This window comes from Populus alba, chromosome 11 (assembly GCF_005239225.2).
Source record: "Populus alba chromosome 11, ASM523922v2, whole genome shotgun sequence".
Classification (NCBI taxonomy): domain Eukaryota; kingdom Viridiplantae; phylum Streptophyta; class Magnoliopsida; order Malpighiales; family Salicaceae; genus Populus; species Populus alba.
In genome coordinates, this window is record NC_133294.1 from 16,972,158 (window position 1) to 17,044,246 (window position 72,089).

A 72,089-nucleotide genomic window follows, 5' to 3' on the forward strand; every position below is an offset into this window, starting at 1 on the left:
CACAAATCCAATATTAATCTTAGAGACAACCAAGCACTCCTAACAAGCTAACAATAACAATCATTATAAATTATATGTTCACTGATAACCAATGCAATACATGAGCTTGTTTCTAATTCCTAATTTAATAAAAAATTAAATATATCACTTGGTTAAATGACTCTAAAATGCATAAGAAAAATCACTTAATACTAGAACGTGTTATTACAACCACCTATTTTACTTATAAAATATCTATTTTTAATTATTAAATATAAAAAATCACCCAATACTAGAAACATGTTATTAAAACCCTCTATTTACTTTAAAAATATCTATTTTTAATAATTAAATACCAAAAATAATTATGTAAAACATATGACTATTATAGTTCAAATTTAATAACATTATAAAATCTATTAGAAAAGGATAATAAATATTTTTATTTCAACTAAAACAATATTATAAGTATAATTAAAGTGGAGGTGTCAAAAATTATTAAGTGCAACTATTTTTTAAAATAATTTATTTAGTAAATAAATTAATTCATATACAAATCAAGTTCTTTATGAAATACTTTTCACTTATTCAAATTCTACATGAAAAGAAATTAATAGTAGTATATTAAAATGTTTTAAACTTAATTATAAAAGTTATTCATCACTCTTCAAAATAAATTTTAGTTATTAACTACTAAATTTCACTAATAACAAATATTTTTTTCATAAATTTAAAAAATACTCAAAAAATATTAAAAGCACACTAAAATTTCCTAGTAACATATTAAATAAAAACAACAAACTTTAGGGTCATAAAATATTCTTGGAGAATTGCACTCTTTAATAAAAGAAAATATTTCAAGTGACTTATATCCGACTATCATAATTTTTAATCCACAACTTGATTTGGGCAAGTGAGCTATCATGGAAGAACTTACAACATACTATAACTAGGTACTAAATTCCAACCATAACAATTATTGAAAGACCAGATTCCGGCGATATAAAATTACGAACTCGTTATTTTTTTTAAATCTCTTAATTTCACTATGACTTCAAATTAATCTACTAAAAACATGTAAAATCACTTGTAATGACTTTCTATCAATCTATGACACCATTAGTATTGCATCAAGTCCTTAAAAGTAATTAAAAACATAATATCATAAGAAATATAATTCCTAAACCTTTCTTAATAACCCTTGTCGCACCCTAAAAAAAAAAAAATCAATTGCGGGTTTGATTGGCGATTTTTTTCGTTTTACTGATTTGGTTCTTTGGAGTCGCCACCTAGTATTTTGGTCACTAGGAACCCTAACTGGTCTCAGAGATCGGGTAAGGGGACTGGTTGCGTAAAGGGAAGGTATTAGCACCCCAAATACGCCCTACCTAAGGTAAGCTGCATTGTTTTATTGTCTGATAAAAAAAACTAAGGGGTCATTGTACTTCTAGTTGATGGTCTGTCTATGGTTCAAGAAAAATTCCTCCTCGGTAAGAAGGTCTTTATCTTATCGGGTAAAATCCTAACCGTTCTAATGTCTATACCAAAAATTTATTAATAATATTTAGGAATACGTTTTACGTATAAATTCGTAATCCCAAATACTAAAAGAAAACAAAAGGATTTTTTTTTTAGAATTTTTAAAATATTGGCCTAGTTCTCATGACTTCAATAAACTGGTTATCAAAGCCAAAATGCATGCTAATACATATATTGTTTTGAGAATTTTTTTTCGTTGTGTGAAAATATGATGTTATAATATTTATATATATATATATTGGAGAGACTAAGGCCGTATTTTTAAAAACCAAAACCATTTTTTTTTAAAAAATATATATATTTTTTTATGCTTTGACGAAAATCGGGTATTTTAATACTGAGTTTGTATCCTTACGGTATAAAATACAACCCAATATTAATCCACTTTAATAAAATATATGCAGAAAAAATCAACAACATTTTTAGGGACCTTTTTAAAAAAAAAATTTGAAAGCAAAAAACATTTTTTATTCTAAAAATCTTTGATGTTTTGACGAAAATCGGGTATTTTTAACACTGGTTTTGTATCTTTACGGTATAAAAATACAAACCAATATTAAGCTATTTTGACAAAAATATGTAAGAAAAATCAACAATATTTTTCAAAGATTTTTCAAAATATTTTTTTATTATTATTATATTTTTTATTAAATATATATACACACATATATATTATAATATAAAATATAAAATATAAATATATTAAGTGGGCTGGGCCGGCCTAAATAATTGGGCCAGACTCAGCCCAAAAGAAAGGTTGGGCCGATCTCTGCCCAAGAGAATATTGGGCCACTCTCGGCCCAACCACAAAACTCTTTAGTCTGGGCCAGGCCCGACCCAGACGTGCAAGACTGGGCCAGCATCCGGCTGGCCTAGCAACTTAAAGCCCACCGGGGGGGAGAATTATTTTTCTTCCCCCCCACCTCCTGCATGCAGAACGATTCTGCATGCAGGAGGCAAACTCCTGTGACTAAAAGAAATGCAGGGGGGAGAAAGTGTACCTAGTGTGGAGGAGGCGGTTGCTGGTGGTGCTGCGGTGGAGGGGCTCGCGTGCGGCGGCTCCGGGCGGCGGTGCTGCGGCTGTTTCCAAGTGTTTGGTTCGCTCTCTCTCTCTCCTCCCTTCTCCTTGTTTCGGTTCTCTTTTTTTCTTTTGTTTTCGGTTTGGTTCCAGTATTCCCTTCTCTTTCTCTCGTGCGTGTTCTCTCTTCTCCTCTCTCTCCTCCCTTCTCGGTTTGTTGTTTTTTTTTGTTTTCGGGTCGTGTCCCTTCTCTCTCTTTCCTTCGGGCTCTCTATTTATAGGGGAAGAATCAGTGCGCCTTTTGCTAGTGCGGGAGAAAATCACGCAACGGTTGGTCGGCCAGTGACTCGTTCGGTGGTGGTGGGGGCGAGGAGAGAGAGGCGGGAAGGTTTGAAAAAAAGTTTTCGTCTCCTGTTGCTGCTGATTCGGGGGGAAGAAGAAAGATGAACAGTGTCGTTCAAAACGACACCGTTCTGGTCTTCCCTTTTTTTATTTTTTTATTTACTATATGAAACGGCGTCGTTTTGGAGAAAACGCGCCGTTTCATTTAAATGAGCCAAATTTCAAATCAGCCCTTTATCATTTCTTATTCATTTCAATTGTATCCCTGCCAAATTCGGTCCCCGCCCCTCTTGTTGGCCGCGTTTTTCACTTTAGTCCTTGGCCTCTGATTTATGCAATTTAGCCCTTAATTGATTAATAAACCTCCAATTTCTTCAATTAGGCCCCTGAATCAATTCAATTACAGCCCCTCCATTTACGCGCCTCTTCCAATTTGGTCCCTGGTTTCGGATTTCTTCAATTAAGTCCCTAATTGGCCATTAAACTTCAATATTTATGCAATTAAGCCCCTGATTTGACCCAATAAATTCCTAAAAAATATATTTTGGCCCCAGAACTTAAATTGCTTCTAATTAAAGCCCAAGTTGACTTAAAAATCAATTTTTCTTGCACTTAAATCCTCTATAAATTCAATTAAAAATCCAATTAAGTCCATAAACCTCCAAATTTGGACTTTTCTCCTCAAAAATCAAATTTTCTTATCCACCAGGGCTCTTATCATTCAAGAATATATTGTCAAAAATTCATCTTTGTATTTTTAACCTCCTTGACCGATTTTTTTGACCAATTTCCGAGCGCTTCTGCCTCCTGTTATTTTCTAAACTCCTTTGGCTATTTATTTTATTTATTTTTGTGGGGACCCGAAAATGGGTTACAACAACCCTAAACTGCATAAAAAAAGTCAATTAAAATATTGGTAAAAAAAAAAATAAAGATTTTGGCCATAAATCAAATCTTCTCCTTGAGCTTCCTATCCTTCTCTGTATTGATATTGGTTTTAATTCTCTGACAAGATAGAGTGTAAGTTGCTATAAAGTTTATTTTTATTTTTATCCATTAAATTATTATGTAATTACTAATATATTAATTGTTACTATAATACCCTTAATTAATAAAAAATAAAAAATCTAATTTATAATTTTATTTTATTTATTATTACTATTTTCTTTCTTTCACACTTAAAATGAAGAAAATTGAGCCAAGATCAACTTGAAAATGACAATGAATTTCATTTATACTTATCACATGAAAAAATTGACAAAAACAAATTCTTTATATAAAACTTAGCTTGCTTTGAGAGTACTTTGACACTTGCATTGGGATCGATATTCTTATAAATATAATTTATTTATTTTTTTAAACTCTTGTTTCCAATTATTTTTTACTTTCTAAACACAAATTATTGAATCAAAATATTTACTTATTTCCCACAATTCTCTCTCTCCAAGGGTACAGGACATTATTGGCGAACAGTCTCGTAGCCATGGAGAGGCCAGATGCAATTATACTTTGTCTATATATACACCTGTTGATGTACATTTAAACCTGCTGACATTAACAGGTATGAACTCAAGGGTTTGTGAAGGTAGAAAAAGTACCTTCACAAGTGTATATTCGTGTCGATGCACTTAAATTAGTACTTGTTTTGCGCTGAATTTCCCAATAAAACTACTATTTTCAGAAACATTTTTCATAAACAAAAATATTAGTGAGAAAAGGCGTCTGATCTTCAAAGTTATTGTCTTTGTTCTGTTCTGTTTCAATCACAATTGAGTTCTCTGTACTCTTCTCATTCTCATGCAGAATGCAAGGGCATCAAATGGTTCTCTTAAAAAGGAATTGCTGACCCTTCTTGTTCCAACTGTGGGTTCAACATGGCAGATCATTAGCATATTTGGTTATTTGTGGCTCAGGAACAGAGGAGAAAAAGGCAAAGACAAAGCAAGCATCAAAACAAAAGGTAGATAGAGTAACTATCCATAAAAGAATAGTTGACGAACACCACACCTATAGCATAACATATGATGATGCTGTTAGGTTTCTTCCTTGACACTAGGCACAATGGATCAGTTGTTTAGAATCAGGTTGGGAGTTTTAGCGGTGGGTACAACTCTAATGGAACTTCATATTAGCAATTACTCAGACAGTACAGCTTCAGCGACAGGCAATTTCAGTAAGAGGAATTGCTTCAGCGGTGGGTCACCTCATTTAGAGAACACTGTCCATCTTCTACGTCTAATGCTATATCAGGATTATTGTCAGATTTTCTAAAGAGGAATGCAGGTTGTTTTGGAGAAGGAATCTCTGTTTCGTTACTCAACATAAAAACAACTGCCAACATAGATGGTCTGTCCGTGGCATGTTCTTGCACGCAAAGTAGACCGATTTGTATGCACTTCAAGGCTTCACGCGGATGATACAACTCCGTCAGTGATGGATCAACTATCTCCAATGCTTTGCCTTCTCTCCATAATTCCCACACCTGTGTTGTTCATATAAATCATTAACATACAAGAAATAAGAGCAGACAACATCTAAAATTGTGAACATTGAAATTCAGCCAAGAGCACAATGGGCTATCTTATAACTCACATATCCAATCAAGGTCAAAGGAGGATCCTGTTGATAAAATCTATTGTTCTTCTTTCCACTAACAATCTCTAGCAACATGACCCCAAAACTGAAACATCTGATTTTGCGGAAAGTTCCAAACACAGCATATTCTGGCGACATATAGCCACTGCATCAGAAAAACAAGATTCTGAAGTTTTAGTATTCCTGGTAATCAATGATAGTACTTTGTCACTCGGTCTTTGTTTTAGGCAAAGGTACTTACTATGTTCCTACAACTCTCCTTGTCCTATCTTCAGTTTGGTTGCCTTCAAATATTTTTGCTATTCCAAAATCTGATATTTTTGGGTTCATCTCTGCATCCAATAGAATGTTGCTGCATTTTAAATCCATGTGAATGATTCTCAACCTGGAGTCTTGGTGAAGATATAAAATCCCACGAGCTATCCCAACAATAATATCAAAGCGTTTTCGCCAATCCAATAACAATCTTCTGCTTTCATCTGTTGAAACAATTATTTTTAAGATAGGTATAATTTGACAACTAGAGTAAATCAGGGCAATAAAAACATAAAGAGACTTACGGAAAAGAAACGAGTCCAAGCTTTTGTTTGGCAAGTATTCATAGATTAACATTTGTTCTCCATCCTGAGTGCAATAACCTAGAAGTTTCACAAGATTCCTGTGTTGAAGCTTTGCAATTACCGTAACTTCATTTTTAAATTCTTCTTTTCCTTGTCCTGAACTTCTAGATAACCTTTTTATTGCAACCTCCATTCCATTAGCTAGCTGACCCTAAAATCATGTTACAAGAAAATCATGTTACAAGATTAAGCCTCTACATTACAATTATGCAAATTAGAGAAAAACAAATCTGTAGTATTGAGAAGCCATTTAATTTTTAGCTAAATGCAAGAAACTCAACCTTATAAACAGAGCCAAAACCACCTTGCCCGAGTTTGTTAGCTGGAGAGAAATTGTTAGTGGCCGCCGTTACGGTGCTGAGCTTGAAATATTCCAATTCAGTAGAAGTGCTGTTTACCTGCAGTTCAGTACCTTTTTTGGCTCTCTTCTTGAACCACAAATAAGCAAACAGGCTAATGAGAAACCACAACAATGCAATTGATGGTGCTAAAACGGCCAGCATCGTTTTCTCACGAGAATCATTTGACTTCCTTTTAGAATCAGCTGCATGAGAGTTAAAAGAATAAAGATTAACTCCATAGGAAAAACCACCCCATTTTCAAAGGAAATATGACAATACATATGGCAAAGGGTAGCCCTTTTGGCACCTAAAACGTACCAATATCTATGGTTTCTTTCCTGCAGTGAAAGCATAGGAAAGCTCTCATAAATCAATATATGTAATGACAATCCTATGAAGTAGGTACTGAGCAGAAAAAGGGTACCTAATTCATATGCATCAACACGAACATACAGATCATGACTTTCACTCCTAACATAATTAATGTCTACTAATTCCTTGTACCATGTCAAACAACCATAATTTTTTACGGGAATTGCAATGATTGCGTATGCAGAGCATGAGCAATTCCTCTTGCATTGCACTTCGCAGTCTGCAAGACTCTTGCTCATATCCATCCAAACTGCAGCTGAACTTTCCGGAAGAATTACATTTTCCACCTTCACAAACCCTTCACCATGCTGGCACACCGAAGACGTATGTAGCCACTTCCTGACACAACCACCGGACCCATCTCTCGCAGACCATTCCAATGGGAACTTGGGCTCGAACCCAGGTAAACAGGCACATCCAAATTCATTTAGATTGACAAATTCACACGTACTATAAGCACCACAATTTCCATAATAGTCGCAGTGGAAGTGAGGGGACCTCCAGTATTCCTTCCACTGACCATAACTTTGTCGCCATGTTAAAGCCTTTACATGTCCTGGATGATCCACTATTATTCTTAGCAGATAAGAATCATCAGGAACTGTGTAGACCCAGTATATTTCATCTGGATCATTTACTAAAGTGCTGTTGAATAAGCCCATTTGACTTCTCCATGGCCAAGGAGGGGATCTACTAATTGGCTTTGTACCATTATAGAAAAAGATTTGCGGTGAGCCATTTGGGTTGATCCTAAGTGAAAAGTCCCCGAACCCAGGGTCATCAGCTGATCTCCATGATTTTAGGAACCGATCAATTCCTAATTTTCGATCCAGTCCCAGTTTCATTCCAGGAAGCAGGATGTTCGTAGGATAATCGAAACTTTGCCATACAGTTTTTCTGCTTCTTTCCTGACCAATATCAAATTTCCTGAATCCAATAGTAGGTATCATTTTCTTCCACTGAAACATTTGTAGACCACACAGGAAGCTTTTGGTCATCTTTCCCATGGAGAACGAGGTTTCCATATTGGTCTATAAAGAGAAATCCAGAGGAACCAATGATTGGATCGTTCCTGTTCGCAACCCACACCACAGTTTGTTCTGGTACTTTATGGTACCAAATTCCAAGATATGTAGTGGTAGAACTGCCAGGACTGAAAAATCCTAGTGTGAAAATATTTCCTTCGGAGATAAAAAGGTCACCTTCTGTAATGGTTTGGTTGGTCTTTAAGGAGTCTTGGGATGTACAAGATGAGAATTGGAGCTTTATAAGAGAAAAAAGCTGGAACAGTTTTTCAAGCTTCATGATGGGGCAACTGGATCTTGGCGTTTGGAAAAGTGTTTAAATTTTTGCTTTGTGGAGAATGGATATGGCCTTCAGACAAGTCTCCAGAGAAGTTAAGTGACGGAATCAGGCGTCTCTTTAGTGAGATAGTCTTTTCAACCTTCGAAATCTAGGCAATGACTTGTTTTTGTTAAAATATCAATCCAGATTCTTTGGAAACGACACCGTCCTCTAGTTTTAGAAATATGTAGTAGGTTGTAGAAAACAACATAAAAAAAGACAACAAACACAAGGAAAGAATAGAATTGTGTCGAAAAACATATCAAACCATAATAATAATTATAATTTCAAACTTTTATTACTCAATATTTTTCTAATCAAATTTAAATATCAAAGATCTTCTTAGACTATTATATATTAGGAAAAACACCCTAAACAAAGCTTAAAAATAATAAAATATTCTAAAATAAAGAGAAAAAAAAATCTAAATCACTTTTAAAATAGTAATTTCTATACTAGTTTGGAGGCTTAAAGAACTTAAATGACTCCATAAATCATATAATTGTGATTGTAAAATTAAATAAAAAAAAAACAAAAAAATTAGTAATGATACTTGTTGTAGTTGCTAATATTACAAGTGAAAGAATTGATGTGTATGATTAGTTTTTAAAATCCAAAAAACTAACTATTTAATTTTTTTATTTAGTTTTTCCAATTATCATTCATCTAGTTTGAATTGATTTTTTTTTCAAAATAAAGAGTTTTAGAAGACTAAACTGCATAAATGTTAGGGTGCAATTTTCATATTTAGATTAGCACACACTATGCTTAATTCCATATTCTTGAGAAAGTATTTTAATTCATTGCAGATATTGTGTGTTTTAGATAAGATAATTGTCATCTAGCTAGGTGGCACACATCGTTTGGCAGAGACCACAGGGTAGAATTTCGCCTTAAGTGTAGTTGTGAGACCTTTTACTAGGGTAAGTGAAAATATTATAATCTCAATTATGAGTCTGATGAAAATAATATTTATTTAATTTGATTTTATTGTTATTCAACTTAATTTATTATTTAACATTTTATACTTTAGAGGATTCCATAATTGAAATTCATATTTATTAAATCATATTTTTTTTACTGTTTAAACTACAATTTTCAAATTTAAGAAAAATTTGATTTTTTAATTTCCCTATGCACTGCATCACTTGAAGTCTTTTAGGTTTTGTTTCAAGTGGCAGTGTGAGAAGACAAGCATCAAAACTAACAAATATCTATCGGACAACACTGTTTTTTAAGTACTGATATCGTGTTTTTTAAGGAAAAACAAAATCAATCATTAATGCTTAATGTAATATTCAAGCATGTGGAAGATACAGTTTTTTTCTAAATTAAAATAGTATGATATTATAATTTATTTTTAAAACATTAAATAATAAATATTAAATAAAACAATATTAACTTAAGTCAATTATTAAAATTTGCTAATCAAGGTTAGAAAATTCGAAACCCAAAAAAAAAAAACAAATAATTATATTCAATTTCAAAAGCAATCATATAATAAAAAATGAAATACAAAATTAAAATACTCATTAAAAAAGTTAAATTTTTTAAGTAATTCTTAAAATTAATTTGTTAAACCTACTATTGAATTACTATTCACTCAACTTAATAATTTTTTTATAAAATTAAAAATAAAGAACACATGTCTGTGAGATTAAAAAAAAAGACATTTTAACTAACAAAGCTAAAGTGCATTCGTTTTTTTTTATTATTAAAAAAAGCATTTTTCAAAACATTTGGACATATATGTCTAGGAGCATGACCCACCCACACACCTCACCTATATAAATAAAATTAAAAATAAAATATTCATGAAAAACATTTTAAAAGATAAAATAAAATCTGAGTTAATGAATACCTGTGATTTGTGTCACACCTATTGAATTTAATAAACATAATTATTATTAAGTTATTTTCATTTTGTTATACAACAATCAAGGATACAAGATTTTTTTTTATCAAATAATAATAATAATAAAAAGCAAACAGGACAATAAAAATAGCATGTGACAACCTATTTTTAAAGTTAAATAAGAAAAAATAGCTAAATTAACAAAGAGCGGCAAAAAATACCGAGATAACCTAAGTTATTTTTAAAATCAATAAAAAAACCTATATACAGGGAATAAAAAAATAAAATCCAATCTTCAATTAAATCAAATATTAAATAATGAGATAAAAAAACAAAAAAACAAAAAAAATTAAAAATAACAAGAGCAAATCTTCTAACTAGGTTAATTCTCAAATTCATACCTATTAAATTCTAAATCAGGCTTAATAAAGAAGCTTAATTTAATGTTAAAGAATAAAATAAAACAACATCGTAACAAATTTGTCAAAGAAAAAATATAGCAATAAGAAAATAAAGGATGAAATCGGTAAAAAAAAATCAATTTAAAAATGATCTTAATAAAAAAATAGCATAAAAAATGAATATCAGATTTGATAGATATATAAAATTTAAAGAAGAATGAAATTAAAATTAAATTTAGTTTTACAAATAATCAAATAAAAAGGACCAATTTAAAAGATAAGAATCAAATAAAAAAAAGATAAATTTAATGGCGATTGTGAGTTTTTAGAAAGATAGTGTGGAAATTAAAAAAAAAAACAAGGAAAAAAGTCAATTGAGGCCAAACTAAATGGACATAGATCACATGTGTTATTTAGAAAGATAGGTCGCTCTATGATGAATCACAAAACATCAAAGAAAGTCATTTTTGATAATTGTAAACACACTAGCATATTCAACTAACCACTTACCTTTTTTTTTTTAATATTTATTAAAAAATTAAATTGCCTCAAAGACTACATCATACTAATAAAAACAACAAACAAAAGGGAAAGTACGAATTAGCTCTTAGAGGCAATGTTAGAGGGTTTTTGATTTTCAATTACAATATAATCATTTTATTGTGCTATAAATATAAAAATGCCTTCTAAACATGAGGTGCATAGTTTTTTTTTTTTTTACTTTAAATGTATTTAAATAATTATACTATATAAACAATAAAAAAACCAAGATTCTCATAATTAATTTTATAACAATCAATGTAGGCATGTGAAAAAGACAGCATTGCTCTTAAAAGATAGGCAAAGTTTTTCAAGTTGATAAGGCCAATATAATAATAATTCACTATTATAATTTATAATATTCAGACATATCTATAGTAATTTTTTCAGGGGTTTGAGGTTTTCGTTAATTCTAACATGGAATAGGAGTTGATCTATTCACAATAATCATTTAAGTGGCTTGGTATAATATATATTTAATTTCAAACATGTTGCAAGTGAAAATGGACAAAGGAGTAAAAGGAGAAAATTGATATTGAAAATTGTGGGATCGGGAATAATCGGTCTTTTTCAATGCATTTTTTTTGTTTTTAATATATAAAATGCTTAAAAAAACGGAAAAGAGAGTTTGCACTTTCATGGGCCATGGCCGGACATGCTCAAATTTTGGATATTTATCTGTTGTGATGCACAACATATATGTCCCCTTGTTTTCTGCCGCTTTAAAATATTTGTTCTGACTGTCTTGAGGAAAGGCATTCACTATCGTTTTCCCATCATTAAGTAATTTTTCATTACAAATCAAAAGGAACTTCATATTAGCAATTTTTCAGACAGCACAGCTTCTGCGACAAGCGATTTCAGAAATTGTCAGATTTTCTAAAGAGGAATGCAGGTTGTTTTGGAGAAGGAATCTCTGTTTCGTTACTCAACATAAAAACAACTGCCAACATAGATGGTCTGTCCGCGGCATCTTCTTGCACTCACAGTAGACCGATTTGTATGCACTTCAAGGCTTCACACGGATCATAATTTTGATGATTTTTGGCAAGTCCTGAACTGATTATTCTGGGTTGTAAATGTTGACTCCTGTAATATGATTTTATGGTGAGAAGATTGCTGTAAAGAGACTATCAAACAATTCAAGACAAGGGATAGAAGAATTTACAAACGAAGTTAAGGTAATTGCAAAGCTTCAGCACCGAAATCTTGTGAAACTTGTAGGCTGTTGCATTCAGGGAGGAGAACAAATGCCAAACAAGAGCTTGGATTCATTTCTTTTCAGTAAGTTTCTTATCGACATTTGACAGTCTACATCAGTTTAATACAGTTCAAATGAAAAGGTGAAATGTTTTGTTACAGATGAAACAAGAAAGTTGTTCTTGGATTGGAGCAAAAGGTTTGACATTATTGCTGGTACCGCTCGTGGACTCGAGGTTGAGAATCATTCACAGGGACTTGAAATGCAGCAATATTCTAATAGAATACCATGCATGGATTTTCATCAAGAATGATAACATTAACTGGCAATCTTTCACATTTGTGATGTTTTGAAAATAGATTAGTAGGAAAAGGCAACCAAGCTAGCCCTTGAAGGCTTAGAAGTAAGTATAATTAAATGAGGGGTATTGTGGTAATTGAATAATAATTGATAAATATAAATAGAAAAAAAAGAAAAAGAAAGAGGGATCTGAAAATTGAAGGAGCAAACTGTGAGAGCAAAGGGAGGAGAAGAAGAAGAAGAGAAAAGAGGGGAAAATAAGGGAAAAGGAAGAGATTGGGAGGAAATAGTTTAAAGGTAATATTAGTTTTTTTAAATGTATAGTGTGTTAATTGAGCTTTTAATTTCTGTTTTTAATAAATGTTAGGGTTTTGAAGATTATGTTTTGGGTAAATTGATGAATTAATTTGAATGTCATAGGGTTGATTGTTGTGAGTAATTGATTATTTAATTGATTGTGGAAGATTATAAGTAAAGATAATGATTTTGAGTTATGATTTGTGAAGATGGTGAATTTTGAGTTAGAAATCTGGAAAACAGTAGGTTTTCTGTTGAATTTCTGGGTTTGAGGTTGAAGATGACAAAATTTTGGCTTGGCCCCTCAATTTGTACAAATTACAGTTTAGTCCCCAAACTTTGGAAATTACAAATTGGTCCCTGAAGCATATTCCGAGATTCTGAACAGAATAAGATATGAATTATGGGCAGAATTCCAGTAGATTTATGAATTTTAAACACTTTCAATTTGGTCCTCCAATTTGAAAAAAATTACAATTTGACCCTAAAATTTGAAAAAAATCCAGAAGGGTCCCTAAAGCATAATTAGAGATTCTGGACAGAAATGAGGATGAGTTATGGACATAATTACACTATAGTCATGAATTTATGATATTTTTAGTTTGGTCCTCCAATTAGATGAAAATTACAATTTGGTCCTAAAAATATGATAAATTCCAGATTGGTCCCTAGCTGTCATATTAGCCTTTTTATATTGGTTTGATGAATAAATGAGGGTTATTTAGTGAATTATTATCAGTTCTTATTATTTATTTTATTATGGATTAGATTTCGAGAAAACTATTAATTTTTGGGTTTTTAGGAAAATATCTAGTTTAGTCTAAAAACATATAGGGTTATGGAATATACCCTTAGATAAATGTATTTAATAGGTTGTATGTTCTTTTGAGTTATTTTTGAATATGTCTTCGTTGTATTCATATAATCCTGATATTATACCGGCGTGATGTCAGTAGGATTTCCTTTGGTATCAGCTTTGAGTTCTGTTTGTTTTCGAGTCAAGTGAGTGAATAATTTTTCATATATATGAGAAATATTATAAGTATTTGATTTGTTAATATGAATTGGATATGCTTCTTGATAATAGATATGTTGATTATTATCCTTGTTATGATAAAACATGATGAATTGTTGAGTTTGAATTCATGATATGAACCAGTATATATATTTTGAATTGACTTCTGAATTGATAGCTCCTCATTTGATTGATGTCAGGAGTTGAGTCTTGAGATATGAAAATGTCTGTTTGGTTATGATTATGAACCTATGATATGTCAGTCAGAATACCCATTCTAATATGGTAGTGTTAGTCTTTGTGCACGTGGTATCTGAACCCTCGTTGGCCGGGGGAGTCACCAACCTGTGTGGACTGATCATCCCATAGTACAGAGCCTCATGCTCATTGCATTTTGATTTTCTGACGAGCTTTACCTTATGATATTCTTGTTATGACATTTTTGATAAACCTTCTTATAAGAACCTAGAACCATGCTTATATATACATTTCTCATTGTTGTATTACCTTGTGTGTGTATATTGAACGTTATCTACTCACTAAGTTGTTGAACTCACCCTCTTATTATTTATCCTTTTCAGGCCTATAGCTTGATAGCAGGTCACTTTTGTTGGACTTTCCGAACCTGCTCTTTTGATTGAAATTTGTACCTTTTTCTTTATGTCTAGTTAGTGCTCTACAACTATAAAATTATATTAACTCTTGTATTAAGACAATCAAATTGTATTATAAAAAGTTAGTTTGTTGTTAATGCTGTGTTGAACTCTTATTGAGTTGTTTAAATGATAAGATTGTATGTAAATTTGAGTTTGTATAGATATGAAACTTTGAAGGGGAATCTTGCCTATGTGTTGGTCATGGATCTGAGAATCGGGTCGTGACAACATTTTTCTTGTGCAGTGGCTATATGTCACTTGAGTACGCAGTGTTTTGAATGTGACAATGACAGACATTGAAGGTCGTTAGTTAAAGATGTGCATCTACTTTTATGACTTTGTACTTTAGATTCTTCAAGTAATGGGCTCTGCAAGTTGCCACTAAATATTTGTAATAATGCTAGCTTTCACTCCCTTCACTTATTGAAGGACCCATTGAAATTCATTTGAAAGACACTCTATGTGTTCCTGAAATTAAAAACAAAAAATTAATTTATGTTCATCACTTTACTAAACAAAATAATGTCTGTCTTGAGTTTCATCCCTCTTATTTTTTTGTGAAGAATCGGATCACGGGGGCGACACTACTAAAAGGTGCATGTAAGGATGGTGTGTACCCTTTTCTGGAAACAATGACTATGGCTTCCAAACCTACTATTGCTTATGTTCATGAATGCACACCAACAGATGGATGGCACAAATGACTTGGTCATCCATCTTCCAAAATTGCTCAACATTTTATCCGCACTTTTTCCTTACCTGTCAGAAAAACAAAAGAAAATTCATCTCTTTGTGTCTCATGTTCTCACAATAAAGCCCACCGAGAAACATTTCAATCTCATGGTTTTGTTACTACAACACCCCTCGAATACATTTATACTGATGTTTGGGGTCCGGCTCATGACACTGGTATTGATTGTTCAAAATACTACATTATTTTTGTTGATCACTCTACTAAATATATTTGGCTTTATCCTATGTCCCATAAATCATGTGTTCACACTATCTTTTCTCAATTTCAAAATCTTGTGGAAAATAGTTTCAACACCAAAATCAAAAGTCTATATTTTGACAATGGAGATTAATACATTGCTCTTAAAAATTATTTATCTGTTCATGGCATTGGTCATTATACCACTACTCCCCACACTCCACAACAAAATGGAATATCTAAAAGATGACATCGACACCTTGTTGAAATAGGTCTCACTCTTCTCACCGATGCCCAATGCCTCCTTCCTACTAGCCTTATGCATTTCAAGCTGCAACATACTTGATCAATCGTATGCCTACCTCAACTCTGAATAATAAAACACCCTTCAAATTGCTTTTCCATCAAAATCCCAACTACATGAAACTAAAGCAGTTTGGGTGTCTCTGCTATCCCTTGACCAGACCTTACAATACACATAAACTTTAAACCAAAGTCGTGTCATGTGTTTTCATGGGTTACTCTTTAACCCAAAATGCTTATTTGTGTCTAAATCTTCTCAGTAGAAAAGTATATCACTCCAGACATGTGCTCTTTGATGAGACTGTCTTTCCCATGGCTCCAACTAATACTTGTTCTTTTGCAAAATCCCAACCTGCAACCAGTGCTCTCGGTTCTTCTCACCTGGTTTCCATAAGTCTGCCATTATTATATCCTGCATGACCAATCAATTGCTTCTGCACTGGGTATCGCTGCTCCTTCATCACCTTTGGTAGCTTCACCTCCAACATCAGTTCCCTCACATGTATGTTCTACTGCTCAAACTGAAACTTCCTCTGAAAATTTAATTGTTAGTCATGCTCCTATGGTACTTCCTACTGTTGAACCTCGTCCCCATCGTATGGTTACTCGATCTATGAACAACATCTATAAGCCTAAAAGCTTGTTCATGGTTACCAAACATCCATTACCTCCATTTGTGGAACCTATATTAGTGACTCAGGCCTTAACTGACCCTCAATGGCGTGCTGCAATGTCCTAAAAGCTTACAGCTCTTATGCACCATGATACATGGCATCTAGTACCACCTCCCATGGGCTGCAACATTATTGGATGCAAGTGGGTGTTTCGGGTTAAAAGGCTTGCTAACGGCTCAATTGATAGATTTGGAGCCAGACTAGTGACCAAAGGTTTCAATCAAAGACCCGGTTTGGATTATACTCAGACTTTTAGTCTTATAGTAAAACCAGTGACTATTCACACTATTTTATCAGTTGTTGTGATGCATGGATGGCCTCTCCATCAGTTAGACATAAACAATGCATTTCTCCATGGCACTCTCACAGAAGAAGTATACATGTCGCAGCCTCTTGGATTTCAGGACCAATCTTCACCAGATTCTGTTTATTGTCTTAAGAAGGCAATCAATGGCCTTAAACAAGCACCACGTGCTTGGTATACTGCACTTAAACAAGCTATTCTGGAATTTGGTTTTATCAATACCAAGTCTGATTCTTCATTATTTGTCTATAATATTGCGTCCACTACGGCTTACTTTCTGGTGTATGTTGACGATTTAATTATCACCAGCAACAACTCTCATTTTGCTGCAAGTGTTATACAACAGCTTGGTAGGAAGTTCTCTCTTAAAGACTTGGGACCCTTGCATTTCTTCCTTGGCATTGAAGTTATTCCCACACAGAATGGGCTGTTCCTCACTCGGCATAAATACATTAGGGATCTTCTTGCCATAACTTGCATGGATGGAGCAAAAGATGTCACCACTCCACTGTCAACTTCAGTCTCTCTGAAATTAAATGATGGCTCAGATGCTGTCAATCTTACTGAATATCGCAAGGTAATTGGAGCATTGCAATATCTTTCACTCACTCAATCCGACATCAGCTTTGCAGTCAAAAAATTATCACAGCTCATGCACTACCCTTCTATAATTCACTAGACTGTCACCAAGCGGTTGTTGTGTTATCTGAAGAATACAATTTTCCATGGCATCTCAATTCAGAAAAATGTTAATCCTTTGTTTACATGTTACTCAGATGTGGATTGGGCTGGCAATTTGGATAATCGCAGCTCTACTTCAGCTTATCTCATTATGCTCGGTTCAAATCTCCTCTCTTGGAGTTCCAGAAAACAGCGTGCAATTGCACGATCATCTACAAAGGCTGAATATCATGCGCTTGCCACCGCCGCTTTTGAGTCTATGTGGATTCTATCACTCTTTACTGAAATAAAGTTTTCTCTTCCTCAGCCTCCACTGCTCTTATGTTACAATCTTGGTGCAACTAATCTCAGCTTCAATCCTGTTCAGCACTCACGCATGAAACACATCCAAATTGACTTAAACTTTGTTCGGGACCTTGTTCAGAAAAACTCTCTTACTGTTCGCCATGTTCACTGATGGGAGAGCATAGATTTTCTCAAGCACAAGATCGGTCTCATTGATGGGAGACCGTTCTTGCAGGGCGTATCAAGGAAAACCACATTGCCACCTCATGTAAGCTATTATTGCAGGATTCATGACAACATCAAGGAAGATTACACTGCCAACTCACGTGAATTATTATTGCATGATCAACTCATGCAACGACAGGATTCATGATAGTATAAATCAATAATCACTATAAGCTACAATCAAGGATTAGTCAATGTAAAGCTAGGATCAGTTTCTTGTATTCTTACTATTACTATAGCTAGAATCAGGGATTTGGTTTCTATCCTTTCATTTATAAACCTTCCATACTTAGCACTCTGTATCTTGTATATATATTACATTATGCAGTTTGAATGAATTAAGCAAAATTCAAAACTTTTATCTTCTCCTTTAAACAGATCATAGCATGATTTAATGCTAGAAGTTTGCAGTTCTGTTTTTCTTAGTTTGAATATATGTGTAACGATTGCAATGAATGTATGCAATCAGTTTATTCATTCAATCTGAAATAAATTCAAATACAAACTTTGCTGTCTCTTCTCTTCTTCCTATCTTCATCTCTTAACGTAAACATTTTTTTTTTAAACACTTTCAGAACTTCATATTAGCAATTATTCAGACAGTACAGCTTCAGCGACAGGCAATTTCAGTAATTGTCACCTCATTTAGAGAACACTGTCCCTCTTCTACATCTAATGCTATATCAGGATTATTGTCAGATTTTCTAAAGAGGAATGCAGGTTGTTTTGGAGAAGGAATCTCTGTTTCGTTACTCAACATAAAAACAACTGCCAACATGGATGGTCTGTCTGTGGCATCTTCTTGCACGCACAGTAGACCAATTTGTATGCATTTCGAGGCTTCACGTGGACGATATAACTCGTTCAGTGATGGATCCACTATCTCCAATGCTTTGTCTTGGTTCCATAATTCCCACACCTGTGTTGTTCATATAAATCATTAACATACAAGAAATAAGAGCAGACAACATCTAAAATTGTGAACATTAAAATTCAGCCAAGTGCACAATAGGCTATCTTATAACTCACATATCCAATCAAGGTCAAAGGAGTTTCCAAACACAACATATTCTGTTGAGAAAATCTATTGTTCTTCTTGCCACTCACAATCTCTAGCAACATGACCCCGAAACTGAAAACATCTGATTTTGCGGAAAAGTTTCCAAACACAACATATTCTGGTGACATATAGCCACTGCATCAGAAAAACAAGAATTTGAAGTTCTAGTATTCCTGGTAATCAATGATAGTACTTTGTCACTCGGTCTTTGTTTTAGGCAAAGGTACTTACTATGTTCCTACAACTCTCCTTGTCCTATCTTCAGTTTGGTTGCCTTCAAATATTTTTGCTATTCCAAAATCTGATATTTTTGGGTTCATCTCTGCATCCAATAGAATGTTGCTGCATTTTAAATCCCTATGAATGATTCTCAACCTGGAGTCTTGGTGAAGATATAAGATCCCACGAGCTATTCCAACAATAATATCAAAGCGTTTTCGCCAATCCAATAACAATCTTCTGCTTTCATCTGTTGAAACAATTATTTTTCAGACAGGTATAATTTGACAACTAGTGTAAATCAGGGCAATAAAAACATAAAGAGACTTACGGAAAAGAAACGAGTCCAAGCTTTTGTTTGGCAAGTATTCATAGATTAACATTTGTTCTCCATCCTGATTGCAGTAACCTAGAAGTTTCACTAGATTCCTGTGTTGAAGCTTTGCAATTACCATAACTTCATTTTTAAATTCTTCTGTTCCTTGTCCTGAACTTCTAGATAACCTTTTTATTGCAACCTCCAGTCCATTAGCTAGCAGACCCTAAAATCATGTTACAAAATAATGGTAAAAAAATACCTTTAAGGTGACTCACATGTCAATAACAATCAAGGTTTAAAGTCCATTGGACGGCCAAACACATCCATGATAAATGGAGATGCAAATATTAAGTACTTCTATATAGAGTGTTCCTAATCTAACCAAAAAATTGGTTATGAAAAGTTTGTGTTTTCCATCCACACAATGACCCTTAAGTTTCACATGGATTAGAAGACTATATTCTTAACAACACAAAGAGTTCTAACAATTATTTCAACACTTAATAAATCATTATAGAAGGCATGTATCCTATTAATTAATTTTCTGTCACGTTTATATGCATGCCATATTGAAGTTATCCTAGATGTGTTATTAGAGCAGAGTTTTCTCCATTCATGGCTTGTGAAAATGAGTTTGGATCATTTTTAAGTTCGATATCAAAGTCAAACTCTTGAAAATATAGAACATAATCATTAAAAATTGTTGGTCTCCTTGTTCTTAAAGAACTTATTAAATAAGTTTTATTGTGTCGGTTTACTTTATCAAAAACTAGTTGCTCTTAAAACTTGAACTAGGTGCCCTTGAATTGATTGGTGTTCAAAATTATCTAAATAATGTTTTTGAAGAATAACCAATTTTCATTTATCTTTATGCAAATATTGTGTTTCCTCAACTTTTATCCTTTTAGCAAAATCACTCTTATTGAAATTGAGATCCTTAAAAAATTTAACATTTTTTGCCTTAACTATTCATGTATTATGAGAAGAAAAATAAAATATATATCCTTTAGAGTTCACTATATAACCAATAAAATCTCCACTAGTTGTTCTTGGATCTAATCTCTACGGTTGAGGATTATTAATCCTTACCTCAATAAGACAACCATATATATTTGTATGATTTAAATTGAGCTTCCATACATTTCATAATTTAAAAGGTGTCTTAGACACAATTTTAGGATGAAACCCTATTTTAAAATATATGCAATAGTCTTTAATTCTAACACCATAAAGAGAATGGTAAATTAAAAGTACTAATTATGTTCCTTACCATGTCTATAATTATCTTTAATTTTAACACCATAAAGATAATAGATGTGGTGTGTTAGACAATGTATATTGTGTAATAATGCCCTCTCTTTTAAGGCACTTTGCAATTGAATTTGACATTTATCATTTTTCGTGTATCTACCATAATACTCTCTATCTTTATCTGACCTTCCGAACTCTATGATATATGTTTTTCTGTACCTCAACGTCATAGGTTTTAAAAGCATCTAGTGCTTGAGCTTTATTAAATAAAAGACAAAGATGCATAAATCTATTAGAATGATCATCAATGAATGAGGTGAAATATCTTTGATCATTTAGGCATAGAGTATTAAATAGTCCACAAATGTCAATACATATGATTTAAAATTTTTTTGAGCTTCTCATGGTACCTTTAATGATCTTGTTAGTTTGTTATCTCTTTATGTAATCTACACAAGTATCAAAATCAGTAAAATCAAGAGTGCTTGAAACTTTATCATTCATTATTTTTTTATTCTTTCAATGAAGATGTGACCAAATCTTCTATGCTAAAACATAGAGGAATTCTCATCTATTTTGCTCTTTTTAACTATAGAATCAACATAAATAGTTAAGCTAAAAAAGAGTCTAGACTAATTTTATATAAATCATTAATTAATGTTCCACAACTAGTAGAAACTTTAGTTTTTAAAACACTAAAAACATTTTCATCTAACAAAAATCCATAACAAACATCACAAAATCTAGAAACTAAAATCCGATTTTTAGAAAATGGTAAAACATAGAAGAAATTTTCCAAATCCAAAATAAGTTTAGATTTTAAAATTAATCTAAAAGTCTCCATAACTTCAACTTCAAAGCACATATGATTTCTTTAATAGATGTCTTCATTTTTCTTCAGCTTTTTTAGTGTAATATTTTGAAAAAAAGAAAGGTTTTAATAAAAAATGGCAACAATGCCCTTGAATGAGCATATATTTTGTATAAATGAACGAAAGAGATTTTCATAAATGCACAGAACTTGTTAAATATAATAAGAAGAGTAAGACAAAAAAAGAAAGATATTTAAGTGTTTGACTTTATTTTCTTTTAGCTAATTGTCTAGACATTTTATTATTATTATTATTATTCTTAGATATTACATTGATGTTTTGTGCACATAGGTATTATTTTCTATATTTATTGGGATATATAAAGTTGGACCACCACATGACTTATTAAAAATTCATTCATATAGTTTATTTGCTTATTAAGTATTTTTTTTATGAATGCAATATATTATAATACATGGAAGGAAATATTTGATTATATTGGCTAAGTGGGAGAATGATTGAAAAATATTCTTAAATTGACTAAAATATCATATAGATTTTAAATTAAGTGACAATTAAGGCATAGAACTCATTGAACTCACTTTAGTAGTAGGTCAAGCACATCGATGATAAATGGAGGAGTAAGACTTTAGGTTATTGAACTCTAGTAGGAGGACAAGCATATCCATTATAGGTGGAGGAGTAAAAATTTAGGTTATCTGTAATCTAGCCAAAAAAATGTTATGAAAAGTCGTGTGTCCGAGAAGATTTTTTTAATATTGACACCACAAAGATTTCTAGATAATTATCTCAATATTTAATCAATCATTACACCAGAGGTATGTATCCTATTAATTTTGTACCATGTTTATATGCCTGGCATATTAAAGTTATCTTACATATTAAGCATCTAAACTACAATTAAGCAAATTGCAGAAAAAAAAATCTGTATTATTGAGAACACATTTAATTTTTAGCTAGAAAATGAATTGAGAAACTCTACCTTATAAACCGAGCCAAAACCACCTTGCCCGAGTTCGTTAGCTGGAGAGAAATTGTTTGTGGCCGCCATTATGGTGCTGAGCTTGAAACATGCCGATTCAGTAGAATTGCTGTTTACCGGCGGCTCAGTACCTGGTTGTTTAGCTATTCATGAATAAAAAAATGAACTTCTCCTCATAACCACAGCAGAATAAATACATGACTAGGGAAGTCATATCCAAATAGAGATTAGAGAGTCCTGTCTTACCTTCTTTTGCCCTCTTCTTGAGCCGCAAATAAGAAGATAGGCTAATAAGAAACAACAATAATGCAATTGATGGTGCTAAAATGGCCAGCATCGTTTTTTCCCGAGAACCATTGAGCTTCCTTTTATTACCAGCTGCATGAGAATGAAAACAATAACGATTAACTCCAGAGGAAAACCAGTCCCTTCTCCTATGGAAACATGGCTGGACATATGGCAAAGGCTGTCCCCTTCGGCACCTAATGAGTATCAATATCGTTTCTTTCATGTCGTACATAGCTTATTAACTACATCCTAGAGCACTGGCAAACATTGAAAAGTTGTTATAAATCAAAATATTTGTAATCACAATCCTATGAAATTGTTACGGAGAAGAAAAAGGGTACCTAATTCATATGCATCAACACGAACATACAGATCATGACTTTCACTCCTCCTATCATATCTAATGTCTACTAATTCCTTGTACCAATTCAAACAACCATCCCCTTTTCCGGGAATCACAATGACTGCGTATGCAGAGCATGAACAATTCCTCTTGCATTCCACTTCACAGTCTGCACGACTCTTGCTCATGTCCACCCAAGCTGTAGCTGAAGTGTCCGGAAGAAGTACATTTTCCACCTTCACAAACCCTTCTCCATGATCGCACACCGAAGATGTAAGTAGCCGCTTCCTGACACAACCACCGGACCAATCTCTCATAGACCATTCTATTGGGTGCTTGGGCTCGAACCCAGGTAAACAGGCACATCCAAATGTATTATAAGTGGCAAGCTCACACGTACTGTAAGCACCACAGTATCCATAATACTCGCACTGTAACTGAGGGGACTTCCAGTATTCCTTCCACTGACCATCACTTTCTCGCCATGTTAACATCTTTAGATGTCCTGAATGATCCACTATTAGTCTTACCAGATAATAACCATCAGGAACTGTTAATTCGCAGTATATTTCGTCTGGATCATTTACAAAAACCATTTTGTATGAGCCCGCCGTCTGACTTCTCCATGGCCAAGGGGGAGATCTACTAATTAGCTTTGTACCATTATAGAAAAAATATTGTGGCGAGCCATTTGGGTTGATCCTAACTGAAAAGTCTCCAATTCCAGGGTCATCAGCTGATCTCCACGATGTTAGGAACCGATCAGTTCCTACTTTTCGATCCAGCCCCAGTTTCATTCCAGGTAGCCCTATGTTAGTAGGATAATCGAAGCTTTGCCATACAATCTTTCTGCTTCTTTTCCTGACCAATATCAAATTTCCTGAATCCGAGAGTTGAGCTTCACAAGTATCATTTTCTTCCACTGAAACATTTGTAGACCAAACTGGAAGCTTTTGGTCATCGTTACTATAGAGAACGAGGTTTCCATATTGGTCTATCAAGAGAAATCCTGAGGAACCAATGATTGGATCGTTCCTGTTTGCAACCCACACCACAGTTTGTTCTGGTATTTTATGGTACCAAATTCCAAGATATCTATTGGTTGAACTGCCAGGACTGAAAAATCCTAGTGCGAAAATATCTCCTTTGGAGATAAGAAGGTCACCTTCTTTAATGGTTTGGTTGGTCTTTAAGGATTCTTGGGATGTACAAGATGAGACTTGGAGCAATATAAGAGAAAAAAGCAGGAACAGTTTTTCAGCTTCCATGATAAAAAAAAATTGGACCTTGGCTTCCATGGCAAACTGTTTGCTTGCAAACATAAAATTTTTTAATGATAAAAAAAAAAAATTTCTTTCTTAATGTTTATTTGTTGAAAATAAAAACAATTTTTCCACTAAAAAATACCTTAAAAAGTTTAAAACTACTTTTCAAACAAAATCAATACCATAATAATTATTTTAATATTTTATATTCATGATAATCAAATTATAAATATTTATTTTATTTTTTAAAATTAAAAATATTCATGAAAAAAATATTATTAACTAAAAAAACTATAAATTAAAATATGTTTTCCAACCTGAATGCAACAGCCTAGAAGCTTCATGAGTTCCTGTGGTGAAGCTTTGCAATTACTGTGACTTTAGTTTTAAATTCTTCTAGTCCTTGTCCTGAATTTCTTGATAACCTTTCAATGGCTGAGAATGGTGGAGACAAAGTCCCACGACCCAATCCGCATGGATTGACCCAAACTAAAAGATGATGTAAGCATGATATCATCATTCCACGACATATGTCTAGTTAGTGTCCAATCAGCTTGACACGTTACCAAGTAGTACCAATTAATATTTGAAGGATGATTTAAAGATGTACATTGCTATGGGAGAATTAATTTGGGAAGTCAACCTTATCAAAATGAATTTGGCATGGCTTGATGCCTTGAAGAAAGACATTGTAATCCCCCGGTAGAAAACTTTACCATGATTAATTGATTAATAAAAATATTGGAAAATTATAAAATCTCGATCAAATTTTATAATGTTAATAAAAATATTAATAATTTAAACTAGTAATTAAATGGATTAGTTAAAAAATAAAATGAAACAGGATCGAATCATTAGAAAAGAAATTTTAAAAAGAGATTTTTTCACATTGTGTTTCAAAAATGGATTAAGAAAAGGCATCCGGTTAATCCAAAAAGTACCCAAACTTCACACAATGATGTTTTGGTGAATATGGATAAGTTTGCTACATAAATAGCAAAATTATGCAGAAAATCCTCATTATGGCCAAATGAAAGAGGAGAAGAAGAGAGAGAGAGAGAGAGTTTAGAAGGAAGGAAGAAAGAAAATACCTTGATGGCAGAAACTCAAATGACCATATCTTGGTATTCCATTGTTGGATTGAGCTGGTTTTAGGATACTTTAAATATGCTTCTCAACACCCTCTAAACTCTTACCATTAGGATCTAAAAGATAAATTTCTGAATAGGAGATATAGCCCTTAAAATGTTTTTTTAAAAAAACCTATTTGTAGGTCAATCATGGTCTTCAACTGTTTTTCCTTTGTAAACTTGCATTCCTCTTAACAAGTTGAAGAAATACATGTTGGATATGGCAATAAATATCTTGTCTTCAATTATCTCAATTAGTGTTATAGATCCTTTTAAAAACTATTGGAATTTCTCAGAAGAGTTTCTTAGAGTCTCCAACTATGCACAAAGAGCTCTAGGATTCTTCCCTAACAACAAAGGGCTCAACTCTCAAAGCATCTTAGGATGCCTTCATCTCAAATATTCTCGGCTTCAGGGTACCTATTTTATTATAAGTCAAATAAAGCTATTTTTCAGTTGAGCTCAGATGAAGAACTTGACCTCTTATGTCATTCTTTAACATGGCATAGGCTATCATAAGGTCCCTTAGTTTAGCCTCTACAATAGCCTTCTCATCCATTAGTCTTTGAAGGGTAGTCTTGTCTGCCATGTGTTTAGCAATGACCTCCCTTACATGGCTTTTCTTAACCATCTAGCACCTCTTAGAATGTGCATATCAAGAAAGTCTATCAAGGACAAACAATTGTTAGGAACAATAATTATGAACTAAAATAATAAGATCAAATAAGATATTTTCTTACATTAAAGATTAATTTGTCTAGTAAAGGTCAAGTGGTAATTGTAGCTTTCATCAAACATCATCAGGATGTCTAAAGGGATGGTCAGAACCCTCTCTAGGTATATCGACACCTCTATGCCATTCTCTCTGAGGCCAGACTTCCTAACTAGAATAATCTCTATGGACTACCTTTCCTCCTTGATCAAAGTTGGGAAAGAGTAGCAGGCTTGACCAAGGACAAGGCTGGCAAAAACATTCTCTAACCCAAGCTATCCAGCTCTCAGAAAAGAATTATAAATACAAGTCCCTGTAGCTGAAGAGGTTTCTGCAGCTGAAATTGGGGTGGCTGATCATTAGTGGTACCTCAAAGAGTGGAGAAGATAAAATGGCTCTCACGAAAAGGAATTGTGACCGTTCTTGTTCCAACTGTGGGTTCAACATGGCTGCTCGTTAGCATTTTTGTGGCTCAAAAACAGGGGAGAAAAAGGTAAGACAAAGCAAGCATCATAACATAATGTAGATCGAGTAAATATCCATAAAAGAATAGCTGACGAACACCACCCATATAGCATTACATATGATGATGCTGTTAGATCGAGTGGAGAAAAGCTTGATCTGCGGACTGTCTTGAGGAAAGGCGTTCACAAATGTTTTCCCATCATGGAAATTGCTACTAATTAAGATACTTGGATGGAAAACGAGCCTTGAAAACAACAAATCTTAGCCCTCCAAACTACCATCATAAATATTATATAAATAAAATTCTAAAAGAAAAGGACTAATTATATGAAAGCTAGTACAGTTCTAGCTCCTGCATCAAAAGGAATGCAGGTTGTTTAGGAGAAGGAATTGTTGTTTCACTACTTGACATAAGAACAAGAGACCGACTTGTATGCATTTCAAGGCTTTTAGGGGAAAATATAACTCCTCCAGTGATGTATCAACTATCTCCAATGCATCGTCAGAAATCATTGTTATTTAACTTTTCATTGCATTGGATTGTTCGTGCCACTACCAGAAAATCAGCGAAAACCATCGGAATTACCGACATAATTTTTTTTTCGGTAATTTTTTTTGACGGATATAATTCTATCTCTAATTTTTTCTACATATACCGAAAGACCTTCTGCGTCGGTAATTATTATCGACGGCATAGAATCCATTGGCAATGTAGTCGGTATATATCGACGGACATATTCCATCGGTATATACCGACCGTATTTCCGATAGAATATATAGATTTTTGAAAAGTTGCAATGATGTGATGACATGGATTTTTTTCAGACGATTTTACCGATGGAATGACCGAGGTATTCAAACCGGGATCTTCGTACAGTGACGTGGCACAATAACCGGTGGACTTACCGATCCTGTATCCATTGGTCTAACGAACTTTAGAGTTTGAATGCTCAGAATTGATTGCGAGCATCTAACGGTCAAAGCACTACTAGTCGTTCGCAAGTTCTCAGTTGTAGTGTTAGAGAATTCGTATACTCTGTTTCTATTGGGCCCATTGAACAATCATGCCTCCAACCACATTTGTATTGATATCCGGAATGATCGAATGATCATCCCCATAATATATATCCTAAAAAGAAAAAATAAATTCATCAAATTCAAAAAAATAATAACTTAAGAAAATAACAATAAATATGTGAAAAATGAACAAAAACATGAGGGAAAAAAAACTTTGCAAGCTGCTAAAAAATCAACCAAAAAGGCAACGCTGCATGTATCCAAGTATTATAGAATATGATTCTAATATAGGATGCTGTAATCATTATAGTTACTTATGTATCTATCAGAATAAGATTCTAATATAGGATGTTGTAATCATTACAGTTACTGTAGTGTTCTGCTGCCCTATATAAATAGGTTGGCTAAGACACAACCCAACACATTCCATTATTCTCAACTTGGTATCAGAGCCACAAAACCCTAAAATAAATTAACCTACTTTTCTCACAGCCTCCCTTCTTCAATGGAACAACCACCACATACATCTTCAAATTTTGCAGCACCAACAGTCCAGCTTTCTTCTTCTCCGACAGTGCAACCCTCTTTTCTTGCAGCGCCTCCTCTGCTGCGTCACCTCCTGGATTCTCCTCTGCCATGGCTGGTGAACGCCTCTTCTTGCAGCCCACGTCTACTGCCTCTGCTGCCTCTACTGGCGCAAGCATTATCTCCCTTTCTCACACTCATCAAGTCATCTCCCTCAAATTAACAAACACCAATTATTTATATTAGCGTATGCAAATGTTGCTTATCTTCTAGGCAAGGAGTTTTTGGTTTTGTTGATGGCTCCAACACATGTCCATCAACACATGTTCTTGCCCATGATGGTATCTCTCTTCAGGTAAATCCGCTTTTTCAAACTTGGAAACAACAGGACCAACTCATTCTAAGTGCTCTTCTTTCCTCCCTATCTATGGAAGTTTTGCATCTTGTTGTTGGCTGTCAAAGTTCTTGTTCAGCTTGGGGCACTCTTGAGCGAGCTCTCGCTTCCACTTCCAACTCTCGTATTATGCAACTTCACGGCTCTCTTCAGGATCTTTAACAGGGTGATGAATCAGTAACTCAATTTATGCAAAAAGCGAAGGCCTTATTTGATGAATTGGTCGCTGCTGGTCGGCCAGTTTCGCTTGAAGATTTCAATTTATATGTGTTTCGTGGTCTTCGAGGAGAGTTTAAAGACTTAGTTACCAGTCTTATTACCAATGCTGAACCTTTATCATATGCAGATCTTCACAGCCATCTCCTCACACATGAATTTCTTCACAAATCTTCTGCTGCTATACATGCTCCTCTACTGCCCACACCCAGCATTCCATCTTCTGCTCTTGTTGCGCAGCGCCAGACTTTTGGCAATTCTGGCCGTATCAGGGGCTGCTTCAACGGTGGCTGGCGTCCCAACCAGTCCAACAACAGAGGCAACCAATTTGCTGGCTCCAGACCTGATCATCGCAGCTTCCAAAACTCCTCCTTCAGTGACAATAGGCAGGGCTCTTGGCAGTGCAATAGGGGGCAGAATCCACACTGCCAACTGTGTCAGAATTTTGGCCATACAGCTCCCCATTGCCCTCTCCTTAACTGGTTCTGTTGATTGGGTTTTCAGATACCCGGTTGCCAATCAACACATCACACTTGATCTTGCCAACCTTGACCACTTCAGAACCGTATCTTGATGATAATTTGCATGCTGGTGATGGTAAGGGCCTTCCTATATCTCATCTTGGTCATACAAAAAATATATAAACGCACATCGTTTCTTTCACCTTATCTAGATGTTTTTCATGTTTCCTGCAATCACAAAACCTTTGCTCTCCTGTTCAGAAAATTTTTGTCTTGATAAATAATGTTTATTTTGAATTTTCACCCTCGTGTGTTTTATGATCAAGGATTTCAACACCCATGAAAGTCCCTTCTCTTCAAGGTCAGAGTTAAAAGAATGGTCTCTATGCCCTAACCAAGTCTTCCGTCACGTCAGTTCCTCAAGCCTATTGGTCTCCCTGCACTTCTGCCTCTACCGATTTTAATGGCAATCGTTGACGAGCTCATCCTACTTCACCGTATTTTTCAATTGTTAATCTTGAAAAATAAGATCATTTGTAACAACAAACGTCTTAATTTTCAATGTCCCAAAGTTGTCCCTTTAGGAAAATCATCGGCGTTTGTCTTTAGGACCCTACGGGTCAACAAAAACTTCTGCTCCATCTTTGAATTAATTTTTAGGTGATGCTATGGGGTTCCTGCTCCTCTTTTTTCTTTCAGATGGCTATTCGTTATTTTGTTATCTTTGTTGATGCTTATACTAAATATGTATGGTATTATCCTCTTCGCTTGCCAAGTCTGATGTTTACTCTGTTTTTTCATCAATTTCAGACTCTTGTTGAATGTCAATTTTCATTAAAATAAAATCTGTTCAAACTGATTGGGCCGCAGTGAATACCCGAAAACTATCCATATTTTTTTCAGACCATTGGTAATTCATCATCATCTGATTTGTCCCCACATTCATGAACAAAATGGAATAGTTAGAGCGTCGTCATAAGGCATATTGTGGAAACAGGTCCTTACTCTTTTAGGGCAATGTAAAACACCTTTTCGATTTTTGGAATTATGCTTTTGAAAACCTCTGTTTTATCTTATAAATCGCATGCCTATTCCTACTTTCTTGCCCATCGCTCTCCGTTTGATTGTTTTATTTCAACGGTCTCACTGATTATCATTTTTTTGCATACCTTTGGGTGTTCTCTGTTTTTCCTTTTTGCGTCCATATAATAATCATAAATTGGATTTTTGTTCCTCTCCATGTGTGTTTTTTGGATATAGTTCCTCACATCTTGGTTTTCGATGTCTTGACATTGCATCTCACCGTATTTATATTTCCCATCATGTCCGCTTCCATGAACATGTGTTTCCATTTGATAATTCTAAACAGATTGCAAAGGTCTCCACCACAACCCCCACCCCACCTGCTACTGTCACCCTCCTAAATTTGCTAAACCACCCACCGCCACCCACTTTCACTAGCCACCCAAACAGCCCACAACACTCCGCTTTGCCACTCCAAACAGCCATCCAACCACAGCCTCCACCCATCCCTTGGCCATCATCCCATGCTTGTTTATCTAACCCTTATGATGCAGGTTCAAATCATCAATTGGTCTCCTCTCTTCATGGTCTTAGGGCACTTTCTAGTCCCTCCTCTGCTTCGCCCTCTATGGCCAGCACTCTTGCAGCTTCAGTCTCTACTTCCAGCCCCTCCTCTACTGACAGTCCTGTGCTTGAGGCTGCTTCTTTATCATCCTCTCCCATTGGTCCTGCAACTTATGGTTGATTTTGTCTTCTTATCAGCTGCCACAAAGTCTCCTCGCTAAACCGTCTTCCCCTGCATCTCCACCAGCACATAGCAGACATCCTATGACTCTTAGACCGCGGTAGCCAAAGACAGCTAATCTGGTTGCTTCCGCTGCTGCTACTTCTACCTCCACACGGGTACTGTATTCTCCCTCTTTTGAGCCTTTTGCATTCTCTGATGCTGACCGGTATGCAGTTTGGTATAATGCTATGTGTGATGAGATCGCCGCTTTACGCGAAAATCACACTTAGTCTTTGGTTCCATTTCATCCTTCGATGAACGTTGTTGGCAGTAGATGGGTATATCGGATCAAATGTCGTGTTGATGGTAGTATTGAGCGCTATAAAGCGTGTCTTGTTGCTAGAGGTTTTACCCAGCAAGAAGGTATTGATTATTTTGAAACCTTCAGTCCAGTTATTAAGCAGGCCACTGTCCGATTGGTTTTCTCTATCGTGGTTTCATGAAATTGGAAGATTCATCAGCTTGATATTCATAATGCCTTCTTCAATGGTGTTTCTTGCTGAAGAGGTTCTACATGAAAACAACCTCCAGGTTTTGTTGACTCTTCTCTTCCATCTTATGTGTGCAGATTGCACAAATCATTGTATGGTTTTAAATAGGCACCGAGAGCATGGTACACTCGTCTAAGTGATTTTTTGCTCTCCATCGGTTTCCGAGCTTCCAAGGTTGACACCTCCCTGTTTATCTTATCTGATAGTACTAATATCTTTTATCTCCTGGTGTATGTTGATGATATTCTGCTCACGGGTAGCAACTCTGCTATGCTCCATCACCTTATACAGTTACTCAGCTCTGAGTTCAAGCTTCGTGATTTAGGTGTTGTTCACTACTTTCTGGGTATTGAAGTTCAGTCTACCAGTATGGGTTTAATGCTGCGTCAACATAAATATATTCTTGACATCCTCACCCGAGCTGGTATGACTTCCTGAAAACCAGTTGATACTCCAGTCTCCCCTTCGAAAGTCATTTTATTACTGGATCATTCATTCTCTGATCCTACACGATTTCATCAAATCATGGGTGCTCTTCAATATCTTACCTTCACCCGTCCAGATATATGCTTTGTTGTTAACAGAGTCTGTCAGTTTATGCATGCTTCTACAGATTCTCATTGGGCCGCTGTCAAACGTATTTTACGCTATCTTAAAGGTACGGCATCTTATGGTTTCCATATCACTCGAGGCTCCTTTTTTGCTCTACATGGCTTTACAGATGCAGACTGGGCTGGTAGCATTGATGATCGCAAGTCTACGGGCGGCTATCTTGTCTTTTTTGGTCAGACGCCGATTTCTTGGAAATCCAGCAAGTAACACACTGTTGCTCGCTCCTCTACTGAGGCTGAGTATAAATCCCTTGCTGATGGTACCGCTGAAGTCATTTGGCTTCAATACTTGTTAACAGATTTGCAGGTTCCCTCAGTCTCTGCCCCTACCATTTGGTGTGATAATCTTGGTGCTACCTATCTCTCAGCAAATCCTATCTTCCATGCTCGTACTAAGTATGTTGAAGTGGATTATCACTTTGACCGTGACCGTGTTGCCAAGAAAGAAATTCAGATTCGTTTTGTTCCCTCTCGGGATCAACTTGCCGATGTCTTCACTAAACCGCTTCCTGTTGCATCCTTTACTGCTTTTCGATTCAAGCTTCGGGTTGGTCCCCCACCCTCAGCTTGAGGGAGCATATTATAGAATAGGATTCTAATATAGGATGTTGTAATCATTACAGTTACTCATGTATCTATCAGAATATGATTCTAATATAGGATGTTGTAATCATTACAGTTACTGCAGTGTTCTGCTGCCCTATATAAATAGGTTGACTAAGGCACATCCCAACACATTCCATTATTCTCAATGATACCAAATGATGCAAACCACGTGATCACGTGGTCACGCAACCCACACACAAAGACACCAATTCCTGAAAAGCCAAGTAAATCAGGTTTGATAGGAGTGTGACACAAAGATAACTTGTATCTAGCCACCAACACTATTGGAAACGGAGACCCCTACCCAACGAATATTGATTCGCGAACGAGAAGTATAAGGATGACGCCATGAAGATAGTTGTTCTTTGATACAGGTCGTTGGGAAACTCGGTCAACAATCCATATTCCTCAATCGTGGGGCACAAGTCTATGCTTCCAAAGGAGAAACATCGGTAGTCTGGATCCCAAAAATGAACTAAGGCTCGCACAGCTGGGCTTAAAACTTCTACCTTTGTGATTTCCATCAAACGTCCATATTTCCTAAAAAATGCATCTTTATCCACATTTTGAAAATGAGTCGTTAACTTGTCCACCTCATTCACTATGCAATTCAAGTTCTTGATTGGTGACATCTTCTTAGCATCGCTTCTAAGGCAGTCTCCTTCAGTCAATTGTGACAGTTCAGAATTCTTTCCATACTCTACGATGGAAGATTTGATGATGGTCATTTCGTTCACAAAATCCTGCAATTCAAAAATGCATGGGGGGGTTAGTTCTTGTTTTGATGCAAAAGACATATCGGAAACATACACCTAAGGATAGGTTCTAGTTCTTTTACGTGAGACATTGGGTAGGTTTACTACTAGGTCTCTAAAAGAGGGTCTCTTGCTGTTCCAGTGACCACCCTCGTAAAGGCGATATGGAGGTCCAGCAGATAGTGGGATGACACGTGTACCAATCACAATCAGTCTAAACACTCAGCAAAGAGTTGGGGTTTACACAAACTTAAACCTTGACTCAAGTCATAAAGCAAGCTGCTAGTCCCCCACTTAACCTTAAAGTTACATGTGTGTGCCCTCAAAACAAAATAACAATAATAAAGTGATGCATGACCATGCCATGTACGATAGAATGTAAAGATGTATGCTAAAGCTTTTTAAACAAAGCAACGTAAGAAGAAAAAAAACCAATAACACATAGCATAAACAAACAAAAAAACAAGCTTAGTCCAAGGGTCCCCAGCGGAGTCGCCATTCTGTCACACCCCACAAAAAATATGGCGCGCGGCATCGGCTAGCGATTTTCGTTGTGTTCTAATGATTTGGTTCTTTGGAGTCGCCACCTAGTATTTGGTCACTAGGAACCCTAACTGGTCTTTCAGAGATTCTAAGGCAAGGAACTGGTTGCGTAAAGGGAAGGTACTAGCACCCCTAGTACGCCCTACCTAAGGTAAGCTGCTTGGTGTTTGGTTTGCTCTATAGTCTATGGTGTTGGTGTCTTCTAAACCCGTCAATTTATTTTGGGTAGAAACCTAAGGAGATTCCATGTGAATTGAAAGCTCATTTTTCCCTTAGTATTTCAGGAGTTGGCGACTCGTAAATCGCAAGGAAAAGAAAAAAAGAACGAAGAAAATTTCACAACTCTTAAAAAAACAATTTTATACTTTCACGACTCGTAAACCGTGGAGTAAAAAAAATTAAAATTTTGAAATGTCCTCGATTACAATCAAAGCTTCTTTCAAACAGGTGTGCAGATTTATTACTCCCAATAATATTTTGGATGTTCATCCTTTTAAAGATTTCTTCATCCAAACATTAGCGGTGAATAATAAATACAATTTCTCCTCCCAAAATAAAATTTTTATAGTTTTTGGAATATTGGCCAATACCCTTTGGAGTTTTACAAACATGTTGTAAAATCCACAAATGCAAGAAATAATTTGTGTTTAAGAAATCTATGCGAAAACACACCTTCAAAGCTTCCAATATTTCTTTTTTTTTTTATATAAAAAGAAAATTCAAAACATGTTAGAGTATTGCCCGTATGCAACATGCAAGAAAACATTTTTTTTTTTTTGACGAAAACGGGTGTTTTTAAACACTGAAATTATATCCCTATAGTATAAAAATACAAATCAATGTATATAAAATATATATATGTATATATATATATATATATATATATATATATATATATATATATATATATATATATATATATATATATGAAAAGCAAACAACAATATACTTTTTTTTTGGATTTTTCGGAAATTTATTTATTTATTTATTTATTTTTTTTAAAAAATATATATATATATATATACATGCATAATATAATAATATAATATTAATATATTATGTGGGCTGGGCCGGCCCAACTAATTGGGCCGGACTCAAAAACTAATTGGGTCGGCCCAACTAACTCCAGCCCCAAAAACGTTGGGCCGGACTCGGCCCAACAGTATCTTGTCTTGATCTGGGCCGGACCGGCCCAGACCCGTAATAGGGGCCAGACCGGCCCAGACCCATATCATTGGGTCTGGCCCAAAAGGCCCAAAAGAAGAAAAGAAATGAACGGGGGGGGGGGAATTATTTCCCCCCCCGTGCCTCCTGCATGCAGAAACGAATTCTGCATGCAGGAGGCCAACCTATGCCAGCCTCAAGAGAAAATGCACGGGGGGTAAGGACAGCGTACCTAGTGCAGCGGAGACGACGGCTTGCTGGCGGGGGCTGCGGTGGCAACGGTTTAGCTCACGGTGGTTCCCAAGTGGACCGAGACCACACCTTCGGTTCGCTTGCTTTGCTTCAACTTCTTGCAGTCCCTCTCGGTTTCAACTATCCCAAGCTTCTCACCCTGGTTTTCGTTGCTGTTTCTTAAGTTATCTGGTTTTCTCTCTCTTTCGGTCTCTCTCTCTCTCACTGTCTCAGTTTTTTTTTCTTTTCGGGTCCTCTTTTCGTTCGTCTTTTTTCTTCCTTCTCACTCTGTTCTTCTCTATTTATAGGGATAATCGGGCACGACCGCGTGGGGAGCGAGGCGTGCTGGTCGGTCGGTCGGCAGGCGCCGCTGCCAAGGTACTTCTCTCGGTTTCGGTGGTGCGGCGGGTGGTCGGCCAATGGCTTCGGTTTCGGGGGTCCCAAGGCGTGAAGCGTCGGGCCATAGCACGTGAGGAGAGAGGCGGGGACAAAAACCCCGGTTTTCCTCTTCTCTGCTACGCCTGCGGGGGGGAAGAAGAAGAGAAACAGTGCCGTTCAAAACGACACCGTTTGGTCTCTTTCTTTTCTTTTCTTTTTTTTTTAAAAAAAAAAAACGCATGAAACGGCGTCGTTTTGGATAAAACGAGCCGTTTCATTCAAATGTGGCGCCAGAAACGCGCCAACGTTCACACCAGTCCCCCAATTATTTTTGTTCCTTTCAATTGCGTCCCTGCCAATTTCGGTCTCGTCCGCCTAGTTGGCCGCCTTTTCCATTTTAGTCCTTGGCCTCTGATTTATGCAATTTAGCCCTCAATTGATCAATAAACTTCCAATTTCTTCAATTAGGCCCCTCAATCAATTCCAAACAGCCCCCCTATCTTTGCGCCTTTTCCAAATTGGTCCCTGGTTTCGGATTTTGACAATTAAGCCCCTAATTGGCCATTAAACTTCAATATTTATGCAATTAAGCCCCTGATTTGGCCTAATAAATTCCTAAAAAATATATTTTGGCCTCAGAACTTAAATTTCTTCTAACTAAAGCCCGAATTGACTTAAAAATCAATTTTTCTTGCAATCAAAACTCCTATAAAAACAATTAAAAATCCAATTAAGTCCATAAACATCCAAATTTGGGCTTTTCTCCTCAAAATTCAAAATTTCCTTCTAAACATGGCTCTCATCCTTCAAGAATATACAACCAAAAAATCCAATCTTTGTATTTTTATACTCCTTGACCAATTTTCTGACCATTTTCCGAGCGCTTCTGCCTCTTGTTATTTTTCTAACCTTCTTTGGCTATTTATTTTATTTTTTTGCGGGGACCCAAAAATGGGTTACAACAGTCTACATGAAACAACCTCCAGGTTTTGTTGACTCTTCTCTTCCATCTTATGTGTGCAGATTGCACAAATCATTGTATGGTTTTAAATAGGCACCGAGAGCATGGTACACTCGTCTAAGTGATTTTTTGCTCTCCATCGGTTTCCGAGCTTCCAAGGTTGACACCTCCCTGTTTATCTTATCTGATAGTACTAATATCTTTTATCTCCTGGTGTATGTTGATGATATTCTGCTCACGGGTAGCAACTCTGCTATGCTCCATCACCTTATACAGTTACTCAGCTCTGAGTTCAAGCTTCGTGATTTAGGTGTTGTTCACTACTTTCTGGGTATTGAAGTTCAGTCTACCAGTATGGGTTTAATGCTGCGTCAACATAAATATATTTTTGACATCCTCACCCGAGCTGGTATGACTTCCTAAAAACCAATTGATACTCCAGTCTCCCCTTCGAAAGTCATTTTATTACCGGATCATTCATTCTCTGATCCTACACGATTTCGTCAAATCATGGGTGCTCTTCAATATCTTACCTTCACCCGTCCAGATATATGCTTTGCTGTTAACAGAGTCTGTCAGTTTATGCATGCTTCTACAGATTCTCATTGGGCCGCTGTCAAACGTATTTTACGCTATCTTAAAGGTACGGCATCTTATGGTTTCCATATCACTCGAGGCTCCTTTTTTGCTCTACATGGCTTTACAGATGCAGACTGGGCTGGTAGCATTGATGATCGCAAGTCTACGGGCGGCTATCTTGTCTTTTTTGGTCAGACGCCGATTTCTTGGAAATCCAGCAAGCAACACACTGTTGCTCGCTCCTCTATTGAGACTGAGTATAAAGCCCTTGCTGATGGTATCGCTGAAGTCATTTGGCTTCAATACTTGTTAACAGATTTGCAGGTTCCCTCAGTCTCTGCCCCTACCATTTGGTGTGATAATCTTGGTGCTACCTATCTCTCAGCAAATCCTATCTTCCATGCTCGTACTAAGTATGTTGAAGTGGATTATCACTTTGACCGTGACCATGTTGCCAAGAAAGAAATTCAGATTCGTTTTGTTCCCTCTCGGGATCAACTTGCCGATGTCTTCACTAAACCGCTTCCTGTTGTATCCTTTACTGCTTTTCGATTCAAGCTTCGGGTTGGTCCCCCACCCTCAGCTTGAGGGAGCATATTATAGAATAGGATTCTAATATAGGATGTTGTAATCATTACAGTTACTCATGTATCTATCAGAATAGGATTCTAATATAGGATGTTGTAATCATTACAGTTACTGTAGTGTTCTGCTGCCCTATATAAATAGGTTGACTAAGGCACAACCCAACACATTCCATTATTCTCAATGATACCAAATGATGCAAACCACGTGATCACGTGGTCACGCAACCCACACACAAAGACACCAATTCCTGAAAAGCCAAGTAAATCAGGTTTGATAGGAGTGTGACACAAAGATAACTTGTATCTAGGCACCAACACTATTGGAAACGGAGACCCCCACCCAACGAATATTGATTCGCGAACGAGAAGTATAAGGATGACGCCATGAAGATAGTTGTTCTTCGATAAGTCATTTTTAGTTCTTTAGAGAACCATGGAAGGGAGATTATCTCACCAACACATACACACACACACACACACACAAAGTGCGGCAAACAAGAATTATTAATCTGAATTGTCTCATCAACATGTTTTGTGGCACATAGACTAGGTGGCATGCATCGATGTCTGAAAAAAATGGACTAACGCATTTGTGGGTGAACTAATCTTGTCTACTTATTGATGAAGGCCATTATATTCATCGTTAACCAATGACAGAGATTTATATATGTTTTTCCTCGTGTTAGTTTGCTTATTTTCTCTCCTTATTCACCACTATTGTGCTAGTGGTGGTTATTGGGCACACATCTATTATTAGCTTGAGTAATGGCGGCTAATAGATGTTTATGGGAGGGTTGTTTCTTAGATTATTGACTGGAGTATGGGGATGGCATGATTTGTGAAACCCTAGAAAATTTATGATTTAAATATGTGGATGTATAACCTGCCATGTAAACGTAAGACTAAAAGTGATATATAATGGAGGGGATGACCTCCATAAAATGAATTTTGTTTTAGAATTCATAAAGACAAAGAAACTGGTAACGTGTTTTGATGAATAAAATAATGAGAGAAATGACAAAATGAATATATTCCAAAATAATAAAATGACCTTAAAGGTTTAGAAGGAGAATTGATATTATTTTATGTGAAGATTGAACAAGAAAATTTGGATAGTTGACGAAAAGTCATAAACTGACCAATTTTACATTAGAAAGCAGAGTTCTCAATCCAATCGCCGGATTGGGATGAAATTTTGCATGAAATTTTACATATTGGTTTAGTTACCTTTTGCTTTTGACCATGTAATTATTTGTAAATTAAGAGTCTTATATCCTAAAACTTGAAATGTAATATTAATTTGTAAATTTGAATGTATGACTTTAATTTAATGTTTGTAACTTTAAGTACCTATTTAACCATGCATGTTTAGAGTTGGAAATCGAATCTTTAACTTGAATTACATTGTATGACGTTATTGAATAACATGTGCTGTGTTGATGATGTTGAGTTGGGTCGAGATCCATGATGATTGGATCAGGATGTGAATTAAAATTGGAAGTGTAATATGGTTTTGTCGATAACTTGGGACCTCTTATTATAGGGGAGACTTTGCTGAAATTTTGGTAGAAATTTGGTGGAACCGGTATATATATATAAAAAAAAATTTACCTGAAAATTTCCAATGTATTGCAAAAAAAGGATGTGGGAAATCGGGGTTGTTACATGATTTGAGTGGTGTTTCAGGGTTTTTTGGTACTCACATTTAGGTTTGAGTTGTTAAGCTATGTCAATTGATTAACATGATCTATAACTCTGCAGAAAGAAAGAAGAAATAGAGAGATAGGAGTAGCAGAGAATACTGGATAATAGGTCTTATTTTGCATAGCTCCACATACCACAAGATAGTTGTGTTTATATATTTGTTCATAACAGACTAACAAACTTGGCTAATTAACTAACTATCCACTATAATAAGATTGTGACAAGTGTCACAATCTAAAACAATGTACTCTAATATACTCTAACATCCCCTCGCAAGATCAAGCGGTGAGGAACCAAGTGTGAGATTGCAACAATGAGTGTGGAATAGAGGAGCACTCAGCCCCTTTATAAGGATATCAGTAAACTGCTTCTAGGAGGACACAAACTACACTGAGAGTTGTTGACGTGATACTCTTTCGCGGACAAAATGAACATCCACTTTGATATGCTTAGTCTTTTGATGCTGAACAGGATTGAAAGACAAAGCAATGGCAGACAGATTGTCACAAAATAGAACAGGCACTCCAAGCAACAAAATGTGCAGAAAGGCTAATAATTGTTTTATCCAATCCAACTCAGCTGAGGTGAAGGATAAGGCACGATACTCAGCTTTGGTGGAAGAGCGAGAAACAATTTATTGCTTCTTAGAGGACCACAAAATAGGATTGTTACCCAAGACGACCAAACCAGTAGTAGATCTCCTGTCATTAGGATCCCCTGCCCAATCAGCATCACTAAATGCCTTTAACTGTAAATCGCCTCGAGTATATGAGAGACCAAACTTAAGAGTGCCTTTTAGGTATCGTAGGATTCTTTTAATAGCAGTAAAGTGAGACATCATAAGGTGTTGCATAAACTAGCAGACCTGATGTACAGAGAAAGCAATAACTGGCCCGGTGAAAGTGAGGTATTGCAGAGCTCATACAAGACTTCTGTATTGCTGAGGATTTGGATAAGGCTCCCCATCAGCTTTGAGGAGTCGATGATAAGATAGACAAGGAGTATCACACGGTTTAGCCTCACTCATTTCAGATTTAGCTAACAAGTCCTCAACGTATTTGGTTTAGGACAGAAATAAACCAGCAATAGTGTGAGTAATTTAGATGCCCAAGAAATAATGGAGGGAGCCTAAATTTGTGAGATCAAATTCAGAAGTAAAAGCACTAATGACTTGCTAAATCACACCAGACGCACTCCCAGTGATAATGATATCATCCACGTAGAGAAGCAGCACACAATCTCATGAACTAGCATGTTGACAAATAACGAGAATCAGAATAAGTGGTTTCAAAACCCAAAGAAGGAAGAAACTGAGTAAACCTGTCATTCCAAGCGCAAGGAGCCTGTTTGAGGCCATACAGGGATTTATGCAGTTTACAGATGAGTTGAGGATGATTGAGATCTTCAAAACCAGGAGGTTGAGAGATATAGACTTCCTCTTGGAGAATACCATGCAAAAATGCATTTTTGACATCTAACTGTTGTAGAGACTAGTTAAAATGTGTAGCAAGAGCCAAAACTAACCGGACTGTGGTAGGTTTTCACACAGGACTAAACGTCTCCCTAATAGTCCAAATCCAGGTCCTGACTAAAGCCCTTAGCAACTAACCTTGCTTTGTGCCTGGCAATAGAACCATCAGAATGTCTATTGATCTTAAAAATCACTTACAGCAACAAGGTTCCTGTTTGCTGGCCAATGAAACTAAACTCCAAATGCCTTGAGTATGTAAGGCATCAACTTCTGCTTTTATGGCCTGTAGCCATACATGAACTTTAAGGGCAGCCTTATAATTGGGTGGTTCAACCAACTGCATTTCAGGAGCCGCAGGAACTTGGATAGTGGCTAAGAGAGCCTTCCGTTTTATAATCCCACTCTTGCTTCGAGCCTGCATCGAATGAAGATTAAGTGGAGAATGGACAGCACCACTTGTAGATTATCAATAATAAAGCCATGAGAATCAAAATCAGATTGCATACTGATATCAGGTGCCACAGGGAGTAGAGGAGAGGCTAAAAGTGGGCAGTAATGACTATGACTAACAGAGTCTGTAGATGGGGTAGGTGTATGAGTGGTAGAGGCAAATGAGTAGAAAACAAAGGAATAAAAAAAAACAAAGGTTAGAAACAAATCAGATTTACTAAAGGAAAGCCAGCAATATCTGGTACATTCATCAACAAAGATAGTGTAGTATCTATAACCATCAACTGAAATAGATGGTGCAGGGCCCCACAAATCAGTATGAATAGTATCAAATGGAATTACATAATTATTGAAATGCTGTGGAAAAGGTAGTTTACTAAACTTTCCTTCAAGACATGGATGACACATGAGAGGTATAGGTGTTTTAGAGACATGCACGTGAGCTTTATTTAATATCAAGGAAACAATATGATTTGTAGGATGACCTAACCTATGATGCCACAAAGGTGACTGAACGAGTTGACCAAAGATAAGCAGTAGCTTGATAAGGGCTGTTGGAGGTTGCAGGTGAGAAAGAGTGGATTGGATACAATCCATTACTGCACAACCCTTTGTAAGGATCCTCCTGTGGCTTTGTCCTGATCCAAAAACAAAGAGCATCGAATATGAGCGACAGTTTATTATCAAGACAAAGACGGTGTACTGATAGCAGATTCTGAGTAATTTAAGGAACACAATGCACAAAATGCAATTTGATTGGAGAAATTGATGAATGAAGAGTAGAATGACCAATGTGGGATACTGTCAAACCTTCACCATTGGCAGTGTTGTTATCCAATTTTGACCCATGTTTTGATAAATTTTTCAAAAAAAAAAAAATAAGGGTTTACATGTGGCGATAACATAGAACATCAGGGTTAATATTAAGGAGCAATAATGTCAGGAGATAGTTACTGAATCATATATAATTATTTTAATATAAAATACCATAGATATATGATTTGATTCGTGCTGGTTATGGAAAAATAATCACTTGCAATATAAAATACCAATATATATGGGATTTGTTGGTGCTGGTTATAGAAGACAATCTTTGCAATAATTATTGTAATATTTCCTTAAATAACACATGTAGAGATTTTCTATATAAATGAACATCCAGTCATAATAAAAAGAAGGGGGGGGGGGAATTTACAAGGAGACAATTTTACACAATTAAAAAAAACACAAAAAAAATATCATAACCCTATCCTCTCTAGCAAAGAAGCCGTAGCCTCCTCTTTGATCTTTTAAAAAAACAAAGCAGACCCCCCCTTCCCTTTGAAAAAAACCAAAACTGACGCGCTTATCACCCTTCACCTTCTTCTTCCTCACTCATCTGCTATTCTCCACAAACACCCGGACACAAGCCTTGTTTCCCCTGTCTCAGCCAACTTAGAGCATCCAGCCACCACCTCCTCATCTCTTTCTATCAGTTACAGCCCCTTCGCCAGACCTCACTACCCCAGCCTGCAACCACCGTAAACACCATTTAAAGGCCTTCCCTCTTTGTCAGCACAGCCCACACAGCCCCCAGAAACGACTATCCACTCATCCTTTTTTTTTTTCCCTTCAGCTCAGCCCCGCCTGATAACATTCAAAACCAGAAGCCACAACCAAGTCTCTCTTTCTCTTTCTTAGCCTTTCCACCCACAGTAATAGAGAAGCAACACCAGAACCGTAGACCGGCTTCCCTCGAAAAATCCCAACAGCTAGCAGCACCACCTCTATTGAACCATGGCCAACACCAACAACAACCAGAAATGAGTTGAGCCACTCGCCTAGCTATTGCCTCCTCCACAGCCATATCCTTCCTCAGCCGCAGTGAGCAGAATCAGCAGAAGCCATCCTTCATTTCCAGCAACACGAGAAACAGAGGAGAAATATCAACCAGCCAACAGACCACCATTTCTCGTTTCGTCTGCAACCGCGCCTAAAACTAGCAACGACAACAGCCGTCAAACTTGGCTCTACCATGAACAGCAAGCAGGGGCGTCGTTCATGAGTAGCAACCAATCGTCTTCCTCCACTTTGCCTCCAGCCGCTACTAAAAAATATTTTCTTGCATTTCTAGATTTTACAACATGTTTGTAAAACTCCAAAGGGTATTGGCCAATATTCCAAAAAATATAAAAATCTTATTTGGGGGGAATTCTTCTATTATTCACCACTAATGTTTGGATAAAGAAATCCTGAAATGACGAATATCCAAAATATTATTAGGAATAATTTGTTATTATTCACTGTTAATATTTGGATAAAGAAACCCTAAGTGGTAAATATCCAAAATAATTTTCTAGGAATAATAAATCATCATACATCATTGAAAGAAGCCTCAATTATAATTAAGGACATTTCAACTTTTTGACTCCATGGTTTATGAGCTATGAAAGTATGAAATACTAAGGCAAAAGGAGGCTTTTAAAGCGCTCTGAATTTCTTTAGATTTCTAAATCTTTTTCCTTCCTTCTTGCGATTTACAAGTCGTAAACTCTTGAAATACTAAGGGAAAAATGAGCTTTTAAAGTACATGGAATCTCCTTGGATTTCTATCTTAATAAATTTAGTTTGAATCAAACATAGATTTCAAGAGATTTGCATTGGTTCTCCTTGGTACTTTGTAGACATATCTAAGGGTGTGATCCACATTGACCAAGGGTTCTTTCTTTTAAGACTTTGAGTCCAAGTTTGTTCATCATAGCAAAACTATCCTAGGAAAACTGATGGGATTAGAAAACACCAACATCATAGCAATTATAAGACAAACCAAACACCAAGCAGCTTACCTTAGGTAGGGCGTATTAGGGGTGCTAATACCTTCCCTTTACGCAACCAATCCCTTACCTTAGAATCTATGAAATACCAGTTAGGTTTCCTAGTGACCATAATACTAGGTGGCGACTCCTTTAGTCACAAAACAAACAGACCCTAATACCAATCGAGGCAACACCGTGCTCCGCCCGCAAGGGCGCAACAGGCAGTATGAATGGTTTCAGTGGATGGATATGGGGAGGCCAGCGATAGATTCACCAAATCAACCGCCATATGATTCGTGGAACCAGAATCGATGAGCCACACTTGAGAAGATCTTGAGGAACAAGATGTTGGAGAGGCAGAGTGAATCACTATATGCATAGCTTGAATAGGAGATTGTTGTACTTCCCGGTTCTGTGAGGATGACACCTGATATAGAGTATATTGCTGCATAACTTGCATAGGAGATTGATGTACTTCCCTATTCTGTGAAGAGGGAGTTGGATATGGAGGATACTGTAGAGACTATGGTTGTAGATAAAAGGATGATTGTGGAGAATATAAAGCAATGTAATTCGGACCCTTATCATTATAGAAGCAATACCAGGAGGTATGATTGCTTCTACCGTAGATGTTGCATTTGGTTCTCTTAGGAGGAGAACTTCCATAGAAGGGAGCAGTGTGTCCCTCAGAATTGCATAGCTGACAGATTGGAACCATGAGTGCAGAAGGATGTTAAAATTACGAGAAAGGGGATTGACCAAGGATTCTAGAATTTAAGTTGGGAAGCACAAGTGCCATAGAGGAAAAACCTGGTCTAGAAGCAAAGAATTGAGAGCCCTGAGGAAATCGACCTTTACCCCTATTCTTGTTTCCATTATATGGCTGAAATTGTCTAGTAGGCACCTAAAACTACCTATGATGTGGAGAGAAACTCCCTTGTGTGTATGTATCACCTGTACGAGCAACCATAGCTGATAGGAACGAAGAATTAACTGAAGTGTCAATAATCACTTCCTCTGCAAGCAATTGTGAGCGAAAGTCCTTCAATGAGATCACACTCTCTCTTCCCCTTATAACACATCTAAAAGTATTATACTCAGCAGGTAAGCCATTCAAGGCAAGAATCACAATGTCTTCATCTGAAAAATATACCCTAGTAGCAGACAAGTAGTCCCTAGCCTTTTTAATTTGATGAAGATACTGTGAAACTGAACTGAACCCTTTTTAATGGTTTATAGATTGGAATTCATCTGAAAAATACTAGTCCTAGACACAGTGGAAAATTGTTCCTTTAATCTAATTCATAAATCTTTAGAGCTAGTGCTACCAATTGCATAGGACATAGCAATTGGTGATAATGTGGCAGTGATCAATTGCATAAACGCTCTATCATGCATTTTCCATACTATATATTCATCAGATTGAGAGGAAGAAGGGGTGATACTAGATTCAGCCGAGATTGAACAATGTTGAGGTGGATAGGGGAGCAAACCATCAACATACCCTATAATTCCATTTACTTCAAGTAAAGTTGCATCTTGGGAAAGTTCCAGTTGAGGTAGTTGATTCATCAAGTTTGAAATTGATTGATGTAAGAATGGAGGAAATGAGATTGAAGCAACTGGAGTTGCGAAGCAGTCACCATAAGGATTTCAAGTTTAATATGTGGATAAGACAATACACCAAACACTTGCTGTGCAAGTTGCAGAAAGAAATACAACTCGAGATGAAGATCACAACAAAGCACTATATATTCCAAATATGAAGAACAATATGTGAGTGCAAAGAAATAACAGGTAAAAAAAATATGAAGAACAATATGTGAGAGTACTAGTTAATAGGTCTTATTTTTGCATAGCTCCATATATAACACGAAGATAGTTGTGTTTATATATCTGTTCAATAAACAGACTAACAGACTTTGTGCTAATTAACTAACTATCCATTATATTAAGATTGTGACAAGTGTACAATATGAAGCAATGTTACTTTTAATATACTCTAAACAGGAGCATGAGTGGTTTTGCTGGTGGTTTTGCTAAAGTTGTGTGGCCAGAATTTTTGCCTTCTCATAAGAGGTTTTTATGGATGGTATTTTGGGGGTTTTGGTGCTTTTTTTTTAATTGTTATTTTGGTTGTTGGTGATGGCGCGTTCGGTGGTAGCATTAAGGGTTCAGGTGGCCGTTGTGGCTAATATCAGTGGTGGTTAAGGGGCCAGAGCTAATAATTAAGGTGCGTTTCAGGAGGGCTAGTGGTGGTGGTTTTGTGATAGGGAGTTATGGAAGTCGTTTTAATGATGTGCTGGGGGGGTGGATTAGGGAGTGGTTTTGGAAGATGTATAACTTATATATTAATCTTATTTGACTACTAGTTAGTCATTGATGAAACCGTTGAATCGTTAGTATTAAAAATAAAAATATATTTTGCTAGATATGAATCAAACATAAATAAAAAATTTATTAAAAAACAAGTGGATAATCTTTTAAAGAGTCAGAGCTATCAATTTGATTTGATTTATTTTATTTTTTTACTAGTCAGATCAATATTTGCACCACTAGTCTCACCAATCAAGTTTTCAATGTATTTGATGGGGATTTTACGAGGTCTTACTAAGATTAGACGTTTTAAATCAACCTAGACTAGTTTAAACACTAGATTATTCAAAAGGTTGTGTTGTTATGGGCAAAGTTGAATTTTGGTGTTCTTGATGTAACAATTAGCCAATGGGCTCTCTCCATGCCTCTGCTGTGGGAGAGAGACTGGTTAGACCTAGCAATAAATGACTTTAGTTTAACAATGGCATGGATTCCGGATAATGTTATATATAAAGTATCCAGAGCCAAGGCCACACTAGGTTTTTGAAGCCTGCGTTGATAGAACCCGGCAAGATTTATTTCTTCTAGGAAAAAAGAGAAAGTGGAACTCTTTCAAAACTAAGGTGTTAATTTTGGTTTTGTTTTTGTTTTGAAATGGACAAATTATTTTATATTAATTCAAAAAACAAAATAAAATGAAACAAATTTTTCATATCATTTTAAAATCTCGGTCTGTTTCAGATTTTTTTTTGCTAAATTCCCGTCCCGAATGTTTCGATTTTCATTCCACTATATTCCTTTTCGGTTCTTTAAAAAGCAATTGGAATTAAATTGGAACCTGGTTCAATTTAATTAATTTAAACCATCAAAGTATAAAAAGCTCTTTTTCATTACTATTTTTAATAATAATTAATATTGAAAATCATTATTACTATTTTCATTAACAATGTTATTAATTTTTTTTTAAAATTCGATTTAGTCACTAATATATATGATTTATATTTATGTTATTTTTTTTCAAGTTTATACTTTTGTAGGAATTTGAGCAAAACCAGTGGGATGCTTTAAATCCCATTAAACCTTGATAACATTGACCTAACTTTATATTATAAAAATATTTGTGTTAAAAAATTTTAATTTTATAATATTTTGATATTTTGTTTAAGTTGGAATTAATTTTAAGTTAAAAGATCTATTTAATCCTTGGGACTATTTAGAAATATTTTTAAATTTTAAAATTATATTTGTTTGACATTGTGTTTATATTGCATAATTTAAATTAATTTATTTTGAATTTGAATTATGTTTCTTGAATATATATATATATATATATTATATATATATATATTATATATATATATATATGAACAGTACACCCCCGAAACAACATGTCGAAATACTCTGAAACCTAAAAAATTTCATTTCAATTTGAAAAAACAAAACATCTATCGAACAGGAATTGATAACCTTGCTTCAAACAAGCTGATTTCTAGAAATACTGCATATATATATATATATATATATAATATATATATATATATATATATATTATATATAAGCTCGTTGATTGCATAATAATCAAATTAACAAATGGTCGGTGACATTAAAGATGGTATATATTCCGTCTGGTCTCTTTTTCTCTTTTTTTTTGTTTATCAATAGAGATGTCCTTTTTCGGATGAACAGATCAAACACAATTATTTCTTTCACTCACAAGTTTTTTTGAGCTATGGATGAGAGATTGGAGAGTTCTTAGAGAATTTAAACGATAAATTTAATATAAATCTGAGAAGTCGTTGCCACACACAAACACAGTTAAATGCACCAATCCTAGTGTGCAGGAAACCAGCAATTTGTTTTTTAAGAAAAAAAGGTTTGTATTATAAAAGGGAGTGGTTATTGACGCAACCTTTCAAGAAATCTTTTTTTTTTTTTTAAAATAAAATTATTTACTGGTTGACGATTCATATGTTTTCATTCTAATTTGCAATGATTCACCACACGTAATAAGAATTTAATTTAGGAAGAGAATTTCTAGCCTGGAACTTGATAAGAGATTTTTTGAAAATCTTGAGGCCCATCTAATAATTTCCTTGTAGGTCATAGTAAACTTAAAAAGAAAGAAAGAAAACTTGAATAGCTTTTCGACCCATGATTAAATTAATTTTTTATTGTGAGTAGTAAAAGTCAAATAAGCCTTTTCCAATATATATAAAAAAATTATTTCTTTATCAAGGGTGTCAAAGATAATTTGACTTAACATTGTTAATGAAAATTGAATGGAAAGGTTTAGTTGAGTAATTAAGATTAAAGAATTGGTTTTGATTAAAGATGGAGTAGGTGGGGGAGGTCACTAGTGACTAGTGACATTGAATGAAGGTACTATCTGATTACTTGTTCAAATTTGTCGAGTATATACCAACAAACCTTTTCCATTACCGACGGCATATAATCCGTAGCAATGCGACTCGGTATCTACCGACGGCAATATATTATTATGTCGGTATATACCAACCGTATATACCGAACGGAATATATAGATTTTTGAAAAGTCTGTAATAGTGTGATGACATGGATTTTTTTCCAAATGATTTTACTGATGGAATGACCGAGGGATTCAAACCGGAATCTCCGTATAGTGACGTGGCATAGTTCCACCGGCCGGATTTTACCGACGGGACATGTCCCATCAGTCGATTCCATCAGGAAAAAGCCAATATTATAACAACTCTTCCTGTATTTCTGCTTCTCCTTCCCCATCCCAACTCTCCCCTCCCAAACTGTAGCCAACCACCCATCCCAACTTCTCCCTCCTCTTCTCAAACACATGCCTCAAGTTTTTTAATTTTTTGGTGTACATGGTCACAACATTCCGTTCTCTCGAGCAATTTATTGTAATCATTTTTTTATAAGTAAAATTAATCCTTTTTAGTTTTAACATTTAAATTGTCAATTTTAATAACTTTTTATTGTTATTTTTAGTAATTATGTATTTTGTTAACAATATGTACTTGTTTGATTGTTATTTGTCAAAGAAAACTTGTAGTATGGATTTATTAATTTTTTGTAGTTGTTATAGTTGTTTTAGATTTTGTCAAATTGTAATTGTTAGTAAATTGTTGAAACTTTTGTTTGAATTACACCAAATTAGATGTGTTGTGAATGAAAATAAATAATAGTTTGTTTAACAGGTCTGTTTTAATTTTTATCAATTCTATTACAGAGTTTTGATTTCTGTAATTGTATATATGTTATAAATTTGTATGGACGTTTGATAAATTAATAATTGATAATGAATATTTAACATAAGTGTTTTTTTTAGTTTGTTGGATTAATCTTGGGAGCAAACCAATATTTTTGCAAATTTATTTTACGTAACATAGTTAAGTAATACATGTTGTCGTCATAATTTTATAGAGGTTTCGATAGAAAGTCATGGATGATCATTCATGGATGTATCTGGGACTCAACCCGAAGGGACTGCGGAGGATGGATTATTGTTCAATGGGGTTCAGGGTTTATTAATTTTTGCAAACATCTATTTCTGAGGAATTTTACTGATGGCGGTAATTTAGGCTGTCTATGCAGAAAGTGTAAAAAATAAAAAGTTTATGCATCAAGATGTGTGTTACACGACTGTATTCTTCTATCCAAAGGGTTCATGGAGGATTACCTATGTTGTTATGGCACAACGTGAGAACTATTTGCTCCTCATGAGACTCATTCGGTAGAAAGGGGTGGTTAGGTCAACTTTTAGTTCTAGCAATGTGTATATATTGAAGTTGTAAATGACAACAGTAAACCTTACAGGCATATGGTTAATGGATGCCAATGAGAATGAATGAAGGTAATCGTCAGTCAATGCTCCAATCATAGAAAAAAGAACCTAATGCAGATGCAACAAGTTTTTTTTATTTGTTGAAAGATTTCTAACAAACCATTATAGGAATGGATGCACGAGCCATAGTAATTTATGGTCTCATAGCACATAGCCTGTTTCACCAATCAAGTCAGACCACAGAGCTGAGTGTCACCATCAAGGAAACCAAGGCTGAAAGAGAACTTCTATGTACTGCGACAGTCCATGATGAAAATCCCTCGGTTAAGGATACCATAACAATATTTACCATGTGCCCTAACTTATGCATGTTATACTACTGAAATGCTAAGTTGACCGATGGCCATGACCATGCACCAGGCGCTATTTCCCATTACAAAACCCAGAACTGGCAGGGAAAAGACTCTAGTAGCATATAAAAAACTTAAATACTTCCTAATCACACTTAGACTGTAGATGTTATTCATGTCACCAAGGACTGTGAGCACATGACATGGCACCCAAATCACATGATTGCGGTTGATGGAGTGCATGGTGCATCCTTCTAAACGGCGAATGCATGGAAAACACTTTAACAGTGTGCATCCTCACTTTTCATCTGAATCAAGGAACATGGGTCTTTGGGTTCTGTTACAAACAGAATCCAACCCATTCGGGTTAGTTGGCTGCTCCTTATTTTGTTAGCCCGCGTTCATACTCCTCACGATTTTATAACCTTGCCATCAGGAATGTGTATGAGGCCAGAGTTCATGTTTTATCCTAAACTATCATACCTTAGTCAAGCAACCGGGCCAACCCCTATTAGATGTTTGTCTTATGACCGTTGATTGATGATGTTGGCGCAATTATGGTCCTCACAGAGCTTTGACTTATGATATATCGAGGAAACACAAATTTTGTTATAAGCGGCGCTTTGATTTGGACTATCAATGATTTTCTCAGCTTATTGGAATGTTTTCTGGTTGGCTGCGAGTACGCATGGAAACTAACATGACCATTCTATATTGAAAATAACAAGGCATTCACGCTAACAACGGGCCCGTCCGTAAAAACTTTCTTCTTTTTTATTGTCACCATCAATTTCTTTGCCACCAAATCATAGTACACAACGAAGAAACAGAAAGATTTTTTTTATTGGCAGAGTTGAAAAGGATGTTGCACCCCCCTGCATCTTCTTGTGGAAGAATTGCCCATAATGTTGTTTTATTAGAGTAACGATTGCATATGGTGTTTGTGTCCTCTCCAAATGCAGTAAGCTGAAGTTCCTGCGTTTTAGTTTAACAATAATTGGATAAAGCGAAGTATCTTTTGGTGAGCTTCCTTATTAGAAACCAATCTTCTTCGCCATAACCTGAAGTCATCTTGCACATTGAAAGAACATGTTGAGAACATTTTTCAACATCGTCATGGATGGAAGGGGAAGACAAAAGACAAACATCAAGGCTAGATCTGGATTTAGCGTTGTTTATGTAATCGAAAAAATATGGGAGTTGGTTTGGGATGGTCACGGGTCGCAAAACCAAAGAGCAAGCTTCGTGTTAAGAAAAAACATCCCGAGAACTACTTGTTTATAAATGGCTTAAAGAGTATGCTTTTTCTTATATGGACATGCCTCAAAACATATCAACGCTGGTTAATTATGAAGGATATATGCGGATTTATATGGACCTGAAATGGCAGTTCATGGACTGCCACGCTATCCTGCAAACACTCATCTCATTAGCTTTTCATTGATTTGTGCCAAAAAGGGATATGGGATGCACTCACGGAGATCAAGTATTTTCTTGAGACATATATGCCCTCCAAGCAAGTTGAATGTGCATCATATTGAAAGGTGCTTTGAACCCTTAATGAATATCATCGAGGCACAATATGGCAAACTTGAGATGATATTTCCTCCCATTATTTTTTTACTTCAATGGAGCACTCTACCCCGTACAATTTATCGTAATGAGGTAAAAGTTGAGGATCCAATTTAGTGTAGAAATTGCGAATGTAACTTCAATTGGCGAGAAATTTACTATCTACCAAGTTTGCAATGTAATTCATAATTAAAATTCGTTTTCATTTTTTATTGATAATTTTTTGTTCTAATTCTTATATATGCAGGTATTTTTTAAATTCTCAAAAAAAAGCGTTAAGAACAAGGCCGCAATTTGAACTGGTCCTCAGTGTCTTCTGAACTATGCGAGGCAAGTATTGTTTAAGGAAGAAATTCTCAACATTTATCTCATACTAATTTGACCTCATTTGATATGAGGATCAACTATGTTCCATGACATGATGATGCACGTGGTAAGGTTCCTCTCAAGTGAGAAACTTGTCAAACTATTCTCCAATCCTAGACTTGACCCACACCGTTAAAACTGCCGTAAGGGCGTAAAATCATATTTGCTCTGAAATATAATTTGCAAACAAGCACACAATTACTGGTCCTATTTAACTGTTTATGAGTTGAGATCTTTTTTAAGCTAAGTAGACTGTACCACTTAAAACTTTTGTCAAAAGTAACTATTTATGTGTAGATATCATAAAACTCATATAATTTGGAAACAACCCTTCTGGGGCAATATTCGAATGATATTTCCTGTCGCAATAAATCATAGCTGACGAGTCTCACAATCCCTTTCAACTACAAGCAATGAACAATTATGCCACGTTGGTTGTTAAGAAACACAATGTAAAGTCCTTATCACAAACTCATTCATTCTTCTTATAAGTAATTGACGTCAATAATTTACAAATATATCTATTTATTGATTTATTGTTTTGCTTATTGCATATATAAGTTTTTTTCAAATAAGAGGTAGTGTGCTGCTATTCCACATATCTTTACTGAATCCTGTGCCTTTAGAAACCAAAAGTCATGAGTGCTCCTCCTCTAACGAATAATTTTATCAATGGAAATAGTCTTTTCATATGAAGAATACGGCATGGAAGAAAGACATACATTAACAATAGTGTTTGTATTAAGAGATCGACTTTCTAGTGGTGAGTTTTCGAAGCATGATTACGATGGCTCTACGATTAGAAGAGATGTTCATCGAACTGCACTCATATTATTCGAGCAAAATTAGAGTAGGTTTTATTCAAATTGCTAATCTGGTTTGATGTATGACACAAACTCAACAGAGGAGGATCATCGCACGTGAACGATCCTCACTAATACGGTTCTCATTGACAATACAAACTCAAAAGCTTAGACTCTACAACGTTAAATGATGTCTTATGTTTTCGCCAAAGCAAAGCCCAAAAACAAGTTTATTACACATACACTCTCTTTCCTTTAGAAAGCCAGGGGACCAATCAAGAGTTGATTGGTTATCCATTTTAAAAAACCAAACCATGGGTCGTTTGTCGAGATTGTTCAGGATGAGAACGAAAGACACAAGTTGTGATATATGAAGTCTTTTAAATGCTAGTGAGCTGGTTGAACCCACTACAAGTTGCTTCTTCCGACTTGACTTAGAACGAAAAATTAAAAATTTTCGTGCTTTTTGATGATAATCTTGTTTGATGTTCGACCGTAGAGGTAGGTGAATGCTTTTTGTAGTTTAAGCTCTAGTTGACTTGAGAATGTTGATGAAGAAGATGATAAACACACATTGAAGGGTGCGATGAAGCTGATAACAATTCAATTCGAGGACGAAGCATTGAAAAATTCCCCTGACTATTGTATGGATTTTAGAACGAGAAAAGTGTAAAAGCCTTTTTATATAACAATAATAATTCATGGATTGATATTTTGGGAACCATGAAATATTTATATTTAGAATTGTTTTGCTCTTGTTATTGTGTTGTGCCTTGTTGTAAGTTTGTAATTTTAAGCGTTTGCAGAGGATAGACAGGTAATACAAACAAACATGTACAAAGTTTTGACATATGGCAAACACACCGAAAGTTTATTACCGACAGCATTCCCGTTCGTATTTTTGCCCGAGAGTTTGCCAAAAACATACCCCCTATAGCATTTGCCACAATCACCAAACCAGTTTACTGACGGAATCTATCCTGGTTGGTCATTTTTACTAAGAGTTGCAAAAAATTATAGCATTTTTCCACAATCACAAAAGGCTATACACCAACAGAAATCTGTTCGTTGTATTTTACCGAAGAGTTGTAAAACAATTACAACCCATGCCACAATCACCGATGTGTTTCCCGATAAAAATCACCGAACGGACGGTGCAAATTCCAATCGTGTGCAACTATTTAGACTACCAAAAGCTCGATTGGCACATTTACCCGACAGAATCAGACCGATGAAAGCAGCAAATCCAATTGCACCATGTGCTCTCGACACCTAATTTAATCGACGAATGTTGCCGACAGACTTCAAAAAAAATCTGGAGGTGCATTTTTCCAAAATTTTTAGTGCGAAGTTCAAAAAATAACTGATGGAATTTAATGCCACCACCAAGAATATATATTCTAATGTTCTGTCCATAATTTCGTACCGTAACATTGCAGTATAAAACCCAGCCCCCCCCGGTTCATTTTTTTCTCTGAATCCTCCTCATTGACATCTTCTCTTCTCCTCCTGTAAATCTTTTGCGTATCTCAATGTATTTTTTTTGTTTTGAATGTAGTTTTCAACAATATTAAAAGGTGTTATGATTCTCATTTTCTCTCTCTCCTCCTAACAAAGTCCAGCCGGCTTTTGTCCCGTTCAGTGCACATGCCAAAAACAGATAGTATGATTAAATTTAAATGAAATATATTGTTAATTAATTTTTTGTTGCTTATTAAATATATTTAAACTTGCAACCTTTTTTCCTTACAGATGTTTCTTACGCTCTCTTGGAACGAGACGTCGCGAGCCACTGGAGCTATTTGTAGAGACGGACAATGGGGATGAAGCATTGCCAAAAAAGGGGCGGCAACAGTTCTGTGGACAATCATGCTAAACACTTCATGTATGATTCGTTCAATCATTTTAATTTCGTAAGTTATTATATTTCTTGAATTGAATATGATGATTCTTTTTTTAATTTTTTAGGAACCTATAATAGCTGGTTGAGAGAGAGATATGAGGGACAATCCTTCGAACCCATCCGGATTTCGATCCGGCTTATTTGTGGATGGAGGTAAGGATCCCTGGTGGATCCGCGATAAAAATGGGGTCCACTGGCTCTCCCTAACACTACGCACTGAAAAACTTGCGGGCAGTTGTAGTGTCTCAACTGTTGAGAGCTCTCCATCAGTATCGAGCATGACCCAATATGAGGAGTTCATGACCTTTGAAAACAACCCAATATCAAACGACTCTTTGACAGATTATGATCAGCTCCGTCAAATGGTCATGGACATTAGATCGAAGACAGTGATGATACCATGTAGACCCCCTATTTGGCCGTACGTTCCAGGAACAACCAGGCCTCCTCCCTCCATCTTCCTCTAGGCACCGCCGTTAATACTAGTTTAATTTTGTTTTTGAAGCACAATTAAATTTGTATGAATATTTGCATGGAATATTATTTACATTATTTTATATTTTATGTTCAATACAATTTTATTGGTTAATAATTTTTTTTACTATTAATAAATATTTTTAAAAATATTTTAAATCAATACCGGACAGCCTTACAGACGGGAACCGCCCGTCATCAGCGTTATATTTACCAGAGAGTTGCAAAAAAATTACCACCACTACCACAATCACTGAAGGACTATATTTCCATCGGTGTTTACCATTGATATTGTCGACGGATATATGCCATCGGTATTTTAATTGAGAGTTCTGAAATATTTACTGCCCATGCCACAAATCACCGATGGCCAGTCTAATCGGTTGATATAACCGTTGGAAATACAGAATGGACTAAGTCTGTCGGTAGAAGTTCCTCACGGGAAATTTTTGTTTTTTGGCGCGCTTTCCTTTTTGCTTGAGGACCAAGCAACATTCAAGTTTGGGGGTCATTGATAAGGGAAATTTTTAGCATGTATATTTTTCCACTATTCATGCTTGATTTTTAAATATTTGGATTATGTTGCGGCAAGACCAATTAGAATTTTGAATCTCTTTTTGAACTATTGACCTCGTGGGAAATTAATGTGTTTTCAGATCTTAGGGTTACTGAACGGCAGAAGCCCGGCGCAGTAAACTGAACAGTGATTTCATTATGTGTTGCAAACAGAAGCCTATACAACTTAGTTACAGATGTTTCATCAACCATTTTCAAATAGCTGAGATGAAGTCTACAAAAAATATGGAAGGGGGCATATAACTCAGATTTGTTAGCTTTCGAAGCCCAAAAAAGCGAGTTGAAAAACAAGGATTGAACCAGCTCGAAATTCCTGCACTGCAAAGAGTGTTTCGGTTTTCACTGGCCCTTATCTCAATGCTCAGAGTCAAAAATTGCAAGCTTAGTTTTCTTTGGAAAGAAATTGGAATTCTCTACAATTTCTCCAGAAATAGAGATCTTTGAGATTCGCACTTTTGCCTACCTCAAATCTGTGCCCGCATGTCCTGAGTAGAGGAATTCAATGCAGAAAAAGGAAACTTTCCTCATTACTTGCAGGGGTAGAAAAGCCACAATATAAAAGAAGAGAAGGGGGGTCTGAAAACAGGGGAGGGTGGAAGACACGTAGAAACCCTACAATATAGAAAAGAAAACAGAGGAGGCCGGCACCAACAGGAACAAAAAGAGCTAAGGCAAAAACTATTTGAAAACCGGAGAGGACACCTATCTATTCCATGGAAATTTCTCTGCTTTTTGAAGTGATGTTCATCGTGCATCAAGTTTGTTTCTCTTTAATTTAAACTATGGAAGTAGACTTTTTATTTTGACGGATTTTTTTATGTAAAACCTTACCTATGATTATGTGAATAATTTCTCGAGTTGAATTATTACATTAATTGTTGCAGTATTTCATTCTATGTGTAATGCTTGTCTGGTGTTTTGGCCAACATCTGCATGATTTAAGAATTCAATTTGAAACTGAGGAAGTTGATAATTGTTTTAGCTATTGTTTGAAAATACCTTAAGAAATCTATAGGATAGAGAGTATCCTCAGAACTTTTGTAATCGTTTACAGGTTTTTTACAAGTACTTAATAAATTTCGACAAAGTTAAGAACTTTCATAGAATATATGAAATGTGTTTGTCGAGATAATTTATTGATGCTCGAGAGAGATGCAATATTTTACATTAGAAAACCTGATTATCACATTAGGAGTAATTAATTTAATCGAGAAAGTTCCACATAGGCCATAGTTTACAGTAAGTCAGAAATCCCTAAGAAACCAGTCACAATTGATTCATTAATATTTAATCAATTGTTGTTTGTTTTTTAATCATTAATTTTTATTTCACAAACTATTCTCATTCGATTCTTCAAATAGATCATAATTTAAAAAGACCTTCAGTAATTAGTAGTAATTTTTTACAAATCCTCATGGGACAATACTCTACTCATCACTTTATTACTTGGTTACGATTATTGCACTTGCGAATTTAATTCGAGACAAGTTAAGAAAGATCTTTCCATAGAGTATATGAAATGTGTTTGGTCGAGATTAATTTATTGAATGCTTCGAGAGAGATGAATTTTACATTAGGGAAAAACCTGCATTATCAACATAGGAGTAATTAATTTAAATCGAGGAGAAGTATCACATAGGCATCAGTTACGTTAAGTCAGAAATCTAGAACCAGTACAATTGAATTCATTAATTTTAATCAATTCGGTTGTTTGTTTCTTAATCATTAAATTTTTTATTTCACAAACTATTCTCATTCGATTCTTCCAAATAGATTCCATATTTAAAGACTTCAGTAAATTAGTAGTAATTTTTACAAATCCTCATGGGACAATACTTCTACTTCATCACTTTATTACTGTTACGATTCATGCACTTGCGAATTTTAACCAACAAGTTTTGGCGCCGTTTCCAGGGATTTTAATAAAACTTACTAATAAGTATCAATATAAACTTTAAATTTGATTTAAATTTGATTGCCTTTTGTCTTCAGCTCTTTAGGTGTTGTTGTCTAGTGCATAAGAAAGCAACAAAAATCAGTCGTTAGCTACCTTATAATCCTGAGATTGACGAGAAAACTCACAAGGGGATTAAGAAAGAAATGCAGAGAGACTCAAAACAGTTCAAAAAACCATCATGCAGAAATTGGAAAATCCTAAGCTAGTACACGGGGCATTGAGAGATTTGACTCTTCCAGCAGGTGACAAGAAATCCTGTTTCTGTTATTAGGGAAACCAAGAGCATTGAGGTCACTAATTTTGTAGATAAAACCCCCCCAAGTAATACTGTAGATGATTCAGACCTCAAATTCAGTTTTATGGGTTTGCCACCCGTGATGAATCCAAACGCCCATATTTGCAAGTTTTCTTGGAAATTTGCGACACATTTAAGCGGCATAATGGCGTTATAATGATGCCATTTCGTCTTAGGACTGTTTTCATTTTCTCTGCGAGATAAGAGTGAAGAATTGGGTTAAACTCCATGCCTGAAGATTCAGTTATTAGCTAGGAAGATTTAGCTCAGAAAATTCCTAGCTAATTTTATTTTTCCACCAGCAAGACAACAAAAATGCAACATTGAGGTATCTAACTTTGCCCAACTTGAGAGTGAACCATTATATGAGGCATGGGAGAGATACAAGGATTTGCTCAGGCGATGGCCCCCACATGGACTACCGAATGGATGCAGGTGCAGAATTTTTACAATGGATTGAATGCCTCCACAAGAACACTAATTGATGGAGCTTCAGGAGGAGCTTTTATGAGTAAGTCACAGGATGATGCTTACAACTTATTGGATGAAATGGCTATGAACAATTACAATGGCAAATGAAAAAAGCATACAGAAAAGACTGTTGGGGTGCACAAAAATTTGATGCAATCAACGACATTAACAGCTCAAGTCCATTCACTAACAACAACTAAAACCACTCAACTGTCAGCAAATGCCATCCATACAATGTGTGATTTTTGCCATGGAAATCACACAAGTGGAGAGTGTCAGGTTGAGAACCCATTCTCTCAAGCAGAGCATGCTCATTTTGTGTCAAATTACAGGCGATAGAAACAAACCCCTATAGTGCCAGCATATAATCCTGGTTGGGAAGAAATCATCCTAATTTTCTCATGGAAACAATCAAACTGTCATGAAGAATCCAGCCATACCATCTTTAAGTGAGCACGATGAAAGAAAAATCCAAAACTTGAAGAAGCTATGACACAAATTAGCAAACAAACACCAGCAGATTCATAACTGAAAAACAAATACCCAATCTGCAGAACCAGCACTTCAATTCGAAATTTGAAGGTTCAAGTTGGTCAGTTAGCCAACATGCTCACGGGTAGACAACAAGAAAATCTACCAAGCACAACTGAAATTAACCTAAGGAGCAAATGCATGGCCATAACTTTAATAAGTGAAAAGAAGTGGAGCCAGACTGGCTGGAAACAAGAGTGCATAAAGAGAAAGAGGAGGAGCAAGTGGCCCAATACCAATTCAGAAATATGAAAAAATCTGATCCTCTCCCAGAACCAATGCAAGAAATAATGTAAGAGAAATTTCATTTCCACAACGTCTCAAGAAGAATTAAACTGATAAGCAAATTTTCTAAATTTCTTGATGTGATTTTACCAAAATTACAGATTAACATTCCTTTTGCAGATGCTCGTTGAAAAATGCAAGCTATGGTAAAATTTCTGAAAGAAATCCTCTCAACAAAAGAAAGCTAGAGGAATATGAGACTGTTGCTCTTACTAAGGAATGCAGTGCCATTTTGCAAAAGAAACTGCCTCCTAAACTTAAGGATCTAGGGAGTTTTACTATACTATGTTCCGTTGGAAATTCTATATTTGATAAAGCTTATGTGATATAGGTGCAAGTATTAATTATTCATGCCTTTATCTATCTTTAATAAGCTTGGTTTAGGTGAAGGCAAAGCCAACTACAGTAACACTGCAGCTAGTTGAACAGGTCATCTTAAAGCATATCCAAGGGAATAATTAAAAGAACATACTGGTGAAAATGGGCAAGTTCATCTTTCCAGCGGACTTCATCATACTGGATATGAAGGAGGATAATGAGATTCCTATCTTGCTTGGCCGCCATTCTTGGGACCTAACCGCAGACAGATTACTTTGAAGATTTGGACATCCAGCACCAAAAAATAAAATCAACCAGTGAACCAAGCACCGGTTCTAGAATTGCAACCTCTGCCAGAACACCTTTCGGTATGCCATATCTTGGAGAACGCTATCCACCTATCTTGTGATAGTCTCTGCAAAGCTATCCAAAACAGAGGAAGAAAAATTGTTAAGGGTGTTAAGAAAAACATAAGGCAGCTCTCGGGTGGGTATTGCAGATATCAAAAGACATCAGTCCCTCTATTTGTATGCATAAAATTCTTTTAGAGGAGGAAGTCAAGCCAACAGTAGAACATCAAAGAAGGCTTAACCCGACCATGAAAGAGGTAGTCTGAAAAAAAGTTCTGAAATGCGTTAGAGTGCTGGTATATATTTATCCAATCTCTGACAGGCTCAATTGGGTGAGCCAGTCCAGAGTTGTGCCAAAGAAAGGAGGAATGACAGTGGTAAGGAATGCAGATAACAAATTGATACCTACTAGACCAGTAACTGGATGGAGGATTTGCATGGATTATCGAAAGCTCAACAAGGCTGTTACTTTCAGCTGCAGATTATTTATAGCGAAGAGGCTTTCGTCCCTTGAGTTGTTCCAACAAGCCATTGCAAGCAAGAAGATAGATTGATCAAATTTGGCAATTAATTGTTCCGTGCTCCTATGATATGAGATGTATTCCCTATATGCTAAATTGGGTTTTTGCTAAGCAACCGGATTAATGTGTTGGGTCCTGCACTAGCACAGACTAATAAACATTAGTGTTTACCAAATCCAATGTGAGTCTAGCGATAAAGCCAGATCTAATAGCATTGAGTTTGATTGCAGAATAGACCCAAAACAACTAATATATCTCTATACTCTTTATATATTTTATATTTTTTAAAAAAAAATATTATTAATCTACTTTGAGCACAAAATCTAGTTTTATTTCAAACATGTTGTAAGTGGAATGCACAAATGAGTAAAATGGAGAAAAGTTGACATTGAAATTGTTGGGAATCGGAGTCTTTATCAATGCCATTTTTTCAATGTTTATTTATATATACAAAAATGCTTACAAGACTGGAAAGAAGTTTTGCACTTTCTTGGGCCATGGCCCGGTCGACATAACAAAGTGAATGCACAACGGTAATATTTGTTCTGAACTGTCTTGAGGAAAAGGTCATTTCACTACCGTTTTCCCAATCATTAAGTAATTTTTTCATTAAAATCTAATGGAACTTCATATTAGCATTTTTCAGACAGCACAGCTTCAGCGACAAGCGAATTCAGTAATTGTCACCTCATTTTTACAGAACACTGTCCATCTTCTACGTCTATTGCTATTCAGAAATTTATCAGATTTCTAAAGAGGAAATGCAGGTTGTTTTGAGAGAAGCCGAATCTCTGTTTCACTACTCAACATAAAAACAACTGCCAACATATGTATGGTCTGTCCGTGCATCTTCTTGCACGCACAGTAGACCCATCTGTATGCATTTCCAGGCTTCACGCGGATCATCAACTCCGTCAGTGATGGATCAACTATCTCCCAATGGTTTTTCTTCTCTCATAATTCCCACACCTGTGTTGTTCCATATAAATCATTTACATTACAAACATCTAAATTTGTGAACATTGGAAATTCAGCCAAGAGCACAAAGGCTTATCATATTACTCACATGTCCAATTCACAGGTCAACGGAGGATCCTGTTGAATTAAAAATCTTATTTTCTTCTTTGCCACTCACAATCTCTAGCAAAACATGACCCCAAAACTGAAAAATCTGATTTTTACTGACAAAGTTCCAAAGCACAGCATATTCTGGTGACATATAGCCACTGCATCAGAAAAAAAACAAGAATCTGAAGTTTGAGTATTTCCTGGTAATCAATGATAGTTACTTTGTCACTCGGTCTTTTTTTAGAAAAGGTACTTACTATTCCTACACTCTCCTGGTCCTATCTTCTGTTTGGTTGCTCAAAATATTTTTGCCATTCCGAAATCTGATATTTTGGGTTCATGCTCCGCATCCAGTAGAAATGTTGCTTACATTTAAATCTCTGTGGACTGATTCTCAACCTGGAATCTTGGTGAAGATATAAAATTCCACGCAGCTATTCCAACAATAATGTCAAGCGTTTTCGCCAATGCCAAATAACAATTCTTTGCTTTCATCTGTTGAAACATATTATTTTTTCAGCCAGTATAATCTGACAAGTACTAGTATAATCAGGGCAATTAAAAACATAAAGAGACTTACGGAAAAGAAACGATCCAAGCTTTGTTTGGCAAGTTATTCATAGATTAACATTGTTTCTGCATCCTGATTGTAGTAACTAGAAGTATTCACCAGATTCCTTGCTGTTTGAAGCTTGCAATTACCCATAGACTTTCATTTTTAAATTCTTCTGTTCCTTGTGCTAAACTTCTAGATAACCTTTTTATCTGCAACCTCTCAGTCATTAGCCAGCAGACCCTAAAATCAATCTTACAAAGATTTAAGCAATTAAGCAAATTAGAGAGGCCAATAGTTTTTAGCTAAATGCAAGAAAATGAAACCAATTATAAACAGAGCCAAAACCACCTTTGCCGAGTTTAGTTAGCTGGAAGAGAAGTTTGTTAGTGGCCGCTGTTATTGTGCTGAGCTTGAAATATTCCAATTCAGTAGAAGTGCTGTTTGCCTGCAGTTCATTACCTTTTTTTTGCTCTCTTTTTTGAGCCACAGATAAGCAAAACAGGCTAATGAGAAACCACAATAATGCAATTGATGGTGCTAAAAAACGGCCAGCATCGGTTTTCCACAGAATCATTTGACTTCCTTGTAGTCTCAGCTGCATGAGAGTGAAAAGAATAAAGATTAACTCTATTTTCCAATCGAAATATGACAACAAAATTCCAGTGAAGAGCTTATTAACTACAGTCAAGAGTAGTGACAAGCATAGGAAAGCGCTTATAAATAAATATTTGTAATGACAATCCTATGAAAGTAGTTACTGAGCAAGAAAAAGGGTACCTATTCATATGCATCAACACGAACATACAGATCATAACCGTAACTCCTATCATATCTAATGTCTACTAATTCCTTGTACCATGTCAAACAACCATATTTTTTTCCGACAATTGCAATGATTGCGTATGCAGAGCAAGAGCAATTGCTCTTGCATTGCACTTCGCAGTCTGCAAGACTCTTGCTCATGTCCATCCAAACTGCAGCTGAACTTTCCGGAAGAACTACATTTTCCACCTTCACAAACCCTTCTCCATGCTGGCACACCGAAGACGTATGTAGTCGCTTCCTGACACAACCACCGGACCCATCTCTCGTAGACCATTCCAATGGGTACTTGGGCTCGAACCCAGGTAAACAGGCACATCCAAATTCATTACGATTGGCAAGTTCACACGTACTATAAGCACCACAATGTCCATAATAGTCGCAATGAAACTGTGGGAACTGCCAGTATTCCTTCCACTGACCATCACTGTCTCGCCATGTTAAAGCCTTTACATGTCCTGGATGATCCACTATTATTCTTAGCAGATAAGAATCATCAGGAACTGTGTAGACAGAGTATATTTCATCTGGATCATTTACAAAAGTCATTGTGTATAAGCTCATCTGACTTCTCCATGGCCAAGGGGCTGTTTTACTAATTGGCTTATAATTACCATTATAGAGAAAGATTTGCGGGGAGCCATTTGGGTTGATCCTAAGTGAAAAGTCCCCGAACCCAGGGTCTTCGGCTGATCTCCAGGATGTTAGGAACCGATCAATTCCTAATTTTCGATCCAGCCCCAGTTTCATTCCAGGAAGCAGCATGTTCGTAGGATAATCGAAGCTTTGCCATACAGTTTTCCTGCTTCTTTTCCTGACCAATATCAAATTTCCTGAATCCAAGAGCTGAGCTGCACAGGTATCATTTTCTTCCACTGAAACATTTGTAGACCACACAGGAAGCTTTTGGTCATCGTTACCATAGAGAACGAGGTTACCATATTGGTTTATAAAGAGAAATCCTGAGGAACCAATGATTGGATCGTTCCTGTTTGCAACCCACACCACGGTTTGTTCTGGTACTTTATGGTACCAAATTCCAAGATATCTATTGCTAGAACTACCCGGACTGAAAAATCCTAGAGCGAAACTATTTCCTTTGGAGATAAGAAGGTCGCCTTCTTTAATGGTTTGATTGATCTTTAAGGAGTCTTGGGATGTACAAGATGAGAATTGGAGCATTAAAATAGAAAAAAGCAGGAACAGTTTTTCAGCTTCCATGATGGGGCAAACTGGATCTTGGCTTCTGTAAAAGTGTTAAATTTTGCTTTGTGGAGAATGGATATGGCCTCAGACAAGTCTCCAGAGAAGCTGCGTGACGGAATTAATAAGTTACTCTTTTCAACCTTCAAAGCAGGTTTGAAGTTACTCTTTCAAACTGTTTTTGTTGAAAGTATCAAATCCAGATTTTTTCGAAACGACACGTCCTCTAGTTTTAGAAATATATATTGTATCTATATAACTGTTGAATACATTCTATGATCTTAGTAAAACTTGTAATTAAAATGAATCAATACTAACTTAATCAATAATTTAATTTTGTTTGGGCAATTTCTATGTTCTATTTACACTTATTTTGTCTTATCAATAAGGACACAAATGATGACGTTATTGCTCCAGTTGCTATATATATATATATATATATATATATATATATATATATATATATATATATATATATAGTTTTTCTTTATTATTGTTTGTTTTTAGTATTTTAGAACTTGATTTTGGTTCTTGAAAAATAACTAGAGTTGTTAGTGCTACACAAAAAAATATGGAAGGATTTGATTTTTCAATGTGTTTGGTCTAACAAAATTTTAACCCAAAACCTCAAAAACCATAATAATTCAATAACCATAACAATTTACCTATAACACTTTAATTAATCATCAATCTAAATGCCTAAAAACACAAATTTCAAAACCCTAAACCTTAACAAAACCAAGATCAGAGCTATATACTATAATTATACACATTAAAGCATAACTCTTACCTTAAACACTTACTTCTCCAAATCTCTGTAATATTTCCCTTTTCTTCTTTCTTTTTTCTTCTTCCTCTTCCTCTTCCACTTTTGGTTCTCTCTCTCTCTCTCTCTCTCTTTTTTTTCATTTTTCTCTTGCTTTTATATTTATCAAATTTCAGGAAAAAGAAAAAACACATTAAATACGTTACTTTGTAGGACTAGATTATGAGCTATGCATTAGACTGTTGATGACGTTGATTTTTTCAAAAAGAGAAAAAGTAGATAGCATGCCCTTCTTTTTTATGCAAAAATTACCACTATAAACTTGTTAGAACGAGCTTATGTTAGTTTCTTACAATGTCCATTAATACAGAAGTCATGATATGCAAAGAAGTTAAGCAAAGACAAATATTATGAATATAGTTTTGTTGACTTCTTTTACATCCAACAGTATGTGACAATCACAACAAGGTTTCTTAAAAATGAATTTAGGTTGTTTTTCAAAAGGAATATTTATTTCACTATGATTCAACATGTAAACAATTACCAACATGGATTGTGTTATATTATAGATTTTTTATGTTAAAGAGAAATATAATAACTATCTAATAATTGGATTAATAAAATAAACTTAGAAGATAAGGGTTACTGCCAACGGTATAAAAGAAGGAAATTCACAAAGGATTAATTAACTCTACAAGCAAGTATAACAAGCCATTATTTATGGATGTGAGATCGTGGAAAGACCTCTAATAGATGGAAGTTATCATCAATTCACAGATAATTAGTGGAGAATCTTAAAAGGTGGGAGATAATCGACAATTGATGTCATTATACAATAAATATTATAGGGAAGATCATCATCAACATTTCAACAAAAAAACTCAAATCATTGCATTGTAATTTTATCAAGTTCTCAAGACCTTTCAAACTTGAAACCAGTAGGCGATAGCTTGTAGGTGATAATTCAAGAATAAATAAATACTTGAAAAATAGAGCAACACATATAAATACTCAACAGATTAACTAGTTGTGATCGACATCATATAATCAACATGCATATTTATTTACATTATATTATATGCATATTAAAAATTATTCCATCATCCATAAAATATAGAAGTAAATGGAATGTTAGATGAAAGACCGAAAAGTATATTGAGAATCGTTAGCAGAACCTATAATAATATACAAAATATACTAAAAAAAACCCAAACAACACAAATAAAAGATATCAATGCATAAAATAAAATCAGGTTTATCTCCTAAGTTTAGGGACTAAAATAACAATTTTTCAAAACAGGACCAAAATGTAATTTACCAAAATTGGAGGACCAAACTGTAAATACATAACCATACTAAAATTTCACCCATAAACCATCCTCAATTCTGTATAGAACGAACCATGTACCAAACTGTAATTTTCATAAAGTTCAAGGACTAAAATGTAAATTCTCAAAATTGAGGGACCAAACTAAAAATATTCCAAATAAATTATCAAGCTGAGATTCATCATCCCTAAACTCATAATAACAGTGTACAGAATCACAAAAAACATTTAGAGGTCAAATTATAATTTTTTCAAAGTTTAGGGATTAAACTGTAATTTTCAAAAATAAATGACCAAAATAAAATTTCATCATTTTCAACCTCAAGACCATTCTGTCCAGATTATCCAGCAAGGTTTGAAATGAATTTCTTAACCATAAAAATCAATTTAAACAATCAACTCACAAATCTTTCTAACAACATACTAATTAATCACCTTACATTAAACCCTTAATAATCATAAATCAATCTTAACAACATAAACTTTAAATCCTTATAAACCCTAATCTTTTCCTAAATTATTCCATAAAAAAACTATAATCAAAAGTAATATGAAAGAGAACCATTTACTTGCTATTTTTACCTTTCTTAAACTAAACACTCAAGATCAAAAACTAAAATATTTGGTTTCATGAGAGAAAGGTCACGACGGCCACAAGAATTAAAAGAGAGGAAAAAAACAATTTTCTTGTAACTTTTTCTTATATAGTTAGGTTAACTTAGGTTGAGTTTGGATTGACTTAAACTTGAATTTGTACTAAAAGTTTAGTTTTATAGAACTACTGTCTATATAGAAATGGATTTAATCATATTTATACCCCAATCCACTGCATGTCTAAAAACCAATTCGAATGCATTTCAAGGCTTCTTGAGGATAATACAACTCCTTGAGTGACAAATCAACTCATCTCTAATGTTTTGTCTTTGTATAACAGTGCATCAGGAGGAGGGACAAGAGATGCCATACATATCTCATCTTGATCATTTACAAAACTAGTCTTCTGGGTCCTCCATGGCCATGGGGTAGTTCGCCAGATACGGTTTCGTGCGTGCAAGAAGACGCAATGGAAAGACCTTCCATGTTAGCTGTTGTTCTCGTGTTGAGTAGTTCTGGAGTAGCTATTCCTTCTCCAAAACAACCTCATACAATATTTGAGGAAGAAGAAGATGACAAGGAAAGGAACAACCCGACTCAATTCCACCTGTTGGCCTGCGTGCTGACAACACCAAGATCCAAAGTTCAAAGTTCAAACTTCTGTTTCAATCTTTACATTCTATTCTAGTATCTTTCAGTGAACTTCCATACACACCTTTCCTCTTAGCAATGCCAAGCAAGAACGATCAAGTTACTTGGTTTCTTCAGTAGTAAATTAAGGATGTTCCAAAACCACCTAAAACTCATGTCCCTAGGAGAGAGGGGAAGGCAAAGCGAAAACATGACTATGAAGTAGTTACATACAGATCATGAATTTCACTCCCAGCATAATTAATGTGTTCTAATTCCTTGTACCATGTCAAACAACCATAATTTTTTCCAGGAATTGCAATGATTGCGTATGCAGAGCATGAGCAATTCCTCTTGCATTGCACTTCGCAGTCTGCAAGACTCTGGCTCATGTCCACCCAAACTGCAGCTGAACTTTCCGGAAGAACTACATTTTCCACCTTCACAAACCCTTCTCCATGCTGGCACACCGAAGACGTATGTAGCCGCTTCCTGACACAACCACCGGAGCCATCTCTCCGAGACCATTCCAATGGGTACTTGGGCTCGAACCCAGGTAAACAGGCACATCCAAATTCATTTAGATTGGCAAGTTCACACGTACTAAAAGCACCACAATGTCTATAATAGTTGCACTGAAACTGAGGGGACTTCCAGTATTCCTTCCACTGACCATCACTTTCTCGCCATGTTAAAGCCTTTACATGTCCCGGATGATCCACTAATCTTAGCAGAAAAGAATCATCAGGAACTGTGTAGAAATAGTATATTTCGTCTGGATCATTTACAAAAGTGCTTTTGTATAAGCCCATCTGACTTCTCCATGGCCAAGGAGGAGATCTATTAATTGGCTTCGTACCCTTATATATAAACATTTGCGGTGAGACATTTGGGTTGATCATAAGAGAAAAGTCTCCAATCCCAGGGTCATCAGCTGATCTCCATGATATTAGGAACCGATCAATTCCTAATTTTCGATCCAGCCCCAGTTTCATTCCAGGAAGCAGGATGTTCGTAGGATAATCGAAGCTTTGCCATACAGTTTTTCTGCTTCTTTTCCTGACCAATATCAAATTTCCTGAATCCAAGAGTTGAGCTTCGCAAGTATCATTTGTTGAATAATTAAACTCAATCCAGAAGGTTCCAGTCAAGGAAGGCAACCACCCACCGACCAGCCGCAGCCGCCAGCCACCAGCCGCAGCCGCCAGCCGCCTTCACACCACCGGCCGCCAGCCGCCTTCACATTTGGAAAGTTTGAATTTTTGTATTCTGTTTCGTGTATAAATAGAGTGCCCAGTTTATGTTATTGTGTGTGGAGAGAATTGAGAGGAACACTAGAAAGAGAAAGAGAGAGAGAGGGCGTGTAATTGTTAAGCTTTTGTGTTTAATTGTAAGCTTCGGATTTTGTAATAAAACCAGTGTGTTTTATCCCCTCTGAGTGTTTCAAAGCCACCACCAGTGGTTTCTCCCACCAACAATTGGTATCAGAGCCCCGTTCGTCGGAAAACAGAAGAGTTTTGGGGTATATCCGAATTTTCAAAATTGTCAAAAACAAGTTTTGATCATTCCAAAGTGTAGAGCTCATCAAGACGAACTCACTGGGCAAAAATCAGCCAAATCGGAGTTCGGGGTAGCCCACACGCGCCGCCTGAATATTCAGCCAGATCGCCCACGCGCATACCACGCGCCCCGAGGTTGAAGACGACTGAGCCACACGCGCGCCATATTGGAGCCGCGCCGAGCCACAAGCCGAGTCCAGCCGAGCCACAAGCCGAGCCGTACTCCGAGCCGAGCCGAGCCGCGTTCCAGCCTCAGCCGAGCCGAAGGAATATTCCCCCGAATATTCCCTGAATATTCCCCGAATATTCCACAGAATATTCCCGGTTCAACCCAGCGAACCGCCCGCCGTACAAAATTGGTTTTTTGACCGGTTCACCCATTTTTTGACCCGATTTCAACAAAGTCAGACCGGTTCCCTACTATTTGGACCATTCCGGATCGATCTACAGTTTCCGTTTGGCCAAATTCGGCTTCCAGAAGGCGATATAGTCATTAAAAGAGCAAAATGACTACAGAAGGTACACATACACTCATCCCTAAGCTGACCAAAGACAACTATGATAGTTGGTGCATCAGATTGAAGGCATTTCTTGGGTCACAAGAGTGTTTGGATATTGTACAAACTGGTTATGATGAACCAGAGTCCAAAGAAAGAGAAGATGCTTTACAAGAGGCACAGAAGCAAGCCTTGAAAGTCAACAGAAAGAAGGACAACAAAGCCAAGACCATCATCTACCAAGGTCTTGATGAAGATGCATTCGAGATCATAGCTTCCGCTGAAACATCACATGATATATGGGAGGCTCTCCAACAGAAATACAAAGGTGCTGACAGAATCAAGAAGATTCGTCTTCAATCTTTGCGAGGAGAATTTGAGTTATTGCAAATGAAGTCCTCGGAGTCTATTTCTGATTATCACACAAGGATTATGGTGATAGTCAACCAGATGAGGAGAAATGGAGAAGCCATCATCGATGCTCGAATTACTGAGAAAATTTTGAGATCCCTAGATCCAAAATTTGATTTTGTTGTTGTCGCAATTGAAGAGTCCAAAGATGTGGACAAGTTGACAGTAGATGAGCTTATGAGTTCTTTGCAAGCTCATGAGCAGAAGATAGTAAAGCGAAATGGAGATAAGGTCATCGAGCATGCCTTACAAGCAAAGTTGTCCCTCAAGGACAGATATGAGCAAGGGGAGACTTCATCAAGTGGCTACACCACTCAAGGAGGAAGTCAACAATCCAGAGGAGGATTCCAGAGATTCCAAGGAAGAGGTTCTTGGAATACAAGCTTTAGAGGAAGAGGTGGTAGAAGCACCACCAGAGGAGGCCGAGGACAACAAACATTCACTCCCAGAGGAAGAGGAGGCGGTTACAATAACCGTGACAAGAGGAATATCAAATGTTATAGTTGCAATCAATTTGGGCACTATAGCACTGAATGCAGAAGAAAAGCTCCGTTGGAGATACGTGAGCAAGCCAACTATGTAGAGAAAGATGATAGAGAAGAAACTGCATTTCTTGTCCAACAAGGACTTGATAAGAAAAAGGAGGACATATGGTATCTAGATACTGGAGCCAGCAATCACATGTGCGGCTACCGAGAGTTATTTAGTAATCTAGATGAGACCAAGCAAGGTCTAGTTACTTTTGGAGATACCACAAAGGTTCCATTCAAAGGTAAAGGCAACATCCTAGTCAAGATGAAGAATGGCGATTCCAGCTACATCGCCGATGTCTATTATGTCCCAGCCATAAAACAGAACCTAATCAGCTTAGGTCAACTTTTGGAGAGAGGCTATACTTTTTACTCGGAGAATTGTCATCTAGCAATTAGAGACAACAATTGGAGATTAATGGCCTACGTGAAAATGTCCAAGAATAGGATGTTTCCTTTGAACATCCAGTATGATGCAGCAAGGTGCTTGAGTGCCATCACCAACAGTGAAGAATGGCTTTGGCACCTGAGGCTTGGACATATGAATTTCACGAGTCTGAAGATGCTAGCAAGCAAGAAGATGGTCAAAGGTTTGCCTCACATTGATCATCCAGATGAAGTCTGTGAGAGTTGTGTCCTCAGCAAACATCACAGATCCAGTTTTGCTAAAGAAGTCAACTGGAGAGCAAAGAGGCCACTGGAGTTAGTACACACAGATGTGTGTGGCCCAATTACGCCTATGTCGACTGGACAAAATAGGTACTTCCTCACTTTTACTGATGATTTTAGTAGAAAAACGTGGATATACTTTCTGAAGAGGAAGTCA

The 72,089-nt window shown here is 35.9% G+C and overlaps 2 protein-coding genes, 1 non-coding gene and 2 pseudogenes across 3 annotated transcripts; all 5 read right to left on the reverse strand.

Moving 5' to 3' along the window:
• Positions 1-4,782: 4,782 nt before the first annotated feature.
• LOC118031462 (G-type lectin S-receptor-like serine/threonine-protein kinase RKS1) lies at positions 4,783-8,111 on the reverse strand (annotated as a pseudogene).
• A 10,226-nt stretch (positions 8,112-18,337) lies between these two features.
• LOC118031512 (G-type lectin S-receptor-like serine/threonine-protein kinase At1g11410) lies at positions 18,338-24,441 on the reverse strand. The gene is made up of 7 exons (XM_035035943.2): positions 23,112-24,441; positions 22,729-22,860; positions 22,483-22,613; positions 19,429-19,639; positions 19,110-19,347; positions 18,848-19,013; positions 18,338-18,737 (listed from the first exon to the last, which is right to left on the reverse strand). Exons 1-7 carry the CDS (start codon positions 24,433-24,435, stop codon positions 18,429-18,431), a joined length of 2,511 nt encoding a protein of 836 aa, XP_034891834.2. The 5' UTR covers positions 24,436-24,441; the 3' UTR covers positions 18,338-18,428.
• Positions 24,442-59,137: 34,696 nt separating this feature from the next.
• LOC118031696 (small nucleolar RNA R71) lies at positions 59,138-59,244 on the reverse strand. The gene has a single exon (XR_004684562.1). It is a non-coding gene; the product is annotated as a small nucleolar RNA R71 (small nucleolar RNA).
• A 2,713-nt stretch (positions 59,245-61,957) lies between these two features.
• On the reverse strand, positions 61,958-65,100 carry LOC118031463 (G-type lectin S-receptor-like serine/threonine-protein kinase RKS1; annotated as a pseudogene).
• A 3,381-nt stretch (positions 65,101-68,481) lies between these two features.
• On the reverse strand, positions 68,482-69,261 carry LOC118031464 (G-type lectin S-receptor-like serine/threonine-protein kinase RKS1). Its single transcript, XM_035035901.1, has one exon. It carries the CDS (start codon positions 69,259-69,261, stop codon positions 68,482-68,484), a length of 780 nt encoding a protein of 259 aa, XP_034891792.1.
• Between the last annotated feature and the right edge of the window lie 2,828 nt (positions 69,262-72,089).

Bases quoted from the DNA above. Each gene is read 5' to 3' on its own strand.
- LOC118031512 (XM_035035943.2), bottom strand. From the start codon at position 24,435: ATGTTTGCAAGCAAACAGTTTGCCATGGAAGCCAAGGTCCAATTTTTT. The intron at 22,614-22,728 runs GTAAGACAGGAC...CTAAACAACCAG, and splicing joins CAAGAAGAGGGCAAAAGAAG to GTACTGAGCCGCCGGTAAAC. The intron at 19,348-19,428 runs GTAAGTCTCTTT...TTGTTTCAACAG, and splicing joins CTTGGACTCGTTTCTTTTCC to ATGAAAGCAGAAGATTGTTA.
- LOC118031464 (XM_035035901.1), bottom strand. From the start codon at position 69,261: ATGAAACTGGGGCTGGATCGAAAATTAGGAATTGATCGGTTCCTAATA.